The sequence below is a fragment of the Magnolia sinica genome, chromosome 6 (genome assembly GCF_029962835.1).
Source record: "Magnolia sinica isolate HGM2019 chromosome 6, MsV1, whole genome shotgun sequence".
NCBI lineage: Eukaryota > Viridiplantae > Streptophyta > Magnoliopsida > Magnoliales > Magnoliaceae > Magnolia > Magnolia sinica.
This window is the reverse complement of record NC_080578.1, coordinates 8,164,920-8,237,008: the sequence shown is the minus strand read 5'-3', so window position 1 is coordinate 8,237,008 and position 72,089 is coordinate 8,164,920. Positions and strand designations below refer to the sequence as shown.

Sequence of the window (72,089 nt, the reverse complement as noted above, 5' to 3'; positions counted from 1 at the left end):
GGATCTTGGCATCTTTTGCAACAATTTTTCTGTATGTTGTGAATTGCATATAGTTTTCATATTCTATCATTCAATATCTCTTCCTCTGTTTGGACAGGAGAATTTGTTGGTCTTACTGGTGCAAGATTGGATGGTGCCGAAATGCTTGCATGTGGCCTTGCAACTCACTTTGTCTCTTCCTCAGTATGTTTTTTTTTTTTTTTTTAAATAAAAAAAATAAAAAAAATCTGAATAAACATCAAGATAGGAAGTTGTCTTTTATTATTGTCTTTCTTTGTGAGTCTCTTTAATGGAACTCATAACACTAAATCCTCAATCTGAGCTGTAGTACGATGTGTCTGTCCTACAGTTCCCTAAATTGCGGCAACTCATCATGGTAGATGTGGTATTTATGCATGCCAATCCAGATTGTCCAAATATTTGGCCCTGTTGTGGATGGAGCATTGACTGGAAATCAGACCAATAGTCTGATCCTAACCATCCAGTTGGCGGCCATCAAATGGACGGTAAAATGGAAAATTCTCAGTGGTTCAAAATCAATGGGTGAAATCAGATGGTTAAGATTGTCCAATCAGTAAGATTTTGCACTATTCTCAATCTGCAACCGGGCCCACGATTTGGATGTTCTAGATTGCTGTTGCATGTACGCCATGCTTACAGTGGATGAGTTCATGTTTAATAAATAGTGACAAAAGCACATAGTAGTTTGCCCTTATCTAAGTTAATCCTACTGGAAGTATGCTATTGAGAGCATTTCTTTCTTCAACATTGTATTCCTTTGGGATCACATGAAGTTCTAATCTTCTCATATTATCTGAGTTTAAATATTAAATATTTTACCTTGTTTTGAGGGGATGCTTTTGTAATTCATCTTTTTAAACAGACATTGCCTTTGCTGGAAGAAGCACTTTTTAAGGTGGATACCTCCGATCCAGTTGTTGTTAACTCAATTATTGAGAAGTTCTCTCAAAGAGTTCCTTTGAAACAGAGAAGTGCTTTTCTCAGGTGAGTTTGTTGTTTTAGTCAGGTTGTTGGTTCAGGTTGCAGGCATAGGAATGCTTCTGTTAGTACCTCCCGCTCATCTCATCTGCATTTCTTTTTAGCAACTTTTAGGTCAATCACAAGTAGAGTTCCACCCAAAGTCATCCGATACCTGTTGCATCAAAATAATAATCATGATAGTAATAATGATGATGATGAGTAGTTCTCACTTCTCACAAGGAGTTCAAAGGCACTCGTGATGATGATGATGATCATTCCGTTTTACGATCCCATTTTGCCATTATTCCTATATAAGAAATTTATATCCCTTCTCACCTATTCTATCCAAACCCTTTTGGGACTTCCCCTCATCCTCTTCTGATGTAACCACTTAGGATGAAAGTCAAACTAGAAGCAAAGATTCAAAGACGTTCCCTTTCTGTCAGTTGATTCCAACTCAAGATTCCACAATTTAGATCCAATCAGCGCCAAGACCAGCAATAGTTAATGGAAAACAGCAAATCAAAGATAATCTGTGGTATCACTCCACACAACCCAATTGGAGCTAGTGTTTTAAATATCGACGATATCAGCCGATATATCCCACGATATATCTTGTATCCCACCTGTGTGATACAAAACACACAAGTAGTGGGATATATTTCATATGTTTGATCTGGTGAGCATTTTTTTTTTTTTTTTTGGTAAGTCATGTTAAATCAGTGTCAAATTGCTACAAATCCATGATTTTTCATGTTTTGCATGGCATGAAAAATCATGAATTGGGAACTTCGATTTCAAGATTTGGAGGAGAAGGACCGAGTTGTGGAAAAAAATAAATAAAAATCAAACGTGTATGTAACCGAATCTAGTGATTCTTCTTTTGCTTTTGAATATATTGCTCGTGTTTCCACACGTCTTCATACATTTATAAATTATATGAATAGACTTTGAATATACTTGCATCAATTCAGTTAGACAACACATAGATTAAGACCCCATACAAAGAAACCTATTATGTGCACTTGTTTTTTGCAATGTTTTGATTTCTATGTGTGTATTGATGTCTTTTTTTAAAAAAATCACTAAAATTTTGTTGAAAACTTCGACCAATTTCCAATATATCCCCATGTTTCCAACAACAACGATACATTACGCGATACAACCGATATATCCCATGCGATAACTGATACGTATCTGTATCCCAAGGGTGAGATACGTAATGCGATACCGATATTTCGAACATTGATTGGAACTCACCAGAGGGGTTCTAGAGGCATCGCACGGATAGAGATATGAATCCCATTACAGGAAACACAAGTATAAACTAATATTATCATTCAATCAAATAATCATCATCCATAGTCTCTTTCATCCTGTATGTATTGCTACCTTATGGCCATTTGATAGAAGTCATTTAATGCAAGGAAAAAAAGGACAAGGCTAAATTAATATTGGTCCACATATGAACCTTCTAGTTTATCTCAAACTACCAATAAAGAAAGCAATAGCCAAGATCTGAATGAGGAATGCAAATCCACGTCTAACTCTCTATATACCAACCATAGGAGATTTGATGACCCTTCAACCACTATTCGGGTTACATCCAAACAGGCCCTTCAATTGTCATTGTCTCCATGAATAACAATCAAGCAATTCCACCTCATTTTATTGAGGGCTCTCTTTAGATTTGAATGCGACCCACAAATTGAATAACTGGTTGATGCATGGGTGCTGAAATCATCAGCTGATTGGACTTGTAGGATCCAAAGTCCAATCAATTCTTATTTTGGACCATCCGATTGAACGTGTGAGCTCTCTTGATTTATCTTCTATCTGCCCCTTCTGGGACCCATCTAATAGTCCTAGCTGATGGCTATGCCTGGCCTGTGTGGTTCCAGGCCTTCAACTTCAGTCAAGGTTTCCCTTCTTACTGGGGCTGTTACTGTTGCTACCAGGCAAAGTTCTGCATCAGTGTCATGATTTTGCAAAGTTAGTAGTCAGAGAAGCTGCCACCGAAACTGACTCCTGCTCTCTTTTTGATGCGGCCTCTTCCTCCTCATCTTCTTGTGGCTGGAACCTCTGGCACCTCCTCGGTTACATACGCCAGCAAACCCAGCCCATGAACCTTCGCTTTTCCCATACACTTCGCGAAGGCAATTATGTGGCAGACGGTCTTACCAACCTGGCCAGTTCTGGCTCATCTGATAGACTGTATCTCAGGCCATCAGACCTTCCCCGTCTCATTAGAGGAAACCTCGTCCTGGACAAAGCTGGTATGGGTCGTGTCAGACAACGCGAGATCAAGAAAGGAGTTGGATAATCCCACTCCTTTCCTACTGGTCGCAGCTTCTCTCCCCTGCTCTAGTTTTATTTTTTGATTGTGGTATATGATGCTCGGGGCCCGATTGTGTTTTTCCTGTCTCTCGTGGCCCTGTCCGAATGGATGTACATTGTCTCATCAATACAGATTTACAGAGTTTTTTGAAAAAAAAAAAAAAAAATGCTGCCAGCGAAACATGTAATTCATGAAACATTGAGCAACTGCTGTCATTCAACTTAACAAACCCTGTTTATCAATATCATCAGAATACAGAACAACATTGTGATGGGCTATTTTTTGAGAGCTGACAACAAGCATGAGTGGAAAAAATGAATCAAATATTAGTTCCGAGGCAGAAAAGTAAAGGAATTGCTGATTTGGGTTTCATTTTTCGTGTGCCCAAATGATCTGTCAATTCAAGCCACTGACAGATTCAATCAAAAGTTGTTTGGGGGGCCTACTTCCAAAAGCAAACTAAAGCTGGCACATTTTGGTAATCTTAGTGCAAGCCCAAATTAATCTGGTCTATTTGCAAAATGGTACATTTTCTGTGGTTTCCATCTTCGCTGGTTTGTGCTGAAAGCTTTTGGGATGGTTGCAGAATGGATAGTATCGACAGGTGCTTCTCCAAAAGATCAGTCGAAGAAATTTTGTATGCACTTGTAAGTTGATACCACGTTTCAAATTTTTAATGGAGAACTGGTTTTTTTTCTTCGGATGTTAGTATTTCTGTATATTTTGCAATGAATGCTCTTCTTTTCTTTTTTCTTTTTACTGTTTTGTTCTATTCTATCGCTTATTATTGTTTATTATGCCTACAAAAAGTGCGTAGTGAAACTTAATCATACTGATTCTTGTGTAGGAGAGTGAGGCTGCAAAGAGAGCTGATGAGTGGATTGTTGAAGCAATTCAATCATTGAAGAAGGCATCTCCTATGAGTCTCAAAATTTCTCTTAGATCGGTACGGATTCAGTAATACCCTTTCTGTGGAATGTGCATTGACTTTTTACAATTTCATGTGTCGTATACCATTTTGGGTAGCTTTCTGGAAAAACACACCAAGATAGAGGAAACACAAGGAACCTGATTTCCTCCCATAAGGAGAATGAAGTCCTAAGTATGTGCTGAAAGGTTGGTCGATGAGATGAAATATGCCTTCTTCTGATCAATGAGAGTCAAATATGAGAATGACATTTTAGGTTTTGGATGATACAAGGTTTCAATTTAAATACCAAATTGATGTGGTTTGGCATTTCACAAAAAAATGACAGAATATCTCTGGGAAAATGAAAATATGATTCAAGAATCAAAGGCAATCAACCACATTCAGAGGCTATAAAAAAACATCAACTTTATTTGGAAAGATTGGTTACACTTTAAAGCCTCAGATACACTCTAATGTACCATTTTCTCTGTTTCTGCTAAGCCCAAAAATGCATTGCTGCACAAGGACAGACATGCCAACCTGACATGTGTTGGACATTTTCAATGCATCAGGCGTGCCCCACTATGTAGGTAGTCGAGCACAAAAATCAGGTTGTTCAACTCTTCAGGTGGGCCACACATGTATGAAAACAACGAAATGAGTAAGAAAATTATCGGTGGTTGACATTCAGCATATACTGTGGCCCACATGATGTAGGGCTCCAATATCCTATGCATGGCCGCCTGCATAAGTGGTGTGGGCTAAGCAATGCTCTGTAATCTTGAGGCTGGATGTTATGGATATATTAAATATTTATTGACTTATTTAAATTCTTAAGCATCAGCTAATTTGCATTAAGTAATGTAACACCTCCGTGTTGAACTTTCTTTATGGTTTCCATTCTTTTATCTTGAATTGTTTTTTATGCAATTCCAGATCAGAGAAGGCAGGCTGCAAGGTGTTGATCAGTGCCTCATCCGAGAGTTCCGAATGTGCTGCCATGTCTTGCGAAGAGAAGTCAGCAAAGATTTCTTTGAGGTCTCTGGAACAGATGGCTAGTAATTACATTCCCTATCGTCTTCCTTTATTTGAATCTTTCTGATAACCAGACTTTCAATGTAGGGTTGCAGGGCCCTATTGGTGGACAAGGATAAAAATCCAAAGGTTGAATGACACTCTCTTCTTTCTTCATCCACCTCAACCCAATTTCCTTCTGATAAAAGAAAAATCCTTCCGATTATATATATAATTCCCAGCAAAAGCCTTCTACTAGAATTTCTATATGCTGAATTTGGACTTTCGTTTGCTTTACTTTTCAGTGGGAGCCGTCTAAACTAGAGCTCATCAGCAACGAGATGGTGGATCGGTACTTCACCAAGGTGGATGATGAGGAATGGGAAGATTTGAAGCTTCCCAGGAGACCCACCCCAACAATCTCAGCTATGTCAAAGCTCTGAGGTGACCTGCAATGCACCCGTATTACCATTTAAGCATGCGGCTATGATTGTGATAGCTAGAAGCATGGCCATGCTATAAAACCAAAGTCATAAGGTTGCTATAAAACCAAAGTCATAAGGTCCATTTCATGCTGTCTTAGACATGTATGAAAGAAGAATGTAACAGGCTCCTGTCTTCCCTGCCAAGGTGCTGGGGAAAATAATCATTTCAATTATTGAAAATTCATGAAGCAAGGATTTCAGTTGAAGCTTGTATTGTTTGTGAATGTTGATGCTTGCAATGTTTTGACTGATGGTGGCCAGTACTTTTGCTTTTCACCATTGGTAAGCTGCATGAGGTGCTGACCGATGAAAGCCAAGGAGCATAGTTGATGTGTGCTGAAACAAGATGCCTTTCGGACTCGCACACGGGACCATATATCAGCATTTTTACTTGTAGGCAGAGACTGTGATGCCTATAGGATAGGTATTGGTGATCCTCGACCTGATACTTCGATACGAGGAAGGTGACCTTTATCTCAACAATAATCCCTTAAAGAGCAAGATCATCTCTGAAATAGAGAGCTAATGTCTCTCTGCGCTGATTAGTTAACTGCTCCTTTTTGAAAGAGGTAGAGGAGCTAAGGACTTTGGTTGAAACTTTGGTTCAGCATTTTTAGCATACCAGAGGTCCAGAACCGTCCATATGGGTGTCCAAAAAAAAACAGAAGGCTGGCATTCTGAACTCCAGCATATCTCAAACAATTAGATGGTAATCTTTGTGTTTGATACAGGCATGAAACAATGAACTGGAGAAAATCACTCTTCAAGTATTGTTGTTTTCAAGATACTGAAAGGGTAGTTATTTAGTTAGCATTTTGCTTGGCTACGAGTCTTCTTGACTGTTATTTTGACAGCTTAATGAGTTTTCGTGCTCGAGACTTCTCAACTGTTTTCTTGGTTTTGGTTTCCCTAACTGCTGCTTATCTTTTTTAATATGGCAAAGATCAGGTTGATCTTTTGAGTATCCATGGTCATTGTAAAGATAACAAACACTAACAAGTTCAAATGAAAAATTGCCAATTGTTTTCACACCCTATGATGTATTTGTCGGATTTAGGAGTAGACTTTCAATTTTGGAGTTGCATTTAAACCACTGATGCATGGGTGCGACAATTATCCGTGCTTGAATTTCAGTTGTTTGCTGTGTTTTGTCACCAGATTTGGATGGTGGATCCAGCTTATTCTTTTATAAGATTTTCGACGAAGAAATTGCAACCCAAGCTCAATATATCACTGGCTTTCCTTGCTGCTGCTGTTTAGTTTCCTTCAATGTCAAAAACTCTACAATACTGTTGTCCGACACTTTTACATTCAATATCATCTTCCCTTATGTTGCAACATTAACATCTGCAAAAATACAATGCATGCTTGTAGAATGATAATCTGATTGTCCAAATTACTAAAAAAAAAAAAAGGGAATTAATACATGGTGTGGACAGTTCTACCTAACATGGCTTGTTATATTCAAAAGCAAACAGGTGCATGGGCAACGAAGGCCAATTGCCTCGTGTGATTCCTGCCGCCCTAAGCTTTGTAGGGCCCACTGTTATGAATGTGTTATATCCACTTCGTCCAGCCGTTTTCGCCATTTTTTTTTTTTTTTGTAGAACATTAGCCTAAAATTGAAGCAGATCCAAAACTCAAGTGGACTACAACCCAGGAAACAGTTGAGAGAAGGATGCCTACTGTTGAAACCTTCCTGGTGCCCATCGTGTTGTTTATATACCATCCAACCTGTTCATAAGGTGACTCTGATGTGGATGTAAGGAAGACGCAAATATCAGCTTGATCCAAAACTTATGTGGCCCCCGATAACTTTTCAATGGTGGGTGTTCAATCGCGTATGTTTCCTATGGTGTAGTCCACTTGAGCTTTGGATCTGACTCACGTTTAGCCTCGTGTCCTAAAATGAGCTGGTGAAACTGATGGACGGAGTGGATACAACACACAAGCAATCCACGTCCATGGGCAATATGGGTATGTGAGCAATGAAACAATCCAAAAGTTGCCCATGCAATGCATTGCATTGCAGGCGGAAGGCACAAGGGTGCAGTAGAAACCTTTCCAAACTAAAAATTCTGTGAGTAGGGCCCACCATGTAGAAAATTCATTTGCTGCCCGCTTGTACACTACACATAGGACAAATTCTACGGTTGGGAGAGTTCTACAAACGGTGGGCCCCACTTCTAAAAATTGTGATCGGGTCAGCTCGGGCTACGGGCTTGATGAATTTTAAGCGAGTCGGATCGGGCCACAATTTAATGTGTCACGAGTTGGGCTTGGGCCAGAGTTCATGGTCCGTTTAGCAATCTAAGGGAACGGGCTCGATGTTTTCATCAATGGACAGGAATTGGCCAGGCGTATCATAGCTTCCTTGATCGAATTGGGCCCCACCCAACTCGATAGTAGCTAATCATCATCACAGCGTTAAGTAAGTCGGATCGGGCCACTGGGCCGACTCATATCTCAGATTGGGCGAATATGTTCTTGGCCCTGAGCTCTGAACTGGGCCCAGATAGAAAGACTTGGGCTTTACTTGCCCAAATCAATCACCATGCAGGCCCAGATCGAGTCCAGCCAGCCCATTGCTGAGTATAATGATTTTGATAAATGCTATCATGCAGCCCGCGGTGCATATAACTTCAGTGAGGCACCCTCGTCAGAGTGCACGTGGCAAGCATGCGGTGGTCAGAACCGTTGTTCTGGTGGCCACCACAGGTTATATCCTAACAATCAGAGTGGACCATTATAGCCATCTGATGAGGGACCAGAAAAGGAATCTGCTATATCAGCAATCCACGTTGAACCATTAAAACTGACAACAGCTGAATGGTACCATTTGTCCAATCGCTATGATTTTTGCTCGTAGGCAACCTGCCTGGTGCCCCACCAGATCAAGTCCTGATGACCACATGTTTGCCATGTGCTATTTGCCACGGCATGCCACTTGTTAATAAGAAGAGTTCGTGCATCTATAACCCCTGTGGGGCCCATCGAGATGTCCATGTAAAATCCACTCCGTTCATCAGTTTCTCCAGCTCATGTTACAATGAAAGCCCATATATGAACCGGATCTAAAACTAACGCAAGCCACACCACAAGCTGAACACCCACCATTGAAACCTCATCGGGGCCCACAGAAGTTTCAGATCAGGCTGATATTTGTGTTTCCCTTTATCCTTGTGTGGGAATCACCTTATGAAGGGGTTGGATGGAATATAAAGATCACAGTGTGCCTCTGGAAGGTTTCAATGGTCCGCATTTCGATCCCAACTTTTTTCCTTAGGTGTGGCCCACTTGGGTCTTGGATCTGCCTCATATTTTGCCTCTCAACCTAACGTAATCCGGCAAATCAGATGGATAGAGTGGATTTTACACGAACATCACCACGGTGGGACCCACAGCTTAAAATACTATATAACCCCACGTGGTAAACATGAAGATATTGACCTCAAATCTCCCTGTATTTTTTTAACAGACCAGTACGATAAAGTTTCTAGAGAGTGCCCAAAATGTCTAAGTTTTCATCTTTCTCTAAAAACTGACCGTTTGAAAACAAGGAAAAAAGAATAGAAAAAGAAAGGAGTATAACAGCTATTTCTATTTGGTGAAGGTAGTATCTAGAAGGATGAAGAAAATCCAAACATGTACATTCACAAGCTTCAGATATGGCCCACCACAATGACCAAATTTATCGGCTTTAAAAGAGAGAAAAAACCATACCTAAGATTGCCCCTGGTTTTGAAATAGTGTCATTATCTGATGCTCTGGTAGAGCACAACACTTGATACACAGGCACTTGAAATTGTACACGTGGCTGGCAGGCATTAACTCAAATTAACCTGGCTAAATCTGGATTGCATGCTCGAGTTTCAATTCCATTTCTGACATGTATAATTCAGGAAGTACCAATGTCAGCCGATCCATGACTCTTAATCCCACTTATCCCTTTCATCCATCTGTTTTGTCATGAACCAAAAAAAAATAAAAATGAAGCATATCTAGATCTTAGGTGAACTACACTACAGGAAACATTGATGATTGAATACTCACCGTTAAAAACTACCTAAGGCCCACCGTAATGTTCATTTGCTATCCAACCTCTTGATAAGGTCACGTAGATAGAAAACACAAATATCAGCTTGTTCCAAAACATTTGTAGCCCCCTAATAAGTTCTTAATGGTAAGCATTCAATCACCAATGTTTCCTATGGTGTGGTCCACCTGAGATCTGGATCTGCTTCATTTTTATCTCATGCCCTAAAATTGAGCTGGCAAAACAGATGGATGGTGTGGATATGAAACACATACATCACAGGGAGCCCCACAGTTACAGATCCGCTGACCTCATGGTGGGCCCCATAGGAGCCCATATGTGTGACATCCACACCATACATCAATTCAGTTTTGCTGACTAATGTTAGTACGAGTCCAAAAATGAGGCAGATCCAAAATTCAAGTGGGTATGCCACGTAACAGTGGAGGCTGAATTCTCACCATTGAAATCTTTGTGTGGGCCACACAAGTTTTGGATTGGGATAAATTTTTGTTTCCCATTCAGTCTCCACTATTCCTGACAGGAATAAGCTGGTGGACGGTCTAAATGGTATATAAACATAACTTTAGCCCTGCAAAAGTTTGAATGGTGGGCATTCAGTCTCCACTCTTCCCTTACTGTGTGGGGGCCACTTGAGTTTTGGATCTGCCTCATTTTTGGGTTCGTGTCCTAATATGAGCCGACAAAACTGCTGGACATGATGGATGTCAAATAGAAATCATGGCAGGCAACGAAGCTTCCGCTGGCAGAGAATCTGTAGGTCTAAGAAATTCACTTCTACGGCCGAGCCTCAACAGCAAAATCAGATTGGTCAAGCAATCCTAACCTGTGATTTCTGAACAATTATTTGTTAAAATATGAACATTAGATAGTATTCATGAGAACTGATCGCCTACAGACACCTTGCACTGCAATAGCGGTGCGGGGTGTTTCTGCCATGAACCCTGCACTGCAACAGCCATGCAAGGCGTTTCTCCTCACCCCCAAGTGATTTTTCGTGGCTGAAAGCAGCTTGCGTTAATCAGTTCTCATTTTCCATTCTTAACCGTCCAATAACTGTCCACAAATCCAGTATTCAGATAACCACAGCATAGTTTTTTTTTAAAAAGCAAGTTTCAATATAATTCATGCTTAGTAAACAATTACAACAGTGGAGATATTGTCAGATTACATGGACAATGCAAGCAATACCATCTTGTAGAGTCTTGCTTCAAACAAAATTACAGTTGGAATTCTTACAAATTGATTGATTGCAAAGATTAAAAAAAGATTCATTGAAGTAAAAACAGATCCAAGAAAGCATATGAAAACAAACCTGCATATGTACTAATAAGGGGAGGATGGAGTCCATGCTTCTGTACATTTCATGTACTCAAGTCAAGCTTGAGTGGAGATCATGCCTGTAGTGGGATTCTTCTTGCGAAGATGAAACAACAAACACAACCAATTCCAGAAGCCCTTTTTCTTCTCAGCTGGTTGAAAAACAACATTCCTTTTTGCGACGAAATTAGCCATGTATTCGACAACAGCCTGATGAAGAAAAGAGTAGAGAACTTGCTCAGTTGAAAAGGAACTGGTTTTAAACAGAATAATGCAGATGTTGTCCATTCGAGAAGGAAATAAATGAATTAAATTCACTTACCTGAGCTCCCAATTTAACAATTTCTCTCGGTGGTATTTCAAGGGGAGTCTCATCTGCGTAAAAAACTCTCAGCTTCGACAGAAGCCTAAAAGAGTCAGGTAAGATTCTGATCTGATTGTTGCTTATATCCAACTCTTCGAGCATTTCAAGATTTCCGATCGATCTTGGTAGTGACCTCAGGTCTGCGAAATTCCTTCCCACATTCAATTTCGTGAGATTGGTGGCAAAGCACAGGTTCTCAGGCACCGACTCAAGCTCATTGAAACTGACATCAAGTTCTTTCAACTGGGCAAGAGAGCCCATTGTTGTAGGCAACCCTTTGATTCTGTTGTAGTGCAATGTCACAATTTCTAGGCATACGAGCTTCCCAATTGCTTCGGGCAGTGCTCTCAGCCGATTGAAGTCTAACCTCAGTTCAACAAGTGAAATGCAAAACCCGATCGTATATGGAAGCTCTTCAAGCTCATTTGTGTCCACATTCAATCTCCTCAAGCTGGTCAAATTACCAAATGAGTCGGGAAGCACAGATAACTGATTCGAACTTAAATTGAGATTGGCTAGGTTTGTTAAGTTTCCAAATGATGCCGGTAGAGATCTTAGCTGATTTGCATGTAGATCGAGATCGATTAGATTGGATAATTCTCCAAATGAGTCGGGAAGGTTGATCAGTTGGTTTGAGTGGATATCGAGTTTTATTAAACATCGGAGGCTACTGATTGTGGATGGAAGGGCCATGATTCGGTTCTCAGATAAGTTGAGATCAGTGACGCCTGATAATTTCCCTATTGATACTGGGAGCCACTCGATCTGGTCCATCAACTTCCCTTGAAGGTCAAGAACTCCCGCTCTAGTTTTCGCAGAGGTCTCAATTAGGCCCGCTACCTTTATTAGACTCAACTTCTCTTTATCTTGACCTACGATAAAAAATTAGCGACGGTCAGAACAAGAGCTTGAACTCTCAAAAACCCACATCAGGAATTAGAACCATCAGCCAATCAGAGAAAAACGGAGAAAGAGAATAGTAGAAAAAAAACAGCTAAGCAGAGAAAACCATGGAAAAATAACATTTCAAATGAGTTAAGAGGATAACCATCTCAGGTGATGCATGGCCAGATCAGTTATGGATAAAATTTACTTTAGATGAGAGGGCGTTGCTGCTCTAAATTCCTAGAAGATGAATCCCGAAAAAGGTTTAGGCCTGTTTGGCTGCCTACAAATGAGTTCATCTCATTTTAGTTAACAGCAATTATGTAATAGATATTTTAGTAAGGATACAAATAATCTTGAAAACCCATAGTTTACAACTTTATATAGAATATGATCTCTAATACACAATTACAGTAACTAAAATGAAGTGAAACCATCTTTTAAGTGGCAACCAAACAGGGCCTTACTGTCCGTTCTAAAGTATCTCAGGAAGTATCTCAGGAAGTGGGCAATAATGCCGATTTGTTAAAGCAGGATCCTTAGCCCTTACAGTCTAACTATTAAAAAAAAAGAAAAAAAGAAGGCCTTCAGTTGTTGAAGTTGACTCCTCTTCCTCAATGCTTATCTCCTGGGCAAAGGGAGATGATCCTAGTCCTCGGATTCTTTCTTTCATCTTTCTTGAAACCTTTGCAAAGCCTCTAGGCTAAACATCATTTGACCATGTTGGAAGAAGGGAGAATGACATTGTTTTACCTAAGGAAGCTGTTTCTCAACCTTCCCTTTGTGTTGAGAATTCTTTCCTCATCTCTTCATGTAATTTCTTGCACCTACTTACGATCACATCTTCCATAACTTTTATATATATATATATATATATATATAAAAGCGGAAAAATTATAACCTGCCCACTTGGTTCTTGTTTTTCCCACTGTCCAAAACACTTCATTATCAGTTGTTGTTATTGTTGTATGAATGATGAGACTTAACTGAATAAGAAAAAGATGAAAAAATTGGAAAAGAGTTGTACACTCGAGGAATTGAACCCTAATCAGAAACAAACAATTTCACATGATCAAATGTTCAATTAATTTAAATGAAATCGTCCCAACATCATATTCAACCACAAAACCAATTTGGGGGTGCTTCCAAATGCAACCATATGTAAATACTCTGGAAACATATGAAATTACAAGACTACAAGTTATTGTAGTCAATAAAAATAAATAAAAACTCTTCTTTAATGTTGCTAAATGAAAGAAATACTTCTTTTTCTATAGTTGCTGAAAATAAATGGTGCTTTTATGAGGGGGAATGCCATTCTACACCTTCAATCTGCTGACAAACCAAATAATACTGTTGCAAAAAATACAAATTACCTTTTCTAACCAAAAAAAGAAAAAAGAAAAAAGATGCGATGCTTTGTAGAAAGATGCACTCTTCTTCTTCTTCTTCTTTATTTTTTATTTTTTATTATTTTTTTCCGAATTAAACCTTATAATTTGCAGTGCGATTCAGATATCTTCTAATTGTTAGACCAAATGGCCAAATGAACTGGTTGATCAAGATCTAAAGAATCCAACCGTTGAATCAAGACAATTTCTAAGGTTGGATTCCTTAGATCTTGATCAATCTGCTCTGCTCATGTGGCCATTTGGTTGCATCATCTAATCAAAGAAAACTATTTCTGGGAAAAGGTTTAAAGTAGCATCCCAAACAGGGACGTATCGCCAAAAATGTACCGGTTTTGTCCATAATATCCGATATGTGGTGAAATGACCCGATTCGGTGGCGAAGGAACTGATTTTCAATCATTAACACTGACTTGAGTAGAATGAAGGTGGAGATTACTTCTTGATTATTCTTATAAAGGAAAAAAGAATAAAAAATAAACCCTTCTGCACTTCTGATAACAAATCCCCCAAATCTTCTTCGAATCCGAACCACCGTCAAAAGAACAAATCATGGGTTTTCTATCTTTTCCCAAATCCAACACAAACATTTTCAAAATTCATCAAATATTTTCCAAAACCACTCAATATTTATGCAGATAATTGGGTGTAACTACCCAAACGGGTGGGTGTAATAACTAATTCCAATTTTTTTTTAAAAAGGAAATCAGGAAGAAGATTAAAAAAAAACATGATCACCTGAAGAGAAGCTAGATTTCCTGAAAGACCCATGAATCGAACCGTTCACGATGGCTGAATCTTCCTTCTCCATGGTTCTTTTCCTGCTCAGACTCTCATCGGCGATAGATACTCTCGCCGCATTTTTAGCAATTGGGGTGTCGAAATCATCCTCTTTTGGATTCTGGGTGTCTGAAGAAACCAACTTAGAAGCCCTCTGTATGAGTTCATCAAAGGCCTGGAGCCGCTTATCGAGTTCAACGACGTAGAGAGCTTCTTTCTTCTGTTCATGGCTCTGCAACAAGACGTTATTCTTCTTCACCTCCTGCAGCACGAAGAAGAGCTCTTCTGGGACATCTGGGGGCTTCCCCTGTCTCGAGATTTCATCTAATCTTCTCTCTTCTTCGGCATCAACGGTCCCGATGACAGCCATGGCTGCATCAACGTCATCTATGGTGGGCCTCGATGGTAAGGACTTGCAGATTCTCGTGATTTCATCAACGGCAGATATAACAGCTGGTGAATCTGGTTGGGATGGGATTGCCATGTCTGGCTTTGGCGAGAGAGAGAAGGGGGCTGTCGAATGGAAGAGAGCAGACTGCAGAGAGATGGCGAGAGAGAGAGAGAGGAATATAGGACTTAGGAGGAGGATTGATTATATGATGATACCGGGTGCTTTCCACAATATAATCGTGTTTTTTTGTTAGTGGGCCCAGATCAGTAATCTTGATCGGATAGACGGTAAATAATAGAAAATGCATCAATGGTCCACTTGGGTATGATATCCCAATCTAGGATCCTTCGCGACTTGGTCAATCCACAGTTGGGTTGGAAGGATCAACGGTCTGTATTGGGTTAGGCCACCCTAGGATCAATTAACATCTTTGGTGGAATCTGGACCATTGAGAAGTTTGAATGTCCACCGATCGTCTAGTTAGAGATTAATTTCAATAAAAATCTAGCTTGTGGCCCATCTAAAGTGGGGCTCGTGATTTGAACGGTTTGATTTGGTTACATGTACGAATCGCAGCTATTTTCTATTGTTTGTCATTGGATATTAATATGAAGTGCACTCGCGTGTTCATTTTGTACAAGTGGAGCCCATGGGTTTCCTATCCATACCACTGGGATATACGGTCCAACCGTGGATAAATCATTCTTGCAAAAATTTTCTTGATAGGATGATCTACACCCTTTGATTTTTGGAACTGAAATAAGCGGTCAAGATCAGAAGTACAGAAACTATCCACATCAACTAAAGAAGGGTCGAATTATACTTGGGATTTTTGCAGCATGAATATATGGATGGTGTATAGAACAGAATGATGGTCTTGATTACTGAATAATGGGCCCCACTATGATTTTAAGATGCGAGTATACTTTGCATATCTTCGTATCCGGATACTGAACTCACGTCTGGGGGCGGCTTATATCATCACGTACTAATCATATGATCCTCGACTCGTGCATCAGCACAATATCCACGGGTTTTCAATTTGTATAGGTGGCAGCATCTTTCAGTCATCCAGGCTATTTTTCTGTTGGGCCCCACCTTGAATACACCATACTTACCTTTTCAATTTACGGCCTGCAAACTTACGGTGAAGATGAGAAATACATTAACGGTCCATAGACAACTGAAAAGTAAAAAAGGAATAAGATTTTTTTATGATCTTTCAACAGATTAACGGCATGGATCACTGATCCATGGGCCCCACTTGCACAAACTGAAGACCAAAGTATACCTATGGAATTTAACGGTGGAGGGTGGAAATTTGTAATAGGTGGATGGATAGATGCTGTTGACTCAGATGTCCCGAGACGACCCGTTTTCTGATCCAAATATATTCTAGAAGCGTAATATTGAAAAAAAAGACGGAGCGGAATGCATCGCTAAAAAGATATCCAGTCATTCATTTTGAGGGATGAGCAGCCTTCCCAAAGTGGGCCTTTTTGATGGCCCACTTTTTACTTTTTCCACATTTGTAAGAGAACGTGCGGTCCAACTCGTGCAGAGGCGGGACGCGGATTTCCTGCCAAAGCCTTTGTAGGAAGTTCCTGCGCAAGTATGCTGGGTGGGGCCCACATAAATTTTTGTGGGAAATCCACCCCGTCCATCCGTTTTTAGAGCTCATTTTAGGACGTGAGGCCAAAATTTAGATGGATTCAAAACTCAAGTGGGTCACACGAGAGCGAAAATTGGGAAAAGAAATTCCTACGGTTGAAACTACCTAGGCTCCACCTTGATGTTTATATGCCATCCAACCGTTTATAAGGTCATTACCACTGGGATGAAGTTAAAATACTAAAAACTTTCCAGACACAAAAATTTTATGGCCACAAGAATGTTTCAACGATTCACACTAAATCCTCACTGTTTCCTCTCTTGTGACCTACTGAAGTTTTGCATACAAATAATTTTTGGTCTCGTGTCTAAAATGATCTCTAAAAAAGAATTAACGGGGTAGATTTCTCACAAACATCTCGGTGGGCCCCACCCAACATCCTTGCGCAGGAACTTCCTGCAAAAGACTTTCGCAGGAAATCCGCGTCCGCAAAGGCGACTGCGTTCCAATGGATACCGTCCGTCCATTTACAGTGGGCGGTATTCTCAAGCATACTATATATATATATATATATATATATATATATATATATATATATATATTATGAGACGAATCCACCGCAACGTTGCTTATTCTACAAGTGTTGCACGGATGCGCCCGGCAGACTCCCGATTCGGTAGTCACCCCTCTAGTGGCGAAGTCGGTATTGTTCGGTACTGTGGCCCCCACAACGATGTATGTGTTTTATCCACGCCATCCATCCATTTTTCTAGCTCATTTTAGACCATGAGGAAAAAATTGAGACATAGAATTATCTCAGGTGTTCCACACCACAGGAAGCATTGGTGATTAAATGCCCTCCATTAAAAACTTTAGGGCCTATTGCAATGTTTATTTACCATCCAATCCGTTGATTAGGTCATATAAACCTGGATGAAGCAAAAAACAAAAATATCAGCTTGATCTGAAACTTTAGTGGCCTACCATAAGTTTTTTATGGTGGGCAATCAATCGTCACTGTTTCCTTGTGGTGTGTTCCACCTGAAATTTGAATTTATCTCAGTTTTGGGCTCATGAATGGACAGCATTGATAAAACACATATATAATGGTGGGCCCACGGAGCTTGCCAGCACCGCCCATCACTAACTCGGTACCGGAGAGGTCACTAGCGAATCGAGTCCGCCCCGATGGCCCACCTTAATGTTTTCCTGCCATCAAAACCCATGCAGAAGGGTCTGGACGCCTCAAAATCAGGTCAATCCAATCACCACACGGCCCGCTACGTGAATCAATGGTTGTTTCTTGTTTTCTACTGTGTGGTCCATCTTATTATTTTAATGCGATCCAACATCAAGTGAGACCCAAATGATAATGGGATTTTTAAAAAATCTGGCTTATATATATATATATATAAAATCATGAGGTGGGCCTCATTAAATAAAACAATGGACAACCCTTAAAAACATGATATTGGAGCCCATGTGAGGGTTGAATTAGTCCAGCGTCCAACTTTCATGATTGGTGGTCCCTCGGGATACTGTAGATGCCATTCTACCCCACGGTGGGGACCACCTAGAATATTCTAGAAACGTCGTCGAGGATGGAGTGTGATAAAATATTTATTCATCCTCGTCTATTAATTTTTGAGGCCGTTTACTTTACAACTTGGGTGGGTCCCACCACGATGTATAAATGACATCCAATCAGTTCATCATGTGTACCCCATCATATATTCCTTAGATATTAAAAAAATAGGCCAATTCAAAATTCAAGTGGGCCACACCACGCGTAAAAACATGCTTAAACTCTCTAGTACCATGGTCTAATTGCCTGAATCTAGGGTGTCCATTCATCCTAGTGGGGGTTCATCTTATGAATGGATTGGATGGGCCAGTATATAAGAAACACATGGGGGACCTACACTCCGGCTGAAAGGTTTTAATTGTGGGTGTTAACATCTATGCGACATGTGGAGTGAGCTTGAAGGCTCTTGGACGGTTGGATGGGACATGAGTTTCGTGTTATATACAGATTTCCAGTGACCCAAATTCCTTTAGGGCCCACCCCAATATCCCTATGAAATCCACTCTATCCATAGGTTTCACATCTTATGTTAGTACTAATGGTAAAAATTAGCAGATCCAAGATCCAAGTGAGCCACACCACAGGAAACTTACACATATATGTCATCCTATCTATAACTTTCAATGGACTGGTGTTTCTTTTAGGCGCCCATGAAGTTATGAGTTAAGATAGCTTGATCATCAAAGATCTAATCCCTTCTAATCCCACTGCCCAAACACGCCCTTAGGATCATATGGGAGTAGTGCCCATTTGTTAGGGGTTATTTCAAAATTTCACAAATTTTTTGTTTAAAATGTAAATCCTAATTTATTTGGAGTAATATATATTCTTTCAAGAAAGAGAGTGAAATATAAATCTATGCAGTCATTAACATATTTTCTTCCTTTACTTTTGATTTTGATATCGTTGGGATTGTTGTGTGTGTGTGTGGTCGAGAAGAGATTTCTGTTTAGATTAAAATAAACCCTTTTGCTTGAGTAGTTTATTTGCATAACTAATTTTTTATAAACACACTCTTTATGGGCACCTGAATACATGACCTTAGTATTGAATCACACTCTACTCACCACCAAGCCATGAGTTGGAACCCCTATTTAGATAGCTATTTTATAATAGTCTTATCTAAACATTGTGGAATTGCAAATTTTTAATAGGATTTGGTGCACCATATGATAAGTTGTGGTTACGCTTATGTTAGTTCGTAAAGTATTTTTGAGGTGTGGTGTAACTTTTGAAATAGTTTCATATTAAAGTATAACATTTATTATTTTATAAATAGAGAAGAAGAAAATAGCCAAAAGTCCTAATCATAATTTTCTTCTCTTCACCAATCCATCTTAAGGAAGTGGATTGCTGCATAGGGCCTATAGGGATGTCCAAGACAAATCCACTCCATCCGTTTGATATGCATGACCAGATAGGACTTGATTCTAAAAATCAGATAGATCCAAAACTCATGTGGGCAATACCGCATGAAACAATGGAGATTGAACACCTGGGGTGACATAAGTTATGCACGATGATATTTCTGCCTATAGTTTATAATTTATAGTTTATCTTAGTGGTAATAATCCCATGAACAGTTTGGATGGCATATAAGCATCATGTTCAGCTCCAAGAAAGTTTAGATGGTGGCATTTTCATTCTCACCTAAGTTTTGGATCTCTTTGATTTTTAGAACCCTTCTCTACTGTAGTCTTTCGAAATAGATGGATAGAGTGAATTTGTCATGGACATCTCTATTGACCCCCCTACAGCCTTAGAGCCTGTTCCCCCATCTTACTCGAGATCTACAATTGTTTCACTTTCTAAAATTAGCAATATAAATGTGTTGGATAAGATTATCTTCTTCTCAAGACCTTTATAATAATAATTATTTCTTTTTTAAGGTAGAGTTGAATTAATTTCTACCTGCAATGCATTACATTTATAGTGACAAAAATTAAAGAATTCAGTATTTTATTATTTAAAAAAAAAAAAAAAAAACCCTCATACCAATGATCTTTTGTGTTGGAAAGTGAATTTTTATTAATTTTTTTAATTTTACATTCAAGTGAATTTATGTAACTGAAAATGCACTACATGGTTCTTCCAACATAAGTAAAATGTACATAATCAGTTCTCTTTTTTTACAAGTAATACAAAAGACGTGGTTCAAAAATCAAATCCAATATGGCTACGTGGGTGGGTGCGTTTGGACACCTAGTCGGATTGCCCAATTGGACTTAATTGAGTATCCAAACGCTCCCACTATTTTCATTGACTTCTAATCCATGCGTGGAAATATTTTTTTATGACTTTGATCCTTTGCCATTTCACATTTGTGTTTGGGATGTTCAAACAGGACAACTTCGTTAGGCCGGCTCTGATTCTGTGTTCTGGATTAGGATGTCCACGTAGTGGTTTCTGTTGGTTTGTAAACCTTGGTTGAATTCAAATCGAAATATGCTGACGATCCTAGCCATTGGAAGTTTCCAATTTTGACTGGTAAATACTTATTTTGAAGGACACCCTCTGTATAATCCAAACGGCTAGGATGGCCCATTTGTATGATTTTCAAACATGGTCTAAGACCCAATTAATGGACTGTCTAGATCTACAGCACCCAATATGCCACGTGTCATTGCTTCCTGATCAAGCTAAGGCAGAAAAGTCCCATGTGTTTTCCAAGACAACAAACACACATCTCTATCTTTACATGGAAATTTCCGTCTTATCTTAAAGAGATGGAGAAAGAATATATGATTAATTTTAATAAAAGAAATCCAAAGATAATGTATCTGTCTTCACTTGAATGTCCTTTTCAGAAGAAATGATCAAATGCTTTCGAGAGCACTATCAGTTACAGTGCTCCCAATTGCGTGGCAACATGTGGACCGTACAATTCATCATCTGGAGTCTGGATTGCTGCCCATTGGTCAAGACCGTACCTCATGGGTCACCGAATGAGATTCATGCCTGTCGGACAATTCTAGCCATTGGAATGATATCCCTGTAGAGTGGATGGACCAGGTTTAAAAAAATAAAATAAAAAATTAGGCCCGATAAAAAATCTGAACCATCCATTTGGTGGGGCAGATTATGAATTGTGTATGGTTCAAAAGAGTCACTTTTATCAGATGATCCTGACTATCTCTAAAGATGGATGACTATGAGAAACAAAGGCCAACTTTTGAACCGATAGGATTGTGTTTCGAATTATTTTTAAATGGTTGACCATGAATTTTGGGATAGAAATAATGGACGGTTCAGATCAATTAATCGGAAGTCCATGTATCCAATTCACTGGTTCTCATCTACCCTTTCATGGTGTACTGTTGACGAGCTGGGACTGGATCAGCCCAACCTCAGCCTCTTCAAGTTTCAGCCCTGAATTCAGTCATAGGCCCAAGGAAATGTTACATATAGAAAGACACGGCCATGGTTCGGGTCAGATCTCGAAAAGCTGGCAAACTGAGGATAAATCCTGGCCCATTGATTTAGAGGGCCTGAAAATCAGCCCCATACTTAGACCATTGATTAATTGGGCCTGGAAATAGGCCCAGGAAGGGCCTGCAGGTCTCAAAACGATCTCTGGCTAAGGCCTGGGAGTGCAACTTTGACCAGGCCGGCTAATTTGTTTTTGTACAGGTAAGATGGATTTGAACCAGCAGCTCCAAGACAATGGTCATCAAGGGCCTTGACCCTTTCAAAAACAGCTCATTTAAGGTATCTTTCTTTAGGGTGCGTTTGGCTGCACTAATTTCATGATATTTCATCATTCCCTAGTCTATTTGGTGCAATCAAACACACCCTTAGCATGTGAAAGAAATTTTAATAAACATTTTTAAAGTAATTTGTCTCTAGGGCCAAGCTTAGGCCTGGTTAAGCAATGAATGGCTCAGCCCAGCTCATCTGCATGGGTTCATAATCATAGCCGCCCATCATTATTAAAAAAAAATGGACAGTTCAAAGATACTCATTTTTATTCCATTCAATATATATAGTTTAAAGACACATTGAATTTTAGTTCATGTTCTAATGATTTAAACCATTGATGTGATGGGACTTGTGATGAAGAAGAATATCTTAAATAATAATAATCTTAAATTGGATTATTTCAAACCTTTTATCATTTAACTATTTTACAAAAGGTACTGATCATGGCCTAGCTGGACCCTGTGAAGCCAGGGTCTTTTCAGCCTGACTAGGGCTAGGGTTCAGAAGAATAGGGCTGAACCCCTTGCAGCCCTAGCATGGTCCATTGCTGCCCCTAATATTGGGCTCTTACATATCAATGGGCTGGAAATGGGCTAGGATGTCCCTAGTATTGTGTTTGAACGGCCCCATTTGAAGTGGGCGTAATATCAAAGACAGGGATAGAGCCTTTGCTAGTAGCCGGGGCAGTCATTTCAGGCCCATGCCAACCCATAAACTCATAAATGGGCAGACGTGGCCCGGCCCATTCCATTCCCAACCTTAGCTATGATCTTTAACACTGCATGGACACCAAAAGCCAGGGATTCCACACCCATTGAAACAAAATGCATGAAATCCAGACCGTTGGTTTATGCCCAGATTGGGTGGGGCCTGCACCAAAACTGCATTTTTATTCTTAGCAGTCTGTTTGTGGGCCAATCAATGGGGCTGTGGCATCTCTATGGTTTGGAAGGATGGTTTTGCTGATATTCATTATCTTGTAAGTATGTATCATGTGTTTGGCTTTGGGATTGGGAACCCCATATTTTTAATGGAAGATAATCACACACAACATTTTCCACGTCCACGTGTCACGTGTTCAAGACAACCAAACCGTGCCAAAAGCAGAGACCATCATCCAGACCACCCAGTGTTAAAATCAGACCGGTCAATTCATCTGAGTGAGATCATCCGTCATGTGGCCCACCTGATGACTAGATCGCTGGAATTTTGTCCCTGGTGAGATTCATGATTGTTCCCATCTTTTTCACGGCTCAGATCTCCCGCACATGTGACACATGGGTGGGAAAAGGGCATGGCATGGTAAGCTTAGCATACAAAGCTTTCCCACTTCTTGGATCTTGAGATGGACGTTTTAATGCGGTCATATATCTCATTATGAGGTGAAAATGATGGCTATTGTCTTCCTTTGGGTGGGTGGCCCACTACTATATGTGTTCTCCTGTCCTCCTCTCTTTTTTATTCTTTGTTATAAGAATTTTTATTTTCGGTTTGCTTAGGTGTTGTATCCTGCAAAATAGGGTTAATCATATTACCTATTTTAGCTTAGCCTTTGCCCTCTAAGTCAGATTTATTCCACCAAAGTGGCGCTTTCTTGTGCATACGTAATTGCAATTTTAAAAGTTTTAGGAAAAACTCAACACACCCTTAATTGCAACTAAGTTGAGTAAAGTGCCTCTTTAGTTCTACAAATCAAACTTAAGTGCATGGGCCACCAAAATTGGGATTAGGATCCATGATCCACCCAAATGGACCATTAATTAATATTGCTAATTGTTTTATTATTATTTGTTTACGTCAATCTAATATTAATCAAAATTATTATGTTTCAGAATGTCCAATAGTAGAGATACGCAATGGCTAATTAGTGTTTGGTTGAAATGTATCTGATTTTAGTCCACTGAATTATATATATATATATATATATATATATATATATATATATATATATATATATATATATATATATATATATATGGTGGACCTAGGGCTTAAAAATCAAGTCAATCCATGACTTGTGTGGCCACAGTACCACATACAAAAGTTTAAAAGGGTTATCCTCCATTAAAACATTCATAATCATTTGTTCGGCCCATTGAGAACTGGTTCACAAATTCAGCCTATCCAAGTTTTAGATGCATCCAAATTTCAGGTGGGCCCACCAAGTGTTTTTATATGTTTTGGCCATGTCTTCACATGTTTTTAGATGGTATGACCCACCTGAGTTCCGGATATGGTTGATTTTGAAATATCCCATAATTTAAAGGGGACCCATCAAATGCACAGTGTTGATGTTTGACATATATCGTGGTGGGGCCCACACAACTCGACCGCATATATAGAACCTTTTCATATATATATATATATATATATATATATATAATGCTTTGTTTATTACTTGTTATTATTGTGTAATTTGTTAGGTTTTTTATAGACTTAAAATATTGCTATGACCATAATATAAGTCGAGATAGCTAGCTTAATCCATGAGCCACTATGCAGTGTAACTGTTGTGCGTATCATGAGATATTGTTCCCATGCATGTGTAGGTGTATGTATGTGTACATACTAATTGGATTTAGAAAGTCAAGTTGAATTTAATTGTTCGAATTTTATGGATTGCCTTAATTTCCCAATATGCTAATTTCTTAGGTGGATTGTGGTGAGTTGAGTAGCTGACCATGTTCTCATGGAGATTAAGATCCTCAACAAAGGTTTTATGGCCCTTGTAGATTTAGCTTTATATTAAAATTGAAATTATTGATCAACATAATTTGCCAAACTAATTTTGTAAATTATTTTGATTAAATAATTGACATTAAAATCATTATATGCATTATTTTATATAATCAATCATGGCCATAAGATATTAAGACAGTATGTAAAAGTATATACATGCTGTGTACACATGCAAACATTAAAACTTGAATGAATTTGATTTAGTTAAATTTTTTGTGTAATTAGGCAAGCTTATTATGTACGTTGCTTGCTTTAAGAAATTTACAAGATTACTCTAGAAAAATTCCTCTACGACAAAAAAAAATAAAATAAAATAGCAAAAGCTTATATATAAATAAATAAGAATAACTTATGAGGAAGCTACATAAAATTCCATGATCCAAAAATGCTTTCTTAGCATATAGACACATAAAGGTAGCTGATTCTAGAGAAAAAAAAATTGATTTGCTTTGCTTTTGCCATGCGCAAATGTTTTTATATTATTCACAATAAATCCCTTCTTTTAAATTTTCATCACAAATAATTTTGATCTCCAACCATGCTTGATATTATGGTGCATTTGGATGCACTAAATATTATGATATTCCGAGCACAAAAATTCAAGGAATATAAAATTTTCATTTGCTATCCAAACAAAACCTTTATAATATAATTCATTATAAAAATTTTGGCAAAAATTTTCTATTCAACAAAATGTTTTAAACATGATGCTCACTTAGTGAATGGAGTACTTTAATTATTTTCGGGTAATGATATATAAGTTATACCTACTTGATGAATGGCTTAGATATTCTACCGGGCAAATGCGATGCCGTCCACATAACCAACTTAACATACCTGTGTGCATTCCGGCACAAAAATAACTATTCTCACATGGAATATTTCAATCCTTCCATCATTTCACTATTTATATGGACTATTTCAATCCTTTCATCATTTCACTATTTTGCCTTATTGTGGACAGCCTATTTAAACATTTAATAATTAAAGAATTGATATATTTCAAGAAAAGAGATTTGGTATCTTCATGTAGACTGGCTGCCATCATATAGAGGGATAAAATTCGGAAATCTCTTACAAAATTTCTTTTACCAATAATAATAATAATAATAATAAATACATCTAATTTTCATTTTACCTTGAACCTTTCACTAATCTCAAATAATCCTCTATTTCCAAGGAAAGCAAGGGTACTGCCTCCATGATTTCTCATGCAGCTTGACGATCTTCATCGCCTTCTCCTTGGTTGATGATTCGCCGTTGATATGTAACAGCCCCACCAACTTCTTCACAGCTCCGAATACCAACATCTCCTCCAATATCTGCTTCGTCTGGTGGAAACTGCAAACCAACCACAGGATCTTCACCCCCAGCTTTGTTGCTAGCTCCGACACATTCTGTATCTTCTTAGATATCACAGCCACTGCCAGCCGGTGATCCGATAAAGCCAACCTCCCCTCTGCGCATTCACATAGCATTTTGAGCAAGAACAACATCTTCTCACATTTGGGTCGGTTCGAATCAGGAAGGAGTTCAATCAAGATGCAGACTGCACCTGCTTCGACCGATTTCACACGATTCTTCCTCGATGGCCCCACGATCTCGATCAATACATCCAATGCGCATGAACTCGCCTTGTTGTAAATCTCATCTGATAAGAGCTCTAACAAGGATTTAAAGATATCCATGTCAAGATCACTTGTTATCTGTCCCCAATCGCACTCGATCTTCACCATCTCTCTCAATATCATGACAGTGTGTAAGCGTGTCTCGGCGCTTCCTCTTTGAAGCATGACAGCCATGGACTTAACGCACTCAGGCTTCGAAAGCAATCGAACAGAAGACTCATTGAAGAGTGGGAGTCGATGCAAGACACTCAAAGCCTCTTCACAAGCTCGAAATGTCGCGAAATCGTAATTCTCTAGTAGAATCTGAAAAATAATCCTACCCAACACGTCGATTCCACCGAGTTTTATAAACTCAGCTTTAATTTCATCACCCATATCAAACATCGATCCTATTTTCTTGAGAGATCTAACCTTAAATGGCGTTGATTCGACCGTTCTCAGCAGCGCGGTTAATTCACCGTGCTTTAAGGCAGTGAATGGCAGCGACGGTGCTTCTCGATCTTGCCAGGAGAGGATGAGACGCTTGAGAGTATGATTTGGGGTGAGATCAAAGCTTTCGAGGAGTTGCATTGTGGCAGGGCACGTCTTCTTCTTGTAATGGAAGAACCAGCGTTCGATGTTCTTCTTTTCGTAGCTTACGCCCGTTGAAATGGTGACAGGATCTTGCATGAGCTCCATTGAAATGGGGCACCGGAAGAACATGGGAACTTCCATAGCTTTGATGGAATTTCCTCTTCTTTCTTTCTTCTTCTTCCTCCTTGTGTTGGTTTTCTGTATGGCAGGATGGAAGGAGGAGAGAGCTGTAGCTTTTAACAAGGAAGGTGGAAAAGTCAAAGTCAAATATATGCTTCGGTAGCTGCGTGTTTGCATAACGAGGGCATGCCAGAGATGGACGGACGCGAGATATCTCGACCATTAATACGTTATTACATGCAACGGCCCATATTTGTTGTATGCTTATTGCCTATATGATGGATGGGCCACTATAAGTTATGGAAACAAGATTACGTACGTGATGGACGGAAAGGATGTTGTATTCGTGTGCCATTATACACGTGTGCCGTAAATTATCTACAACACCTTTTGTATAGGCTGTAAAACACATAGCTATGTGGAGTCCTACATGTTGTATATCTAAAATCTACTCCGTTCATCAGGTGGGTAGACTTTTTTAAACCGTAGATACAGAAGATCAGTCAGATAAAATACTTGGCTAGTCGATATCAATGGGCACAATGTAAAATGTTTCATGGAACATCTAAGTTCACACGGTGTGCCTACCTGAATTTTGGATTAGGCTGGTTTTTCATCCTGTCGAGTTACACTTGATTAACGGGCTTGATGAAAGATACAAGCCTGGGGGGCCCAAACAGAAACCTATGCTTAGCATCCCAACCTGCATTGTTCCCTGTTGTGTATGGCCCAACTGAATTATGGATTGATCTGATTTTTTAACTTAGAGTCTATAATCTTGTATAGAACCTGATGGACGGAGTGGATTTTACATATACAACATGGTGGCCCCCACAATGAAGGTGATGTAGAGGATTTTGAACCTCACAGTAGGTTTGATTTGATGTATGAATTTCCGCGGGAGTTTTGTAGCTGCTGGTTTTGACTCTGGGAGATGGCATTCAAATAAGGGAATTGATACAATGGTGCATCTGATGTGCACCATTTATGACCTGTACCTTGTCATGTGCAGACACGTACGGTCCAAAACATTGATCTGGACCATCCATTTGGACAAATTAGTTTCATGGGCCACCATGCCAAAACACTGATCAGAAGATCCTGATGGCTCGTTCATTGGCCCTTGTAAGCATTTTCTTTGCAGGAAATTGATCTGATGGTTAGGATTTTCTGATAAAAATGATTTTGGAGATCAGAAAGCCTTCATACGTGCGCCAGATCAACCATCATACTTTTCCATTGTAAATAATCTGGACCGTCTGTTTTCAACCGTTGATCTCACTTTTGCGTTCATTGTATCCGTTCCATGAAGAGAGTGCTAAACGGATTGTCTGATCCACATTGTTAAGTGGACCATCCATAGACAGCCAAAAAATGGTACACATGAGCTGTACCGAGTTATTCCACTGATGAATATTCAAAGTACCGAAATACGAATTCAACGGTTAAAACTCGTATGCACCGGCAAGCGAGGAGAGGCTTCACGTGTATTATTAATAGAGTTTCTGGACAGTTGAGCTGCCCGTGACTTATTCTTATATGTGTTTTCATACGTAGAAAAACTTTGATACTCTGGCAGTGTGATGGATGATACTCAGGCACATAGAAATACACACGTGGCATGTAAGTCAAACTAAACCGTCCACATTATGGGTTTCGGTTTAGATGTATCATCACCTGAAAATGACGCATATTGGATTATTTGATTATCGGATTGGTGGACATTTTTTGGACGGTTGAAAATAAAAATATTCGATGGTCATATTTCAACAAAGAAGTGTCCTCCAATTAGAAGTGAATTTTTTTTAAACCAAATGGATTTTGGGACTGGATTAGAGACAGTGGTTACACCATCTGGTCGGTTTAGTTTGAGTTGATGCCACGTGTACAATTTTGGAGAACCTGCGTATCAAGTGTGATACTCTGACAGAGAATCAAACAAAGCCCCTTTTTTCATTTATCTTATTTATTTAATTTTATTTTCTTTACAGTTGCATTGCTGTAAAAATTGTAGGATTTAAAGAAGGGACGTTGTCTAGTGCTCACATAGCACCATGTTAAAGTGCTTCTAGTTGTATTGAGCACTTTGCCAGTCCAATCCATATGATCTAGACCGTTCGTTAGGTCCAGTGCGCTTTTCATGGGATTTCATACGAAGTTGACACTGATCTGACAAATATTAACTATCCTTTAACATGGACGGTCAGGATGTTTTTCCAAAAATAGGTCCTATCAACAATTTGATCCGTCTATTCGTTAAGAATAATCATGGATTGCTTATGATCTTGAAGAATCACTTTTATTAGGCAATCATAACCGTACTATCTATGGCATGGAAAAACGATGGCTATCTAGGATATGCCAACTCAAAAAAGATTGGATGGTCCAATCAGTGCTAAAATTGTATGCTATACCAATATATGTACTCTGGACTTAATGAACAGTTCTGATCAATTGATTGGACTGTCCAAGTGAACCGATGCAACTAGAAGCGTTATATCTTCTAGTCCTCTGTGAGTACTGGAGTATTTCTCCTCAAAGAAAATTAACGAAGGATTACCAGCTTAAAAAAACCAAAAATCAGGGTTATTTGGTTACGTTGCATCTTGATTTCCTCTTTAAATTGTTACTCTAGCAGAGTGTGATGGGTGATACACATGCACCGAAAAATTACCTAAAATTGCATGCATGGAAGATAATTAATTCCAATTAAACCGTCCACATTGTGGGTCCCAGTTTTGATGCATCGTGAACCAAAAGTTAAGGTTATTTGGTCATCTGAGAATAACATTGGTGGATATTTATTGGACGGTTGAAAACGGAAAATATCCAATGGTTATATTTTAACAAAAATAAAAAAAATCCACGAATCAGAGGTTAGGGTCGTTGACCGAACAGGATTTTAGGATTGTGACTTAAAGCCAGTAGGTCCCACGTACAATTTCTAAGTGCCTGCGTATCAAGCGTACGCAGCCAGAGTATCAAACAAGTCTATATATATATATATATATATATAATTCGTCAAACGATAAAAAAGAGGGGATTAGAGGGCGGGAGTGTGTAATCGCGTCATCCCATCCTATCAATCCCGAGTCAATCGCAGGTGTTACTGACCGATTTGATATGACCCTCTGCCCCAGGATGTGCATAGTATACTAGGGCTGCGAGTGCTCAACTTTGTTGGCCTGTTGATCTTCACCGTTGATGAACGATGACGCTTAAAATCTCAGATTGGAATGCCCCATTTATCGATCTCGGTCTGGTTTCCGTATTTCTCTTCTTAGCGCCCGAGTCGAAGGCCATAGATTGAAAGGTTTCCTATCAAGGATATTTTTTGGGTCATGGTCCATCCACGTTAAGGCCTATAACGCCAACGGTCTGGATTCCATGACGCACAGTTGTATGCAACGATTCCAGAGGATCGAGGACGATACAATTCCTCAATGCTGTCTGAGGTCAACGTGGCGACAAAATATAGAAAGATCAGCACTGATACTCTGCCTGACTGTGATGGATGATACACAGGCAACTAGAAATTTCATAAGTGGGATACAACTATTTCAAATTAAAATGTCAAAATCATGGATCGCTGTTTATACGTAGCATGATCTAGAAATTACACTTATTTCTCTTATTATTTATTTTGATGGATATTTATTGCATAATAAAAATTAAAAAAAAAAATCTGACGGTCCTATTTCTACCAATAAGTGTCCATAAATCAGAGTATAGAATCCTTCAATCAATATGATCTTTGGAACTATATTAGAAACAATCATTTCCAAAATTCAGTCGGTTTAAATTGAGTAAATATATGCCGAGTATAAAGTTTCTGAGTGCCTGCGTATCAAGAATCATACGCAGCCTGAGTATCATCATATAACTCCTCCGGAAAGAAAATGAATGAGATAATGTGACAGGACACAACAGTCACATGCGATCTCAGTGGAATTCTCCACCGTCCACTAGAAAAATGGTCGCTTTCTTCAAGGGTTACAACCGTCTAGGTCATGGGCGAATTGCTAGCTAGCCCTACATGCACACACACGTGCCCAGCTCACACCTGTCAAGGACATTTAGCCGTGTATCAGGTAGGACCCTCTGTGTAGATGATCTGGACGAAATATAATGCGAGGCGGGCTATCGGGTCGGCTGCACGTGAGCAAAAGAAACCCAACGTCTGTTTTTCGGTATATGTGTGGCCTATCTCATACTTTAAAGCTTGATTTATTGTACTTATAATCTACATGATGGGTCCCACACGATGCACGGTTCGGATGCGGTGCAAACATGTGAGGCTGCCTCGTGTGCGTTGAGTTGCGCGTCGAGCTAGCGAACCTGCCGTTTCAATTGCGTATATGCATGCAAGTTAAAACTCATTCATGCTTTTCTGTGTAGAAAAAAACTCTTATACTGTGGCAGAGTATGATGAATGATTAGCAGGCATTTATAAATTTATAAATCACTTGAAATTGGATATGTGCCATATAAATAATTCAAATTAATCTGTAGAATTTATGCATAAAAGCTTAGATGTATCGTAAACCATAAATTACATTTATCTAATTATCTTATTGTGAGATTTGTGGACATTTATTGGATGGTTAAAAAGGAAAAACATCATACAAGCGTCCAACGGTCATTGGTAAGAATTCTTCAGTCGTCTTTGTTTTGTTTTATTTTATTTTATTTTTAATTGTAACATGAAGTAAGTGAGTTTCAAATTCTAGCGCATTTAATTTGAGTTAATGTATGCCACGTTTATCATTTTGAACTGCCTGCAAATCAAGCCTCATGTGCAGTCAGATTATAAAATAACTCTTTGGCAAATCTCTGCACTCTGAAGTGAGGTGGAACTCTCCGTGATGTTTGTGATAAATTCTACGCACCCATATATTTTCCCAACTCATTTCAGATGAGACCAAAATTGAGATAGATCAAAAACACCATTGTATATGAGAAGAATGGCTTAGGCTTAGTTCGTATGGGTCTCTTGGAGTAGGTTGAGAGATAGTTTAGAAACCCATCTAGGCCTTCCTTTTATAAGATATGGTGGCTTGAGGGTTATGGTCCAGGGACATAAATTTCATTAATCCATTTGTTACATGTTGGGAAACTAGCCATTTTATGGCCATTTTTTGCTGCGTATGGCTCATTATATCAGTTATATTTTAACTGTTGTGAGAGCTAACTAGCCGTTTTCTAGTTAGGCTATCCATACAACGACTGCATGACTTCGTAATCAAATCCATAGTTATTACACATTTGTATAACTATATTTTCACCTCTATATATTTAGAGAGACTCTCATTCAATCCTCTAGATTTCATCCACCCATCCATCCGCTGAGCCACTTAGTCGCACCGCGACTCGCACACGTCTCGCTGGTTCGCTCACGACTCGCACACATCTCTACAGCCACACTACCTCACATGCCCATGCCATTGCACCAAGCCCGTGATCGTGACCGAGACCGAGAGTGTTCCAGTGTTACGCACTAGAACATACAAATTCCATTCTCCTTTGGACCATATGGGTAAGTATTATAATACTCCACCACTTTCATTTAAACTACTTTTTCTTCTCCTCTTTTTCAATGTGGGACTATTCCCAAAACACACAAAAAGGTGTTTTTTCAAACTTTTTATACAATATATATATATATATATATATATATATATATATATATATATATATATATAATATTTTATTAAAATATATTTTAAATCAGTCATTGGTAAGAATTCTTCAGTCAGTCTTTTGTTTGTTTTGTTTTATTTTATTTTTAATTGTAACATGAAGTAAGTGAGTTTCAAATTCTAGCGCATTTAATTTGAGTTAATGTATGCCACGTTTATCATTTTGAACTGCCTGCAAATCAAGCCTCATGTGCAGTCAGATTATAAAATAACTCTTTGGCAAATCTCTGCACTCTGAAGTGAGGTGAACTCACCGTGATGTTTGCGATAAATTCTACGCACCCATCTATTTTCTCAACTCATTTCAGGACATGAGATCAAAATTGAGATAGATCAAAAGCTAAAGAAGGTCATGGAAGAGAAAAAGGTGAAAAAAAATTACTACGATTAATGAAGTCTTCTTAAGATCCACCCAGGTGCTCATATGCCCTTCTAAATCATTTATGAGGTTATTCTCAGTGCGATGAACAGAAAACATAAAATATTTAACCTAATACAAAACTCCCATGGGATCCTTACTCTTGCAACGGTGATAGACTCTCAGGAGTTTCAACACCCAGTCAACGGTTTGAGTATCCATAGTTGGTGAAATCCCACTGCAGAGTGTGTGGGGGCATGCATGTAAAATAAAATAATTTAAAAAAAAAAGAAAAAAAACATCCCATGGTCACATGAATGTTTCATTAATGGTCATGAAATCCTTACCGTTTTCTTCTATAAAGCCCACTTGAGGTCTGGATCCAACTCATTTTTAATCTCATGTCCTAAAATGAGCTGAAAAAGTGGATGGACAAAGTAAACTTATCCCAAACATCATGGTGGGCCACTAGCTCAGGAACTACTTGAAAAATGCTTTCTTAGGCAATCTATGTTCCTACGATAACATTGAGGTCCCGTTTGTTTTCACGGACTATACGCTAACGCATGGCATTATACATCTTTACTATGATTATATATTGCCAACTATAAAAACTTCGTGATAATGCAAGATATGAATTGCTGAAAAGATGTTTATGTGCCATAGTTTTTGTAGGCCCATCATGATGTATGTGTTATATTCACACCATCCATTCATTTTGCCGGATCATGTTATGACACTAGACAAAAAATGAGGTAGATCCAAAGTGAAAATGGACCACATCACAGCTAGCATTGGGGATTGAAGGCCTGCCATTTAAAATTTTTCGGGGTCCACATAAATGTTGGATCAAGTTATTATCTATGTATTCCCTTCATATAAGTTTGTTTGACCTTACGAACAAGTTAAATGACAAATAGACATTTTGGTGGGCTGTAGGAAAGTTTCAATGGTGGGCATCATCATCCCAATGTTTATCGTGGTGTGGTTTACATAAGCTTTGGATCTTTCTCTTTTTTGGGAACATGCCCTGAAATGATATTACAAAATAGATGGACGGTATGGATATAACATAAATTGATGAAGTGTCAGGCTCAAGGAGTTCCATGTTGTCAATGACAATGATACCATGCATGTCATAATATGGTAAAACTGGTATCACTCCCACCTAACCAAAGCTGCTCCCTACATTGTACGCATGAAATTCATTATGCATAGAAGACTCTTCAATGATGGTGACCCATCCATCATAAATGCGTCATATATCAACGATCCCAACCGCGCCCACCATTGGATATGTCTGTAACTTATAAGAAACTGCAGTTATTGGACCATCCCACTTGTGATGAGTAGTTGACGGTTAGAAGGAAAATTATCAGTTATTCAAATTCAGTTGCCGACATCAGATGGTTAATATTATAGAAAAAGTGTGATGACGTGGACATGACTCATTATGCTGGGGCCCACCATCTGGAAAGTCCGGATTGACTTACATTAATGCCATGTGTAGAGTGGAATAGTCACCCCATTTAATAAATGGTGAAAATGGCCTTAACAAATAGTCTTTGCAGAAATCTTTAAAAATTTTAAGATTTCACGTAGCATGAAATTAACTCATTTTTTACAAAATAAATATCTAAAATTCTAAATAAATTTATTTTTACCCAAATTTAAAATTTTAAAATCACTAATTAATTTATAACAAACATTTTGTAAGAATTTACTTTCAGCGGAATTTTCATGAAGAATTTCGATATTATCACTAGAAAAACGTCAAAAGCTTAAAATCTCCCAAGAAACTCCCATGCTGTAAAATTGCTTGAGTAGGAGGTCTGTCACTATCAACAGCATGTCCCAATAAATTTTCTTTTCTCTTGCACGATGGTAGAGTGGAGCGTTTGGGTGCCATTGAATAAGTTTTAGTGCCCTTTTCCCACTCCTAGTGTGGGCGTTTTGCAGAAATGTATGATGGCAGGATTTGATGTGAGGATTTTGTTTGGCCCATATAGTTGTTGTAGGCCTGAAAATTCATTAAAATGAGCTTTCCATGGTGTGGAGTTTTAATTATCAGGTTGAATCTTTCAACAGATGGTATATATGAACATGTATATGAGTGTCGGTCAATTTTATACCTGGTTAACCTTAGCTTTTGAAAAAAAGAATGTGGAGAGAAAAAAAATTACAAATTTAATGAGAAAAAAAAGAAGAAAAAAAGATGGCATTTGGAATATATGATTAAGATTGTGTTTAGTTGTAACAAATATCATGAAATGTTTGTTGATGCAATGGCCTGTTTTGAATATATCAAAGCGAATCATCAATTGATCAATGATGGAAGATGATGGAGAATGCGTGGAATCTTACCTTATACATCTTACATTATCCAAAACAAATTTGCTATTTTTTTATTTTTTTAAAAAATAGCTTGTTAGTGCAAACCCATGTTAGTACACACACTCCATGTTAGCCACCCCCACCAGGGATCGATGCCAAGACATCAAGTGTTGAAACGAGGTATATATCTCCACTCAATCTACCAGTTGAGCTATGGATTTGCTTCACAGGTGAAGAACAAGATTACTAGAAACTCTCCCCATCAACTGAAGTTTCACATTGTAAAATGTGTAGATGATAATTCATCTTTTAACTCTCTACCAACTAAGTAATTTCTTAAAAAAGATGGTTGATAGTAAATGTTGTAAAGTGCGCTAGCAGTTATCAATAACTGAAATTGCATTTTAATTGGAAGCGGATTGTGTACTGAGTAACTCAGTATGCTAAGCGTGAGCGTACTGAGTAAAACCTGTGGGGCCCACTGTGGTTTATATAGTTTATCCACTTTGTCCATCCATTTTAATAGAAAATTTTATTGTATAACATAAAAAATGAAGCATATAAATAGCTCAAGTGGATCACACGATAGGAAAAAGTATGAATTGAGCGTCTACCATTGAAAAATTCTTAGATGCCCACAGAAGTTTTGGATCAAGCTGATATTTCTGTTTTCCCTTCATCTATGTCTTTGTGATCTTATGAACAGGTTGGATGACAAATAAACATCACTGTGGGCCATAGGAAGGTTTCAACGGTGGAAATCATCATTCCCACTGTTTCCTGTGGTATGGTCTACTTGAGCTCTGGATATTCTTCAATTTCGGACTCAACTACTAAAATGACTTCAAAAAACGGATGAACAGTGTGGATAAACAAAATACATTCACAGTGAGCCCAACTGAGTTTACTCAGTATAACAGCGTACTGAGTAACTCAGTATGCAATCCGATTTCATTTTAACTCTATCTCATATGTAGGTCGGTCCCACTAGGACGCTATGTCCTTCAGAAAATAAAATGCACATGCACCTCTCATCCAACCCTAGCATATAATTGTGAGCTTAGCTTTTAAAGATTTAAGCAAATCTTTCTTAAGTGGGTTGTCTCTAAAAGTAAAACATGCATGGAAAAAGATATTTTTCTAAAGTATTTCTTTGGTAAGAGATTCATTATACAATAAAAGGGTAGGGGAGAAGCAAAATAAACTATGTATTTTTAAATTTAATTTTCTTATTTTAGTGAAGGTGAATGCTTCCAATTGTTATATGTGAATATAAATATATTATCAAACCATATATATTTGTTGCCTCTTAGCTCTTATTTATCTCTTTTATAACTAATGAATCTTAGTTTGGTACAAAATTTCATGATTTTTCATAAATTTTGGTGCAACCAATCACACCTTTAAGCTACCTCCTGAGTTATGTCACTAAATTAAGATATCTAAAGTCCACCCTTGTTTTCTAAAGGTTGTACTTGAAGCATCTCTCTCATGGAGGAATTATAGGATCGCCAATCGAGACTTTGCACAATCTAACTCTCACTCCCATTTCCAACAAGGCCAGCTGATTTTCCACGATCCAAATCATTGGACTATGACATCGCACGATGGATGGACCACACACCAAAATTCTTCCTAAACAGAAGATCCCAGCCACCAATCTTGAGCATTTTCTATTAAGTGAATGTGAACCGTTGCTACATTTCTCCTCCTAACAGTCTATACATAGGCAGCAAAATCAAAGGTAAGGATTGCACTAATGAAGAGATTTTGTCGGATAGCGTTTTTCAATGGCCTGGATCATCTAACCAGGGCCCCACTTGCCAGAATTGAGAACATGATTGTACTTAGTCGAGGACCACAGGTCCCTCCCTGAGTCATGATAGTAAAGACGTGTTGATTGAGTTACACTTACACCAACTTCCAACATGTGGTTAAGCTACTTCTAAATAAACAACTAAAATTCAAATATATGAAAGTCTACTATCTATTATTAATAGCACATTCCCTGCCTGTTGTTTACTTTATTTGGTTTATCCGACCTAATGACTTCTGCACCACTCATGCCTTTGTATGATGCTGGTGGGGCCCAAGAATATTTCGCGGATGTCTTACCACAACAGCCAATGGATGAAGAGGATTCATAAATCATACTCTATTGTGTAATGTGGATTACTTTCATTTACAACTGTAATGTAAACGTTTTTTAATGTAAGCAAATAGGGCCCACCTCAGTGGTGTGATGATGTCACCAAGTTCTGTGTGCCTATGGATCCTTACTCTTGCCCGGGTACTGGTAGACTATCCGGAGTTTGGACACCCGGTCGAGGGTTCGAGAATCCATATGTGGTGAAATTCCACTAGCGTGAGTGTGTGAGGTATGTGTACATGTGTAAAAAAAAAAAGAAGGTTCCATGTACCTATCATGATGTACGCGTTGTATGGGAGTGTTTGGCCCGTGGGCCCACCATGATCTATATGTTTGATCCACACTGTCAATTCATTTTTACACATAAATTTAATTATAATTTATTCCATAACTGAGGGGGATCAAAATCTCACATATATCACACCATGGCAAAACAACAGTGATTGCACGGCTACCATTAAAGACCTCCTCAGGCCCATTGTAATGTTTATTTGACATCCAATGGACTAGGTTATACATACCTGAATTAAGTAAAGAAAAGAAAAGAAAAAACAAACAAATTTCAGCTTGATTCAAAACTTTTGTAGCCCCAAGAAGTTTTTAATGATGAGAGTTCTGTCAACGCTATGTAGCCCACTTGAAATTTTAATCTACCTCATTTTTTAGTCCATATCATAAAATTATCTTGAAAAATGGATGGACAGGACATGCATCACGGTGGGGTCCATAGAGCATTGAGTAGCTAATCCATTTCCACATTATATCCACAAGGTCCAATCATTTTGCCAGATCATTTTAGGACATGAGCTCAAAAATGAGGCTAATCCAAAGATTACCATCAAAACCTTGGTGGGCCCATCATGATGTTTATTTGCCATCCGACGTATTCATAAGGTCACATGTAATTAGACAATTACAAAAGTAAAATACAAATTTAAGCTTGATCCAAAAACTTTTGCAGTTGGCTTAAACTTTAAATCTATCTCATTTTTAAGCACGTGACTTAAAAGTGATATTGCGAACTAGATGGACAGTGTGGATATAACACAAACATTATGATAGACTCATATAACTTGTTAGCATCAACACACCACAGAATCTGCTTCATTTTTTAATACCACGGCAGAAAATTCTCCCATCTCCTTTTAATATTTATAAGCCATGACCAAGTGCCGATTCTTCCCACCTTACTACGGCTGCGGATTTCTTTGTAAGGCCCACCTATGATCACTGTAGACCACTGCATGGGAGGGGTCCACTTGCATTCATTCATTCCATTAAGGAACCGCAAGAAAATGGATGGCTTGGCAAGCATTTTTAGTATTTGCATGCCCTTAATCTTATCATATAGTTATTTTTAATCAATCACTAGTTTTTAGTTATCATTTTCTGAAATTAGTGGGCCATGGACCATTAGAGAGGTGGGCCTCTTATTTAACAGTATGGATGAGTGGTCTATATCAATTGATTTGATGTTTTGTTAATTAATGTTTTTGTATTGCCTGTGACTCTGTGTGGTTTCGGCCATTGCTTTAACTCAACCGCCTGTTAATACCACTCGCTCATCTTCCACCGCACATCTGCAAGATCCATGCCGTTCATGAAGTAGCTACAGAGTGTATGTGACTTGGCCCAAAACAATCATCTGGGTCCGCTCATCAGATGACTACCCGTCTGTGAAGAAATTCGATGGTCACAAATTCAACAGCAGTGTACATCCAACGTACACGTGGCCACCAAACTGGTGGACTGGCCTTATTTTCTGGGCAAGGCTCATAGAGGGTGGGCCCTCTTTGATAAACCGCCAGGATCTCACACTTGTGTCATATTAGCACATGTGTGACACGTAGGGAATTTTCACGGCCATTTATGATGTACTTTGGATGAAAGTGTTGACCGGGCAATTGTAACCGTTAAATTGGTGGTGTACAAATGAACGGTGTAAGACGGAAGCGGATTGCCCACTGCACCCGCCTCTACGGAAATCGATCCAAGCAAGGGGCTCTGTGGGGTCCACTGTGATGTATGGTTTGATCAACGCCGTTCATCCAAAAATGAGAGAGATCAAATGCTCAAATGGACCACACCAAAGGAAGAAGCGGTGATAATAATGCCCACCGTTGAAACCTCTGTAGGGTTCATCCAACAGGTTCATAACGTCAGATAGACGAAAAACACAGATATCAGCTTGATTCAAAACTACTTCAGCTCTCAAGAAAATTTTAACGGTGAACCTTCAATCCCAACTATGTGGTCCACATGAGCCTTGAATTTGCTTCATTTTTGGGTTCATACTCTAAAATGATCTTTCAAAATGGATAGACGGCCTGGATAAAACCCATACATCATGATGGCCCTGCAGAGACCAGCCTGGACGGATTATCTTCGACGCAGGGCAGGACGCAATCCGCTTCCACATAAGACATGGCAATACCATGGTAATTATTACTGGGTCCAATCAAATGTGGGGGCCAAGAGATGGACGGCCTGGATTTTGTGTTGTGTATGGCGAACGATGTGGAGGCACAGTTGGTCCCACGCCCCCACAGGTCATCGTTCAAGACCCTATATATTATTATAAGGCTAAAACTTCCATGTTAATTTATTAGAGATCTAATCTTGATTAGACAAATACCGGTTTTGTAAAAATATTCATTTCCACTCCAAATCTTAATTAGAGATCTGTTTTTTCCATTCCAAATCTCTTAATTAAAGATCTATATCAAAATCTTTTATTTGTATTTTCAGTTTTTAATCTACCTCATTTTTTACCTATTCCTTGACATGGTCCACTAAAACCGATGAATAAAATGGATTTCTAGCAAACCTGACGGTGGGCCTCACTTAACTTTCATTACAGAAAGTTCATGTGAAACGACTTTCACTGATGATTGGATCCTGGGTTGTTAGAGATGAGCCCATGCAAAACATGTTTAAAAGTTGCTTCCGAATCATTTTTTATGATAAGTGGAGCCAAGTCATTTCAAAAGTTTTTATTTTTTACTTCTAGTCCTAGACCCAGACAATTGAGCATTTAAAAATGAACCTGGCTTAGGCCTGTGCGAGGTTTCTCCACAACATTAGATTTTGGCTAGGGCCATGACTAGCATGTAATATATAAACACAGCCCATCCGGAGGCTGGCCAACCCCATTGTGCGAGATCTGGGCCATTCATTTTCTGTGCCCCACCATGGGCGGTCCACGACAAAAATCCCTTGGAACCATAAATGGGCTTGGTTTTGTCGAGGGTTCATATATTTACAAAAGCCCATCTCAATTGATAAGTGGGATTGGATTTTAGTCTCAATCCGGCCCACTGACAAACAGTCACCGAGCCCGGCCCAAGGTCCAGGCCCAAAACCCAATGGGCCAGTTCGGCCCACTGACAAACCTGCCTCTATACATGCTACATGGCATGGGACAGGATTGTACTACACCTATCAAACAATCCTAACCATCACATTTCTGCATCTTTCCACATTGAACGTCCAGCATTGACCGTCTTCAGTTTTCTTCCATCTCTTTGAAGGCCAATGATCAGATGGTCGTAGATGCATCCTGAATCATTTGCCGCCTATGATAAAGTCACCTAGATGTGCGGTTTTAATCGCTAGTTTGCAACATTCCATGCCACGTGTACGGTGAGAAAGGTCCTGCATCCCAACTACTGATCCGTTTCCATTGCAACACTCACACTAACGATCTGATCGGTGTCCCACATACGGATAAGTGAGAGAGGCACGATTGGCGCGTTCCAAAAGTTTGACGGTTGAGATTGGTGACCTATCAATGCAAATCTATAAGGGTCACCAGATGGACGGTCCAGATAATCAGACCATTCATGAAAGAGGGCAACTCTGGATATTTCCAGTGGAAAGCAATACAAGCAGCTGTATCAGAAGTTCTGATGAAGAAAAATTTTCTCCGCCAACATGACATATGTATATAAGATCTAATCCGTTAAAAACTGGATCAAAGCATCCTTCTAAATTTAAATTAAATTTAAGCAAATAAACTGATTGGATGGTCCATACCAATACAAACAGTCATATTATTGGCTGTCCATTTATTTTAATTTTATTCATTTATTGATAAATATATTGGAATTAGTTTTTATATAAGTTTATAATTATGGATTTTACCAACTTTTGGACGGATTGGATATTTTGAATATGTGACAAATTTTCAGAAAAAAGATGGCTGTGTCAGGGCTTCTGATACAGCCGCTGTATTTGATCATTTTTCGCTCCTCTTCGTCGACCACAAGTGCGAATGCGCGCGTGGTTAGATTTACGATGCCATTCGCCGCGTTCGTGCCAACATGGCATATTTTTAGAAGATCCGGACCATCTATTAGGTGGATCTAATGTCATCAAGCCTCTTCCTATTTTAAGACAGTTATCAGATGGAGGAAGACGTATTTGAAAAAATCGAAGGTTGAAACGTAAAAGCGTGATTCTCGAGAAGCTGTACGCATGGCTCTTGTTTCACTCAAATGAGCGTGGATTAGGTGAGGCAGGGGTAACAGCTGAGTGGATGAGGCCCTGAGCGTGGGGCCCACCTTGACGTATGTGTTGTATATCCTGATCGTAAGGTAGATCCAAATCTCTAAATCTCTAGTAGATCAAACCACTTGAAAACGGTGGTGATTGAGCGCCGATGGTTGAAACCTTTCTAGAGCCCATCGAAATATTTATTTTCCATCCATCTTATTTATAAGATCATGTAGACATAGATGAAGGGAGAATACGGCAGCTTCGTTCAAAACTTTTATGTTTAAAGGTGGCAATCCAATTCCTACTGCGTGGTCCACCTAAGATTTGAATCAGCTTCATGGACTAAAATGAGTTGGGAAAATAGATGGACGGCACGGATATACAACACATACATCAAGGTGGGGCTCACGGTCAGGGACTCCCACACTAAGCTGTTACCCTCGCTCACCTAATCCGCATGGGCCCGCAAATAAGTGATCGACTGGTGGACATCCATCCGACGGTTAAAATGAAATGCTGTTAAAAAATTATTCAACAAACAATTGCTCATTAATCGACGGTTAGGATGGGATATATGGTTCAGAAAAATGTCCAGATGGTCCCATCGACCGGTGACAAGTCTGCTGTTTTTAAGTGCCGGCGCATGAACCACCATATTCGACGAGAGTATTAAACAACCCGTGATATTACACGTGTAACCCACTTAGCCGGGGTGGAACGGGAGCGGATTAGGTGCGGCCCCAGCCTTACCCAAGATGGTGCCGTCTTTAATGTGAGGCCCAAATTGATGTATTTATTCTATATCAACACCGTTCATCTGTTTTTCTAGATCATTTTTCTCTATAATAAAAAATATGAAGCAGATCACTATCTCAGGTGGACCATAATAGAGGAAAAAGTGGTGAGTGACTATTAACAACTTATAATGGGCCACAAAATATTTGGGTCAATAGAATATTTATATTTTCCCTTCGTCTAGATTTATATGACCTTATCGAGAGGTTGGATGGAAAATAAATATTATATAAATATTATGGTGGGACCGAAGAAGTTTTTAATGGTGGGAAGTTCATTCACTGCTATTTCCTATGGTATGGTCCACCTGAGATTTGGATATTCTTTATTTTTTATATTATCTCCTAAGATGATCTGGAAAAAGCGATGGACGGAGTAGATATATAATATGTTCATCAAGGTGGGCCCCACGATGAGGGCCGGACCTAATCTTTTCGCGCGTGATACTTTTCGACGGTACGCACATTTCTAATCTATTCGTACACGTGGCAACCAGCACGTGTACGGCTGTACCCAGAATCACCGTGGCATTTCTTTCTTTTTCTCAGCCTGTCCCCCTCTCTCAGTTCAAGTCTCTCCCAAATCCCTGTCCATACCTTCTGTCTCGATCTCGATCTCGATCTTGACCGTTTTATCCCATTTCCCGATTCAATCAAATGCCCAATATCTATCTTCATCTCAATCGGTAAGTTTCAATCTCCATTTCTTAATCGTTGAATCGATTTTCTCTTTTCTTTTCTCTTTTTCCAATTTCCAAATTCCTGCAATGGGTAGGGAAAAAATCATCAGAACCAATCGAAAACCTCGAGCAAACCCAATAAAACCCGACCCCACCGATCCATCCGACAAAACCCACATCCCCGATGCATCTACCAACCTTTCAACTCCCACCATCGATGACATATCGGGCGTTCCAAACCCTAACCCTAATTTCAACAAGGCCTGTTGGGGCCATAGCACTGAAGAAGAGTTGCAAGAATTACTATTGAAGAACCTCGAATTCATATACACCGAAGCGATTTCGAAGCTTGTATTGTTCGGAATCGAAGAGGGTCTTGCCTTGAAATCCATCCTGCGTAATGGGCATTGCTATGGTACCATGGATGTTCTTCCGAATATATTGCATAATGCCCTCGCGTATTTGAATAGCATCGGTTCTGACTGTAATTGGGATTCGGACAGACCCGAATATGGTTTTGCCAGTTTGAGGCAATTGGCAGAGTATTCACTCGACAGCATGGTCCGCCACCTCCAGAAGGTTCGGCCCCAGCTGACCGAAGGCGATGCCATGTGGTGCCTTTTCAAGAACAATTTCCATGTGGGCCACGCGAGCAGCATGGAGATGCCGGCCCTGGCCCCGCCTGGTGCCACCAATGGTGAAACTGCAGATAGCAGTGCCTCGCCTGGGCTCTCTGGGTTTCATGGGAGTTGGGGTTTTGGGGGAGTGGAGTTTCCTGTGAATGCTTCAATGTATGTTTCTAAAATGAGAGAAATTGAGTATGTGCCGAAGGGGTTTCAGCTGTCGTCATTGATGAAAGCTCTGTTGAACCAGAACGTTCCTGCTTTTGCTGCAGTGATTCGGGCGAACTCACAGGCAGTACTGCAATCTCAAGCACGGCAGCGTCCCTGCTCGAATTCCTTGCCAAGCAATGACTTGCGAGTGCAGGTTGAATCAGGATCCGGAATCTCATCAGTTCAATATGAGGAGCCAAGAGATTGTCAGAACTCGGATATGATGAGCTCTGTTTTGGATAGTTTGGGTAACATGAGTATTGATGTGAAGCCGGACGAGGCTGCCAATCAGAAGAGCAAGATGATTTCGAATCTAGAAAATCAGATGAGGGAGCTCGAGGGACAATTGAAGGAGCGGAGGGAATGGGCCCTTAAGAAAGCAATCCAAGCTGCTAGAAGGCTGAGCAATGATTCTACGGAACTGAAGATGTTGAAGATGGAGAGGGAGGAGACTCATAGGCACAAGGGTAAGCAGACACTCGGGGATTCGACCATGAAGAGGCTGTCCGAGATGGAGAATGCTCTGAGGACGGCAAGTGGTCAGGTCGACCGTGCAAATGCGGCTGTCAGACGGCTTGACACTGAGAATGCCGAGATAAAAGCAGAGATGGAAGCTGCCAAACTGAGCGCGGCGGAGTCGGCTGCGGCTTGTTCAGAAGCTGAGAAGAGGGAGAAGAAGTACCTTAAGAGGCTTCAGGTTTGGGAGAATCAGGAGGCTAAATTGCAGGAGGAGATTACTGAGGAAAAACAGAAGATTGCACAGTTACAACGACAGTTGGAGCTAGTTAAGGAGGCACAAAAAGAAACCGAGGTGCGAAATGCAAACATTTACTGAAATTGTATGTTTTTCTTTCTTATCATGCAAGTGAGACTTGAATTTTTACCCCTAATGAAGGAAAGCTGATAGGTAGCATGATTAAACGAGTGGGTTGTGATATATCGAAAGCTGATAGGTAGCATGATTAAATGAGCGGGTTGTGATATATCTATATCAGTTTTCATGCTTCGTTATTAGCCACTTATTCTATCCTCTTTTTAGAGGAAATATAAAATGTCTAATTGAGCATTTCCGCTTATTCTATCCTCTTTTTAGAGGAAATATAAAATGTCTAATTGAGCATTTCCGCTTATTCTATCCTCTTTTTAGAGGAATATATAAAATGTCTAATTGAGCATTTCCGCTTATTCTATTCTCCTTTTAGAGGAAATATAAAATTTCTAATTGAGCATTTGCTTGCTGCAATTATGATCCAATTCGTTCCTATTGTGGGTCCCGTGTACATCAAAATCTCCTTGTCTGATGATGTAACAGTCTGAGCCTCTGTTAAATGTGGAACATTGGTTGTTTATTTTCGTTGGATGGTTAGGGTGTCGGTGATAGGGGAGTCGTTGGATAAGATGGTTTGGCTGAAAGATAAGTCGTGGTGCTTCTTGGTCCACTGATTCGCCGTGTTCGTGCCAACATGGCCTATTTTTTCATTGCCCATGTACATGTCAGGTGTGGAACGTCTTTCTAAGGCTGTTCAATGTCTTATTCGATGCCAAACCCAGTTGGCCATCTCTTGACGGCTTGTCCTCGTGTCAGGTTGGAGAAGCAAGGGTTATTTGGAGGCTGTGCTTGCTGGCCGGCCTTTGGGTGATGTGGGGGGAGAGGAATGGTAGATGCTTTTGGAACGAAAGCAATAGGATGGAGTGGGTCTTTAGTAGGGCAAAAGTTTATATAGTGGATTGGGCTTCATGTATAAATGTCTTTAAGGATTGTAATATTTCTGTTTTTGGGTTTTAGTTTTTGCGCCATCTCGGTGTCTTTTCTAATAAAAATTGTTATCTTTAAAAAAAAAAAACCTGAGTGGGTAGACACTAGGGCATGGCCCATCCTTGTGATTGGCCCACTGAGCTAAGGCTGGGTCCCACCTATGGCATTGGTGGGGTGAACACAAAGATTCTCTGGCAGTGTTGTATGTTGGATGATACTTAGGCACTTAGAAATTGCATACCTGGCCTATAACTAGTTCAAATTAAACTATCCAAATCATAGGTCCCAGCTTAGATGCATCATGAACCAAGAATAACGCTTATTTGACTATCTGAACATTGGATTGGTGGGCATTCATTGAACTAGTAAAAATGAAAAAAATCCAATTGGCCTATTTCAACAAACAAGTAGCCATGAATCAGAGGTTAGGATTGTTCAACCAATCTGATTATGGGACCATGACTCAGCAATGGTGGATTTGACAGTTTAGTTGGTTTAATTTGTGTTAACGTATGCCATGTGCACAAGTTCTTGAGCGCCTGCGCATCCGGTGTCATACTATGCCAAAGTATCGAATTACTCCACATACTAAACTAACCAAACAACGTTTTGTCTGGATTTATATCTTCCATAAAATCCTTATTGCGGCTCCATTTTTACAGATAAAGTGGAGACAGGAACAGAAGGCTAAGGTGCAAGCCATTGCCAAGGTTGAGGAGGAACGGAGAGCCAAGGAAGCAGCTGAAGCCACTGTTAAAAGAAGGCAGGAAACCTTACATCGCGAGATAGAGAGAGACTTCCAGCGCCACAAGGACGACATCCAAAGGCTGGAACAGGAACTTTCCCGTCTCAAAGCTTCGGCCGATTCGTCTCAAGTAGATTTCCCATCAAATACTTCGGGCAAAGGGGATTCAGAAGCTCCGAGAGTAATGAATTCCAAGATGTTTCATGATTCGAATAAACTTCAGGAATCCTCGCAGAAAGAAGTGAACCATGGTAGGGAATGCCTACTCTGCAAGAAAGATGAAGTTTCAATTGTTTTCCTCCCATGTGCCCATCAGGTTCTATGTTCTGGTTGCAATGAGGAGCACAAGAAAGCGGCCAAAACTAGCTGCCCGTGTTGTGGTATCCAGATTGAACAGAGGATCCATGTTTACGGTGCAAGTTCATAGGTTCAGTTGGATGACCGGCCTCTATGATGTGTGGTGCCATCAACTCAGTAAGATTACCAGCATACTAAAGCTGCATGATCTGCTTGTTGCAGTCATTGGTTTTTTTTTTTCTGCACTAGAAAACATTGCCAAGGTATGTTTGCATCATTAAGCATAAATAAACTACTGCTTCAGTATCTGCCCCTTTTGTTAGTCTGGCTCATGCCTTTGCTTTTGGCAGCTACAGTCCCTATTACCTAATGAATAAACTGATCTTGTAACTATCCTCATGAATGGAATTTGAGTAGATACTTCTATTGCAGCTCGATCACAGGTTTCTTTTTTGGGTTTTTTGACCTGCTTTCATGTTTGCTTATTTGATACTCTGGCATAGTGTGATGGTTGATACACATGTCAATAACTTTACATGTTGTTCATATTTACTCAAATTAAACCATCCGAACTGTGGGACCCACTTTGGATTGGTCATCACCCCATTATCAGATGGATTAAACTATCCTAAACTCTGTTTAGTGCACATTTGGCTATTGAATTGGGATGATTGACTACTTCTCATTTCAACCATCCGTGTGATGGAGAAATTGTTGATGCAGAAAATTGCAGCTCTGCATTCACAGTTGCATACTCATTGTGATGAAATTTTCATTCAAAATCTAGCTCTTGTCAATTGTAATTCTTGCAGCAAGGTGAAGAGAATTTAGACTAATACTACTGCTAGTGCATGGAGGACATGTATAGTGCCCTTCATCACCCATCCTGTACAAGAGGGACCCATGGGTTGGTGATCCAGACCATTTATCTGATGAGTCCTGCTATGGACATGCCATGTCCAAAAATCTAACTCGTGAGACGATCATAACACTTTGATCAGGGATCCAGATTGTCGATTTAATGGTTGCCAACAGTATTGCTGTTCGTATGCCGCTGATTGGATTACTTTTAGCCATACAATCTTTGTCCTCATTTCGGGTGAATGCCAACTGTTTCAGTATGTCATTTCTTAACCTTCTATATTTAGGGGACCAATTGAAGGGCTGGGATTGTCATATGGAGGATATCTTTGGGGCATGGTGTAGACATCCCATTTAAAGCTCATATCCTTAAGAGTAGGTTGTCTGTCATATCTCATCATATTTGAACAAAAAGATCCTCCCTCCCTCGTCCTCCCTCTCCCTCTGTGAATGTTAACACTACCAGGGATTGAAACCTGGATCACTCCCTCCCCCCCCCCTCCCCCCTTTTAAGAAAGTACTTTAAAAAAAAAAAAAAAAAGTAACTAGAAAATATTAGAAAAAAAAGGAGAAGTACAAAAGGGGACTGCTGAGATAGCAGACTCAAGGCTACAGGCCAAGAAACAGAAAATTAAAATCTTTAAGACCCGGGACAGCAACCGGCCATTCGATTAATAATTTTTTAGCCTTAGAACCCACAGATTGCGGCGAGGACTGAGAGTTGTTGAAACATCTGTCGTTCCGCTCTTTCCAGACCACCCACCAGATGGCGAGGATAGACATTCTCCACACCCGTGTTCTGATTTTTCCCAACTTGAATCCATGCCAATAAGCGAGCGAGGAAGAAGCAGTGGCTGGGATACAACCGTTGATATTAAAACTGATAAAGAAGTCCAAGAGGATCTGGGAGATAAAGGGACAGTGGACGGGAAGGTGATCGACAGATTCCTCGTCGCCCATACAACATAGGCAGATATTGACGAGCTGCATTCCTTTCTTATTCAAATTGTCGATCGTTAAGATCCGATTCTTGGCTGCCAACCAGCCGAAACAAATGAATGTAGGAGGGGTAGGGTATCGCCAGATGAAAGGAGTGGCCGGAGTGTGTGAAGAGGGAAGAGGGGTAATGACTGCGTAGAGAGATTTAACCGAAAAGCGGGAGGATTTATCCTTCAACCAGATGATTCTGTCAGGTTCGAACTGATTCGGGCTCGCCCTTGAAAGACATTCTAAGAGTTGTATGTAGTCGCCGACCTCCAAGTCTTGGAGATTTCTGCTGCACGAGATGTCCCAAACTAGTCCAAGTTGGAAATAGAATAAAGGAGGCAACAGGACTGTTTTTCTCCACAGCCAGGTTGTAGATAGATGGGAATCTGTCTTTTAACGTGGTCTCCCCCAGCCAAAGGTCTTCCCAGAATCGGATTGCTGAACCGTTCCCAAGGACAAAGCCAATGTTCTTAACAACCGGATTTTTGGTACGGAGAATACCTCTCCAGATGTAAGAGACTCTATAAGCAGAAGAATCTTTCGTCCACCACCCTCCCGGGGAACATCCATATTTTCCTTTGACGATCATGTTCCATAAGGCGTCTTGTTCCACTCCCAATCTGCAAGACCATTTGCCTAGTAGGGCACGATTCATCATTTTCAGGTTCCTTCACCTCCTTCCCGGAAGTGGTTGCAAACTTCCTGCCAATCCAAGAGGTGGAATTTCTTTTGGTTATCTTTGCTGCACCACAAGAAGTCCCTCCGCAGGTTATCTATCCGGCGCAAGATAGAGGAGGGACATTTAAAGAGGGACATGAAGTATATGGGAATATTGGATAAGGCAGCTTCAATAAAGGTTAGTCTACCCCCCAAAGACAGATACCTACACTTCCATGTCGCCAGCATCTTCTGGACCTTTTCAATGACCTTGGCCCCCCCCCCCCCCCCCCCCTTAATGCTTTCATACCCTTCACGTGCCATAACTCAGATGGTCATGGATCATTTTAGGCTGTAGATTGAATCAAGTCCCAAATGGACATTGTAAATTAGCTGTGCAAATGGGTCAGATTGGCCACTTGACCTGACAATAAGCGTGCCTTGGTCCAAAATCGGAACCCAGAGAAGTAGTCTGGGTCAAAATAATCGGACCAATTGCTAAGTAGGTCTGATCTGGTACTTCTAAAAATTGACCTGAACCAACCCCAACCTAGACCCTTTTTTTGTAATGGGAGCTGGTGACATGACGGTCTGAATCACCAAAACATGGGCCCTACTGCATGGTGCAGAGCCTCTGGCAAAACCATGGGCCCTACTGCATGGCGCAGAGCCTCTCCATTCATCTCCAACGTTCTACCAGTTCTCCATCAGTTTTCACTTGTTCATTGAGTTTAAATTTTCAGCCTTTTTTTAAATGGTATTGATATCATGAAGATTTGTTCTACGCTATCATCAATTCCACAGGTACACTACTGATGTTCCCATTGCAGTGTTACAGCATAATAATGAAGGTTCCAAATGCTAATATTTCAGCTGTGGTTGGCTCATGGCCATTTCAGGAGCAGAGTAAACTAGTTTGCAATTTACAAATTTCTACTAATATAATTTCCAAAATTTGTGAAATTAGGCCTGTTAGTGTTGTATTGGAAGAAAAGAGCTTTATCATATCCACACGAGTATCATTTCATGATTTTTGAAAACTGCTGAGTGAAAAATGCCACCGTAGGGAGAATTTAGGTGCTCATGTTACTTTCAACCTCAAATATAGAACTCAGCTTACCATAAATGGGTCATTGAAATTTTCTTGGAACAGGATGGAAATTATAATGACCAAGCTTTCCAGTCCACTACAAGTTTAGCAGTTTTCTAGCAACCTTCCTGCCCATTTCTGGTGGCACTCTGAAAGCCCTGTGTTCCTCCAACTGAACTTCCAATCAGCTCCATCATCTCTTAGTGGTGAGAACCATGGTGTCCTATAAAGGCCGTTACATAAAGATAACGGTGGGCAACCGTTACATGTTACGGGGTCGTAACAACCGTAACAGCCATTATGGAAAAAATAACTAGTAACCGCTGTTAACAGCCGATTACGCCCCCTGTAATGGCCGTAATAGTCCCATAATAATCTGTTATGAGGTAGATACAAGTTTTTCGGGTTTTTTTTTTTTTTTAAATGTTATGGAGCATGAGAAAAAATAAATAAATACCGTAGCGGCCATTGTGGGAGCTTTAACAGCCGTTATGACCCGTATTGTAAGTAACAGTGGTGGCCATTAAGGTCACCGTTACCGTTAAATAATACTTTGGTAAGAACTGATTACATTCAGGCAACGGTACCACTTGGTACCAATATCATTTTTCATTCTTCTCAAAAAGCAGGCTGATCTGTTCACTAGGTAGGCCGTAATGCGTGTATGTCAATCTGCACCATCCAATTTGTGAGACCTGTCATGGAGAAGGATCATAACTCGAACGGCACGATCAGATGGTTAACATCATCTAATCAGGGAGATCACTTGCGGGGTCTGTCCTCTGCGCCAATGGTCTACAGTCTACACTACCTTGCATGCAGGCCACACATGCAGTTGGGATGATAGGCCACCATTTAAGGAATGTTGATGAATGCATGGACCACCAGTGTGGCTCATTTTCAACAGATTCTTGTTGCCCTAAAAACTTTCACATGTTCTCACAATTTTCTCAGCAAGTCTTTCTATTCTCATGCTGGAGAGAGAGATCCTTCACACCTTGCTCGCACTGAGAACCACGTGGGTGAATTTTCTTCAGAACCACCTCTTCAAAACTTTCACATGATCTTACAGTTTCCTCAGCAAGTCTCTTCTATTCTCACACCAGAGGGAGGGAGGGATCAGAGCTCAGGTAGGCCACACCCCAGGGGAAAAGATGGGATGGGGCACTCGCCATTAGTTTTGAGTAGAGCCCATCATGTTGTTTATATGCCATCCAATCCATTATCTGATAGGCCTCATGAGGATGTAAGAACTACCGAGAAATCACAGTATTCCAAAACTACGGAGAGTCATAAGATGTAAATTTATAGGTTTTTAGGTGTAATTGTATGGTGTGGTCCACCCGAGTGTTTAATCAGCCCGATTTCTGGGTTAAAGCTAAACAAGGAGTGATACATCTCTGATGGACGGGCTGGATTTTATTCACAATAAGTCCTTTCTCCCACTTTTAGAGAGAGCGACCCCGGTAGGTACCTACTCGAGGTAGGCAAAGCATGTTCCATATAAAAACCTGGGTTTGTTTGAATGGAATGACAAAAAATCCCCTCTGCATCCAATCCATGACATCTATTTCCTGGAAATATCATATGGATATCGACGATTTAGGGTCTGCTACAACTGATTAGGCAGTCTCGCAAAACACCCGTGCAACAATTATCATGGATGTCATGATATTTTGCACCAAGTATCATGAAATTTCATGATATGTGATATTTGGTGCAACCAAACACATGCTATATACACCTTTATGTATTTTTGTTTTTGTCAAAGCATGCCGACAGGATTTTGCATAAATGGTGAATGGTCCACATAAAACATGATGAGAATCTACATAGAATATAGCAGTGTTTGAAAAAGTTAGATTTCATAGCTGGAGTGACTTCTAACAGAATATTTAGAGGAACATGAGAACATTTTTTAATTTTTTAAATGAGATTCTTCGAAAGGGCAGTGAAGAATGAGTAGGTGAAGTTGTGGCTGAGAAGTTATGGAGTCTTCTTCTTTTTCTCTTTGGCGGCTGCGCTGTCGAATTCCTCCTCCTGCTTTGACCATTAATGATGGATTTAAGAAAGGAATCACTACATACTTTTGAAATGTTCCTTCTGTTGGGTAACAAGATCACCTGGTTAAGTGAAAATCTCGCGATTGACTCTGCTTGTGTTCTGTTCCATTCGTTTCACCTGTCGAAGACGTTAAATGAAAAACAGATCATCATAATTACCGATGTTTTCTGTCCTGAATTTTGAAATTCGATGTAAATGTCTCAGGAATGAGAAGAATAAAAGATGGAATTCAGACACTGTTGTAGAATTCTTGCTTTTAGCGATTCTATTGTTCGGGCTCATGATTTTTATGGTTTTAGTGATTCAGACCATGGACATGATTGGTCCACTATTAATAGACCATCCACCAAAAACCTCCCAGATGAGAATATCTCTAACCCTTCAATTGATGGGCAGTAAATAGATGGTTGCAAGGAAAACAGAGCTAAGGTTAATGTTCTATCCAAAACACTGCAATGTTAGCCACCCCCACCTGGGAATCGATATCAAGGCCTTAGTGTCGAAACAAGGTTATCTTGTATCACTTGAGCTATGGATCGGGGTGTATATCATGCCCTATTTTTCACGGTCTTGAATGCCTTCGATTATTAATATATATATTTTTAATTTCTCCCCTCACAAAATTACACCTTGAGATGCTTAAGAAAAATCCATAAATATCCCTGATATGAACTTTCAAAGAACCTGCATTCTAAATGCTACCATGGGTTAGGTTGCATGGGCTGCAGCTTATGAAACGACAATGAAAACTATGATCACGTCCTTCTATCGTTAGTTGTTCCATCATGCATGTCCATCACATTTTGGCATCAAACACAGATGTGAGATCCAAGTTTCCCATCATGTTGGTCCCCTCAAGTAGATGTCTTGACCCAAACATCGCTCTTGCATGCTCATCACATGGCCCACAGCTTATGAAACAAATATACAGCTTGAAAAAACTTGACCAAGTTTTGCTAAGCTGTCTGCCTGTTTCTAATATTGTGGACAACCTGATGAATGGGCCATCCTGATTTTTGAGCCAACACATCCACATGGTCAAACCCAACTGATCACTGGATCTACTACAAGGGCTTGCTAGATCCACACATCCAGAAAACATATCAACTAGTTGAAATGCAAAATACCATTTCAAGTATGGCCTTGGAATAAAACGGTACAATGGTCTATAAAAGAAGTTGGTTTGATTTCTATGTACTAATATCGATTGTGAAACGCTTCAGAGAGATACCGTGCAACGGACAGCGAACTGTAATTTCTTTGTCCAAACATAATCTCTAGAATGGATTGATGTTGCTGTGTTTCTTAAGATACTCAAAAAGGTGGTATTTATATGTTTCCTCCAGTGACAATCATCAAAAGCATTCCTCATGGGTCCTGCTATAGACAACCAATTAGTCTACTGATCCTTCACATCACAATCGCCACATTGTCATCTTGCAGCCATAGGTTGGTCAGCTCCCCAAAACTCCCATCTGCTCTGTTTAGGTTCCAAGCTTGAATCCCTGCATTTTTTAAAGAAATAGTTGAGCTTCAAGGTTTTTTTTTTTTGTTTTGTTTTTTTGTTTTTTTAATGGTATTGAACTGTAAAAAGAGAAGTGCTAAGTGATATTATACCATGGCCCAGTGGTTCTGTCCATTCAAGGCATTGAAACGTCGAATCTTTATTTATGCATGTCTCTGAGCAGTTAATAGGTCTTGGAGAAGGTGACATGCAGCTGTTTCGATTGAGTTCTTCGGCTAGATCAACTTCCTCGATGAAGTAGGTTGAGAAGGGAGAGAGGATTGGATTGCTTGGTTTCCATTCTGTTACTGAGTTTGGAAATTCAGTCAGGGGTAAGCATTCAGATTCCTGGAGCGAAAAGAAAAAAAGAATCAATCAGCCAAAAGATGATGTTTTGAGAAAATTAGTCCTAAGACACCATTTAACAAAAATTGTTGGTCGTACAATGTTTTAGTCTTTGTTTGGACGGACACGGATGGGGCCCACTACTCCACATCAGAAAAGATTTGTTATTTTGAAGGACACCTACCCCAAAACAAACAAGTCATTTTATGTCGGCCGCATGGGCCCGGTAATCCTTGTGAGGGTTTTTCCTGGTGATTTGTGGCCAAAGTAAGAAAACTAGTCCCAAGTATTTACTGATTTTATTTATTTATTTATTTATTGGGTTATTCAAGAATTCCACTTTGACGTCGAAAGCTAAAATGACAAATTTTGAAAAATTCCCTTATGTCCTATGTATGTGATACCTTCAGAGTGTCTGAAGCTAGATAACGCGAGAACAATGGGCTTGTTTGATCAATATCTGTCATGGTTGGCTGTAGCTCTATCCCACTGCTAACTTCAGAACTTGAACTGATCAGTGTTGAATCATTACTTCCATTTAACATAGTTCTTGCTTGAGATAGACTTTCTTCAGAGGTTCTTAAGACATCTGTTGAGAATCTTGGGGTGAGGTCATCAATGGAAGAAGAAATGCTCCTCTTGGATTTGGATTCTCCCTGAAGATAGATGGTTCTCTGTCCTAGATCATTTCTCTTTATGACCCGGCACAAAGTGAAAGTTCCCTAAAGAAAAGGAAAAAAAATAAAATAATCATAATAAATCAATGATCGACATTATATAACAAGAGAAGATTTGCAGAATCAAGCTTGGGATGTTATTCTGTTGAATGAAGTTGATGATTTTCCAACCATACATACAAGAATCATCAAAATACAAAGGTAAGACATACCACAGGCAGTAATATAGAATCTTGCCTAAAGCATATATATTCACATGATGTGGTGCACCTGAGTTCTGGAATGGCCTGCATTTCATGGGTGTGCCTTCATCCTATGCGTCTCACTAGATGAGAGGGCTAGATGGCATATTCACAACACGGTGGACCCCACATTCCATCTGGAAGTGTCTGTGGTCAGGCTGCATTTGGGACCTAGGCCTAACATGAAGGGGCCTATCTAGTGGAGGGGTTGAATGGAACTCAAATAATTCAATTCAGCATCCAAATGCAGACTAGACTATTGTACCTGATGACCAGAAGATCCTTGAGAAGGATCCGCACCGAGACGATATTCGTGCATCACCCAATCCGTCCGGTTTCCTGAAGGAGCTCTTCCACAGTAGAAAACAAGGGTCTTCCTAAACCCGATCGCAGCAGGATGGCAGACTATTTTTCGATCTTTCCCAGTGGCTTTCCAGTAGCCTGCTTGAGTAGCTCTATTTGTACGTGAACCGTTCGGATACTTTCTATCACGGGGACAGAAAAAAAACCACTCCATATCTCTTTTGGGAAGGAACGATTTATCTGCAACACCAAATTACAAATCGAACTCAGTAATTTTCCCAAGAACAAACAGTATTAGCATCCATAATACTTTGATATCTTAACTCAAATACGATGACTGGCTCTTAACACCAAAGACAGTAGGAATTCAAGATGTATATTACAAAAGACACAATTAAAAAGTAATAGACATTGATGAAGGAGAATGTCAAATAATTCATTAGGAAAATGCGGAAATAGTACTGTATGACATCAAAAATAAAAATAAAAATTGGGTAAGCTTCCAGAGCCGAAAATTATAATGTGAGAGTTCTGTTTTCATCAGCTAATGCAACATCAGTTAAGTGGGAATGAAAATCAGACATCTGGAGAACTGTTTGATATGTTTACTATCTGAATTAAGTAGAATCAAAATCAGACATTTGAAGATCTGTTTGATATGTTTACTATCTGAATTTAAATTTGTAGCATGAATGCTAGAGAAGTGGTTAAGACTGATATTATTATCAGTGGCAGAGGACATGCCTGGTAACTCCCACGGGTTGAACTTATATAAATCGACTACGGGAATAACTTCAAGCTCTATCTTCAGTCCATCTACTTTCCTCGTCAAGTAATACCCCACCAACTCCTCATCAGTTGGGTGGAATCGAAAACCAGGCGGCAATGACATCCCACCCATTCTTCCACTCTCCAAACAGTCCAAGTCTCCAAGAACAGCCTTTTTTTTCACAGTGGAAAGTATCTAAAATATATATTGAAAAAACAAAAAAGATGAAGAAATTGCTTCTAAGTGCCTATAATGTACCTGTTGAATATTTGGAAAATCCAAAAATAGAAACTTTTTCCAACACAGACTCTACCCAAAAGTGAATAGAACTTCGAAAGGAAATAACCATTGTACGACAGAATCATCCTCCGGCAAATCCAAATTTCTCAAAATACGACCGTCTCAATTCAAAGAGCAGAGCCCAAAGAAAGAGAAACAATCAAGCAAAAAATTTAAAATGCGATTTTTAAGACACCCAGAAGCTGAAACCTTTCCAGTCCTGAAAATTTGAAGTAGGCAATTCCTGAAATGAATGAAAACACCCAGAATTGGAATCCTCAGCATAACAACTGAGTAGTTCTCAAACCAAACAAAAATGCGCCAAAACTAGTTAGAACTTCCAAAATAGGAATCTATTATAATAATCAGAACCAAACCCATTCAAAATCTTTCAAAAAATCAAATGGGTAGTCCCAAAACTGAATAAAAACACAAAAACCTGCTTAGATTATGCAAGATTAGAATCTACTTCAATTTCCCAAAATCCCAATCATGCATTTTCTCTTAATTTGAAATTTCAATGCTTGAATTAGAAGAAAAACAGAGGAAAAGAACAAAGATAAATTGTCTGAGAAGAGATTTACTAGAACTTGCAAAGGTAGAAGTGAGTAGTGGATTGATGTTCTTATATAAGGCAGGAAAGCCACTCCAAAGAGCAAAAAGTTTCGAAAGATTGCAAGATTTTCCAAACGTGTGGGTCCAAAACCAAACCCGTTCACACCAAGTTTCTAATTCCCGCCCATTCTTTATTACCGTTGGTGGGCTTTTCATCCTACTTTCTAGTCATACATCCAGTCCAAGCTTGTTACACGTCATCATGAGTCGGACACAAGAAAAGGCTTATTCTGCCCTTCTTTTTTCTATTGAATTACCAAAGTGCCACTCTGGACCGAGCGAGTGGTTTAGGTGCGGCTAGGGTCTCACCACACGGTGCGGCACTAATCAAGGGGCCTACCTTGATGTATATGTAGTATATCCATGCCGTCCATCCGTTTTTACAGATCATTTTAGAGGATGAGACAAAAAAACGAAGCAGATCCAAATCTTACGTGGACCACATACAGGAAACAGTGGAGATTGAACGGTCACTATTAAAAATTTCCTAGGGCCCATTGTAATGTTTATTTGCCTTCCAACCAGTTGATAAGGTCACAAAAAACTGGATGAAGGGAAAAAAAAAAAAAAAAAAACAAATATCAGCTTGATCCACAACTTTTGTCACCCTGGAGTTTTTAACGGTACATCACAATTATTTCCTGTAGTGTGGTCCACCTGATATTCGATCCACTTCATTTTTGGTCTCAACCCCTGAAATGATCTGTAAAAACGGATGGACGGCGTGGATATATTACACATACATCAAAGTGGGCCCCACAGTTAAGGCTGCAGGCGGCGCCAAATCGGCTCCCGTGAAGGTTAGCGTCCGTTTGAAATAACGACTTGAGAAAAGCTCTGTACTCCAACGGAATGCGATGCGTGATACACAGGCACTTAGAAATTACCCACTGTGACGCAAGTAATTCAAATTAAACTGTAGAAATCAGGGGTCCCTCCCTGTTTATTTGATCATCAAACTATGGGATTGGTGGACAATAATTGGACGATTATGAAGGAAACTTATTCATTGATCATATTTCAACAAGCAAGTGCTCATAATTTATCAAGTTTAATTTAAGTTAATTCACATCACAAGTATAATCTATTAATGCCTGCGTATCAAGTATCATAGGTTGTCGGAGTATCAAGCAACTCTTCTAACGACTTGATTAAAATATGGATTGTGGTAATAAAAAAATCATTATGCACGTGCCAGGCAGAAGACGCATTAACATGGGCAAGCATCATTTTATATATTAGAATGGGTGCTTTTTTAGTATAGACCTGACATACGAAGTACGTTTTTTCATTCGACCCCTTAATTACCAAAGTAAACTACTATTTATATGGATGAACTTAGAAAGATGAAAATATCATGCTTTTTTCAGTTGCTTTACCCTAAAATGCAAGGATATTTTTGTCAAAAAAAATGAAGTTCTATACCCTAAAGATCCAAACCGATAAGATACTTTTCGAACGGTGAAAAAAAAAGAAGGTCATGGCATGGACTCGTCGCTAATTTTTCCTATTAGAATCACTGCTTTTTACTAGGGCTGTCAACTGGCCAGGCTTGGGTAAGTCTTGGCCCAGATTTTGAACTGTTTCAGGTTGAGCCCTCAGGCCTATTGTTTAAACTTCTAAATTTTTAGGCCCGAGCTGGGCCCATCGACAACCCTACTTTTTTTACTTTTTAGTGTGAGTAGGGAAATCGGATTGCGTACTACTTAGGTGAGATTTTATGATATTGAGTAAACTATGTTGGCCGAACCTTGAATGTATGTGGTTTTATCTACACAGTCTATCCGTTTATTCAGCTCATTTTAAGGGTTGAACTCAAAATTGAATCATATCCGAGACTCAAGTGGACCACATCAAAGGAAACGATAGGAATAATGATTTCCACCGTTGAAACTTTGCAAGTACCCACATTGATGTTTATTTGTCATCCAACCTGTTCTTTATCCAAAACTTCTGTGGCCAACAAGAATTTTTTAATGGTAGACATTCAATTCACAGTGTTTCTTATGGTGTGGTCCACTTAAGTGTTGGATATGCTTAATTTTTGGGATTAAGCCTAAAATTATCTAGTAAATTGGATGGACGGAGTGGATAAAATACATAAATTGCAAGGGACTCCACAGAGTTTACTGAGTTGCTCAGTATACAATCCACATTGGTGGGCAGGCATGAATGTGGCGCTTTTTTTAGTGGAGGCACATGACGTGCATGCTAGCCAGGTGTTACCTGGATAACAGCTTAGGGTTTGTTACTGTTGTATATCCATTCCGTACATTCATTTTTCTGTCCCATTTTAGGAAGTCATCCCAAAAATTAAGCACATCCAAATCTCAAGTGGATCACACCACAAGAAACATTGATGATTGAATGCTCATCATTAAAAACTTTTTAATGCCTATTGTAAACAGATCTTTAATGTTTAGTTATCATCCAACCCGTTGATAAGTTCAATCAGAAGTTGATGAAGGGACAATACAATGACGAGCTTGATCCAAAACTTTAGTGGCTTATAAAAATCTTTTAATGGTCATTCACCACTTTTTCCAATGGTGTGGTCCACCTGAGAGTTGCATTTTCATAACTTTTGGTATAACATCCTTTAAATGAGCAGGAGAAATGGATGGATATCATGGATATGAAACGCACTTGTCAAGGTAGGCTCCATATAGGAAGGGTAACACCCACTAAGCTGTTGCGCGGATAACAGCTGATCCGCTCCCACTTGGTGGACACAATCCGAGTGCGGATTGGTCCAACCAAGGGCTATTTGGGGACCACCCTTATATATGGGTTTTATCTATGCCGTTCATCCATTTCCATGATCATGAGGAAGATCTGATGCTCATTCGGACCACACATGGGGAATAGAATGCTCTCCATTAAAAATATCTTGGAATTGGGTTAAGCTGACATTTGTATTTCTCTTCATCTAATTCTATATGAACTTATGAACAGGTTGGATGTCAAATACACATTGTAGTGATCTATAAAAGATTCCAATAGTGGACGTCATTATTCTCACTTAGGCGTCTTGAGGGGATTTCAAATCCCCTGAGTTGTTTGGCACCATAAAGTAACGGGCCGGGCTTTCAAATGGAGGGCGTATTAAATCCCCTCAATCAATAAGGGTGAAATCTAAGGTGAGACTTTGGATTACAGTTAAGATCATTCCCATAGTGGCATGTGTAACATGTGTATTACTAGACTATTAATCTATTGGACACATGGCGCACTAATGATATTTTAAATAATTAGATTATCAATTGCATCACTATAATTACTTTAATATGATGATCAACACTATCCAAACATTATCCATATAAATCAATAGTTAAAAATCATTGGTTAGTCACTTGAATGTGATCTTGTGCTTGTGGCCCATTCAATACTTGGAATTTCATTAGTTTTTGGCAAAGTATATATTTCAGTGGGTTTATTACAACCATTGTATCAAAAATTACATAACCTCACTAATTAGAGATATTAAAGTTGATTTAGTGATTAAATTCAAACTCCTATAAATATACCATGAATAGCTACATTTGGGTTAAAGTTGATTGAGCGAGACATAACAAGAGGATTTCAAATCCAGGGTTTCAAATCGAGGGGTTTCAAATCCAGGCTCCCAAAGAGGCCCTTATTCTTGTGTTGTGGTCCACTTGAACTTTTGATTTGCTTTGCGTGTGCGCAAAAATAAATGAACAGCATGGATAAAACTCACATCACAATGGGTCCCATGGAGTCCAGGCAATGAACAGCATGGATAAAACTCACATCACAATGGGTCCCATGGAGTCCAGGCAATGAACAGCATGGATAAAACTCACATCACAATGGGTCCCATGGAGTCCTGCCTGGACGGATTTCTGTTCAGGCCGGGGCAGGACGAAATCTGCTTCTGTCCGATTTCTTAAGGCGATGCTGTGTTCGTTCAGCATTGTTTATGGGGCTGTCCACCAAAATGGGGCGCGTTGATGTGCGGTAGTCGATTTGAAGACTAGAAGCTGTTAGTTTTATACCAGTAAGAAAATGGTCGTGACTCGTACTCAGCTATGGCACCGATGTACAGTTATGCCTATTGTGATGGAACATATCTCCAAGATTATAGCAATATTTAAGCAATCCTAACCATCCAATTAAAGGCTTTTAAAGATATTGTTAAAAGAAAATAATGAATTGTCCAAATTCAAGAGGAAATCACTAATCAGATGGTTAATATTTATCTTCTTAATGCTAATATATATATATATATATATATATATATATATATATATATATATATATATATATATATATATATATATATATATATATATATATATATATATCATGCTTCATCCATTGCCGGGCCATCCATTTGGACTGTCTGGATTACCGGGCAATTATGCCATGTAAAAGTTACATATGGAAGTCTGTCTCAATCTCAACCGTGATTATCTTCATTGTTGATGTAGCCTCTTTAGGTGATCCAAACTGTCCAATTTCACAATTTGAATTTGACTACCGATCATTTTAGTTTTTGACCATCCATCTTCGTAGAAACAAGTTGGATGGCTAAGATAGTTTGATTAATTCTATTCAAAATCTGGCCTACTATTTAAGACCGTCTGGATTCACATACTTATAAAGTTATGTGAGTGGGTGTGAGTAAAATGTTGGGGATGCACTGCATAACCTATTCGCACAGATTCTTGGAGTGGGGGCTGAAAAAGGTAGATGTAGATTCACTTGAATAAAGGACATGTACAGACCAACTCTACCATCCGGTTGGTACATATACTTATCAGAGCCATCCAACTGATGGGCCATAGCCTAGAAGCCACATTGAAGGGATGATCCTAACCATCCAATTAATGGACTTTGTGTGGTTCATTGTTTAACTTTTATGTTTAACTAAAACAAGGCTCCTTGTAATTTCCTTAGTCTAATAAACAAGGGCTGGATCCTCTACAAATATTTGTAATTTTTTTAAATTTAAAAAAAAGAAAAAAAAAGAGAGAGAGCTTTTCCCTGGAACTATTTTTTTTTTCCTGGAACTCTTACTCACCTGCATGCAATAGTTATTAGCATGCCTGTAAAAGTTTAAAACACGTGTGGAATTTATAACTGAAGCTCAAGTGGGCCACACGGCGTGTAACAGTGCATATTGAACTCAGGCTTTACAATCATGTGCCACACAATTTTAGATCAGGGACAAAAACCGGTGGTTACATTCAGCCCACTAGGAATGACATTCTGTACGGTTGAGAATATAATTTCAACAATTTGAATGGCCTAAAAATATCAAAACTATACCATTGATAGTTTCAACGGTGATAATCCAGCATTGCATTGGATCACCCTGGATTTTGGGCTCCCGCCCTAAAATGAGATGGCAAAAATAGTGGACGGTTCGGATTTGCGCTAAGTATCAGAAAAGTAGAGTCTACCAAAATTAAGGTTGTATGTAGTAACGCACGGTGTGTTAGTGGATGGTGTTTCTAATAGTGAGCCAATTGTATTTTTTTGAGAAAAATCTGAGCCGTCCATCATTTCTTCATATGTGTAATGACCCAGAATTTTGGTACACGTGCGTACACATACATGTATGTATAATTGCCTTCATTGGAGTATACACACATAGACCCATGCATACATCCACGCACCCATGCACATATGCATCTATCGGCTCATATAAATTGTGACCGTTGATGTGTGATCGTTTTGCTTAGTGTGAACTATTAATTAATGTCATTAATGATTACATGATTTTGGTAGAATATATTTAAGTTTATTTATAATGCACTCTCTCAATTCATATACTTAAGACCACGTGTTTAATTATTAACTAATCCAAATCTAGCCAACATCAACTATTGACTGTGCACTGAGATTAATCTGATCTTAACCACTAGATTGTTGTTAAAAAATAAAATAAAAATCGAGAACAACCCATTTTTTTGTGGGAACCAACCCCACCGTCCGCTTGTGTGTGGCCCACCTGAGTTTCAGATCAGCCTCATTTTTTGCCTTATATCTTCTCTTGGCTAGGCCGAGATGATGGACGGATTAGATTTAAATTATTGTTAATGGGACCCATTATATCTTAAAAAAATAAAAATAAAATAAAAAATGAAAGTTACATCTTCCGCACGACTAAACCACCTTCTCCACTTTCCTTCCGTTTTGTACGGTAATGGCCGCCGAACCTCCCACTAAATGAAACCGTTCCATGATTCTCACTCCTCTATTCCATTACGCATCCTTTTATAAAAAAAAAGAGAGAGAGAAAGAAACTTATTCATTGATCCTATTTCAACAAGCAAGTGCTCATAATTTATCAAGTTTAATTTAAGTTAATTCACATCACAAGTATAATCTATTAATGCCTGCGTATCAAGTATCATAGGTTGTCGGAGTATCAAGCAACTCTTCTAACGACTTGATTAAAATATGGATTGTGGTAATAAAAAAATCATTATGCACGTGCCAGGCAGAAGACGCATTAACATGGGCAAGCATCATTTTATATATTAGAATGGGTGCTTTTTTAGTATAGACCTGACATACTAAGTACGTTTTTTCATTCGACCCCTTAATTACCAAAGTAAACTACTATTTATAAGGATGAACTTAGAAAGATGAAAATATCATGCTTTTTTCAGTTGTTTTACCCTAAAATGCAAGGATATTTTTGTCAAAAAAAATGAAGTTCTATACCCTAAAGATCCAAACCGATAAGATACTTTTCGAACGGTGAAAAAAAAAGAAGGTCATGGCATGGACTCGTCGCTAATTTTTCCTATTAGAATCACTGCTTTTTACTAGGGCTGTCAACTGGCCAGGCTTGGGTAAGTCTTGGCCCAGATTTTGAACTGTTTCAGGTTGAGCCCTCAGGCCTATTGTTTAAACTTCTAAATTTTTAGGCCCGAGCTGGGCCCATCGACAACCCTACTTTTTTTACTTTTTAGTGTGAGTAGGGAAATCGGATTGCGTACTACTTAGGTGAGATTTTATGATATTGAGTAAACTATGTTGGCCGAACCTTGAATGTATGTGGTTTTATCTACACAGTCTATCCGTTTATTCAGCTCATTTTAAGGGTTGAACTCAAAATTGAATCATATCCGAGACTCAAGTGGACCACATCAAAGGAAACGATAGGAATAATGATTTCGACCGTTGAAACTTTGCAAGTACCCACATTGATGTTTATTTGTCATCCAACCTGTTCTTTATCCAAAACTTCTGTGGCCAACAAGAATTTTTTAATGGTAGACATTCAATTCACAGTGTTTCTTATGGTGTGGTCCACTTAAGTGTTGGATATGCTTAATTTTTGGGATTAAGCCTAAAATTATCTAGTAAATTGGATGGACGGAGTGGATAAAATACATAAATTGCAAGGGACTCCACAGAGTTTACTGAGTTGCTCAGTATACAATCCACATTGGTGGGCAGGCATGAATGTGGCGCTTTTTTTAGTGGAGGCACATGACGTGCATGCTAGCCAGGTGTTACCTGGATAACAGCTTAGGGTTTGTTACTGTTGTATATCCATTCCGTACATTCATTTTTCTGTCCCATTTTAGGAAGTCATCCCAAAAATTAAGCACATCCAAATCTCAAGTGGATCACACCACAAGAAACATTGATGATTGAATGCTCATCATTAAAAAAAATTTAATGCCTAATGTAAACAGATCTTTAATGTTTAGTTATCATCCAACCCGTTGATAAGTTCAATCAGAAGTTGATGAAGGGACAATACAATGACGAGCTTGATCCAAAACTTTAGTGGCTTATAAAAATCTTTTAATGGTCATTCACCACTTTTTCCAATGGTGTGGTCCACCTGAGAGTTGCATTTTCATAACTTTTGGTATAACATCCTTTAAATGAGCAGGAGAAATGGATGGATATCATGGATATGAAACGCACTTGTCAAGGTAGGCTCCATATAGGAAGGGTAACACCCACTAAGCTGTTGCGCCGATAACAGCTGATCCGCTCCCACTTGGTGGACACAATCCGAGTGCGGATTGGTCCAACCAAGGGCTATTTGGGGACCACCCTTATATATGGGTTTTATCTATGCCGTTCATCCATTTCCATGATCATGAGGAAGATCTGATGCTCATTCGGACCACACATGGGGGATAGAATGCTCTCCATTAAAAATATCTTGGAATTAGATTAAGCAGCCATTTGTATTTCTCTTCATCTAATTCTATATGAACTTATGAACAGGTTGGATGTCAAATACACATTGCAGTGGTCTTTAAAAGATTCCAATAGTGGACGTCATTATTATCACTTAGGCGTCGTTTGGCACCATGGATTTGAGGGGATTTCGAGTTGTTTGGCACCATAAAGTAACCACCGGGGCTTTCAAATGGAGGGCGTATTAAATCCCCTCAATCAATAAGGGTAAAATCTAAGGTGAGACTTTGGATTACAGTTAAGATCATTCCCATAGTGGCATGTGTAACATGTGTATTACTAGATTATTAATCTATTGGACACATGGCCTACTAATGATATTTTAAAATAATTAGATTATCAATTGCATCACTATAATTACTTTAATATAATGATCAACACTATCCAAACATTATCCATATAAATCAATAGTTAAAAATCATTGGTTAGTCACTCGAATGTGATCTTGTGCTTGTGGCCCATCCAATACTTGGAATTTCATTAGTTTTTGGCAAAGTATATATTTCAGTGGGTTTATTACAACCATTGTATCAAAAATTACATAACCTCACTAATTAGAGATATTAAAGTTGATTTAGTGATTAAATTCAAACTCCTATAAATATACCATGAATAGCTACATTTGGGTTAAAGTTGATTGAGCGAGACATAACAAGAGGATTTCAAATCCAGGGTTTCAAATCGAGGGGTTTCAAATCCAGGCTCCCAAAGAGGCCCTTATTCTTGTGTTGTGGTCCACTTGAACTTTTGATTTGCTTTGCGTGTGCGCAAAAATAAATGAACAGCATGGATAAAACTCACATCACAATGGGTCCCATGGAGTCCAGGCAATGAACAGCATGGATAAAACTCACATCACAATGGGTCCCATGGAGTCCAGGCAATGAACAGCATGGATAAAACTCACATCACAATGGGTCCCATGGAGTCCTGCCTGGACGGATTTCTGTTCAGGCCGGTGCAGGACGAAATCTGCTTCTGTCCGATTTCTCAAGGCGATGCTGTGTTCGTTCAGCATTGTTTATGGAGCTGTCCACCAAAATGGGGCGCGTTGATGTGCGGTAGTCGATTTGAAGACTAGAAGCTGTTAGTTTTATACCAGTAAGAAAATGGTCGTGACTCGTACTCAGCTATGGCACCGATGTACAGTTATGCCTATTGTGATGGAACATATCTCCAAGATTATAGCAATATTTAAGCAATCCTAACCATCCAATTAAAGGCTTTTAAAGATATTGTTAAAAGAAAATAATGAATTGTCCAAATTCAAGAGGAAATCACTAATCAGATGGTTAATATTTATCTTCTTAATGCTAATATATATATATATATATATATATATATATATATATATATATATATATATATATTATATATATATATATATATATATATATATATATATATATCATGCTTCATCCATTGCCGGGCCATCCATTTGGACTGTCTGGATTACCGGGCAATTATGCCATGTAAAAGTTACATATGGAAGTCTGTCTCAATCTCAACCGTGATTATCTTCATTGTTGATGTAGCCTCTTTAGGTGATCCAAACTGTCCAATTTCACAATTTGAATTTGACTACCGATCATTTTAGTTTTTGACCATCCATCTTCGTAGAAACAAGTTGGATGGCTAAGATAGTTTGATTAATTCTATTCAAAATCTGGCCTACTATTTAAGACCGTCTGGATTCACATACTAATAAAGTTATGTGAGTGGGTGTTAGTAAAATGTTGGGGATGCACTGCATAACCTATTCGCACAGATTCTTGGAGTGGGGGCTGAAAAAGGTAGATGTAGATTCACTTGAATAAAGGACATGTACAGACCAACTCTACCATCCGGTTGGTACATATACTTATCAGAGCCATCCAACTGATGGGCCATAGCCTAGAAGCCACATTGAAGGGATGATCCTAACCATCCAATTAATGGACTTTGTGTGGTTCATTGTTTAACTTTTATGTTTAACTAAAACAAGGCTCCTTGTAATTTCCTTAGTCTAATAAACAAGGGCTGGATCCTCTACAAATATTTGTAATTTTTTTAAATTTAAAAAAAAGAAAAAAAAAGAGAGAGAGCTTTTCCCTGGAACTATTTTTTTTTTTCCTGGAACTCTTACTCACCTGCATGCAATAGTTATTAGCATGCCTGTAAAAGTTTAAAACACGTGTGGAATTTATAACTGAAGCTCAAGTGGGCCACACGGCGTGTAACAGTGCATATTGAACTCAGGCTTTACAATCATGTGCCACACAATTTTAGATCAGGGACAAAAACCGGTGGTTACATTCAGCCCACTAGGAATGACATTCTGTACGGTTGAGAATATAATTTCAACAATTTGAATGGCCTAAAAATATCAAAACTAAACCATTGATAGTTTCAACGGTGATAATCCAGCATTGCATTGGATCACCCTGGATTTTGGGCTCCCGCCCTAAAATGAGATGGCAAAAATAGTGGACGGTTCGGATTTGCGCTAAGTATCAGAAAAGTAGAGTCTACCAAAATTAAGGTTGTATGTAGTAACGCACGGTGTGTTAGTGGATGGTGTTTCTAATAGTGAGCCAATTGTATTTTTTTGAGAAAAATCTGAGCCGTCCATCATTTCTTCATATGATTTTAGTGCTCGGTCCAAAAAAACGATTCAAATCCGAAGCTCAGACATGTATGTACAATTGCCTTCAGTGGAGTATACACACATAGACCCATGCATACATCCACGCACCCATGCACATATGCATCTATCGGCTCATATAAATTGTGACCGTTGATGTGTGATCGTTTTGCTTAGTGTGAACTATTAATAAATGTCATTAATGATTACATGATTTTGGTAGAATATATTACAAAATTAGATAAAGGACAATTACCAGTGTTACGTTTAGCCCACTGTAAATGGCATTCTAATTGGCTAGAAATATTATTTTAATGGTATATATGTGGCCTGAAAATATTAAAACTGAACTATATATTGATAGTTTCAACCATAGTAATAAGCCACATATCCACATTTTCATGTCGTGGGACCCACCTTTATATTGAATCTGCTTGGGTTTTGGGACACGGCCTAAAATGTGGTGGTGAAAATGGTAGATGGTTTATATTTACAACAATCATAACCGTGGTTGCTAGAAAACTTCACTAGTCAAGCTTGTGTGACATATAGGTGTGAGATGGTCTTGCCTTATTATGTTGAGGTGTTAAAATCCCTTGATATATATTAATACACCACACTTTGAAAGCTTGCTTTTGGAGTAAATAGTTGTTTGACATGGTATTAGAGAAGAAGGTCTTATGTTTGAATATCGAGAGCAATAAATATACCTTGCTAATGTATTATTCTCCCATGGGGGTCTTCTGAAAATCTGAAATATTACCATTTTCAACCTTTATCTATATCTATTTAATCCAAATTTTCGTAGAAATAGTTATTTAGATTTAATTTAAATTATTTACCATAGGAATCTACGCATTTAGGAATTTCTATTTTATTCTATTTTAAATATTTAATTAATACTGAAATAATTTATACATAAATAAAATAAAATAAAATAAATTTATAGAATAAAATAAATAGTTTATTTAAGATTAATTTATTAATTCTTAAATGTTTTGTTAAGAAAAAAATAATAAAAATTTTAAATTAAATTTCAAATAAATTATAATATCCTACAATATTTTACAGTACAAATAGAATATATAATTAATTATTTAAAGTATTGATGATTCATTATGCAGAATTGTGAATATAAGTGATGTAAGATTGATAAGTATATATAAGCAAATATGATTATGAAAATAAAATAAAAATATATAATAATAATAATAACAAATTATAAATTGTATAATTGTAATATGTAATCAGTATTAATATGACATATAATAAGTTATATAATAAAATAAAATAAAATAAAATAAAAAGGTTTATAAGATTATTAAGGTATAGTAAAATATAAATATTATGTTTCATAATAATATAGTAGTAATATAATATAATTGTAGGTTACAAAAAAAAAAATAATGACAAAATATATAACATAATTAAAGTAAATATGTGTAAGATAACATTATATTACATAATTAATACATAAGTATTTAATATTATTTATAAGATTATGTTATAAGTAACAAAATAGAAAAGTTTTATTTGATAATATATAAAAGTTGTAATAAATATAATTTATTATCTTTTTTTAAAAAAAAAAAAATTATGTAAATGATGATATTAACAATTTAACATAAAAGTAATATAATAATTATATTAAATGTATCAAACAAAAGTAAATTTATTAATTTAGATAGTCAATTATAAAACAAGGTTAATTATACTGAAATAATGTTGTAACAAATAATTTATATAATAATAATAGTATCCAAAGTCCAAACTAATATCTTCCTTAACCTTATTCAATTTAGATTTAAAAATAAATAATAATAAAATTCTGAATTTAGATTTAAATAGTTAGATAAAAATAATAATAATAATAAATTTTAAATTATTAAATAATAATTTAATTACATTATTAATGTTATATTATATAAATCAGTGTGATAATTTTTGTTCTGTAAAAATTAAAATCCAAATTTTAATTCTAAAATTTGAAGAGTTAATTAAATTAAATTTAAATGAACTTAAGTTTAAATTTTTTTTTAAAATTTTAGAATTGAAACTAAATTGATTAGATTTCTATATTTTGAAATTTTAGTGATTAATGTATATTTAAAACTTTATTAAATTAAAATTTTAATAAAGTATAATATTAGATTTTTAGCTTTAAAAAAAAAAAAAAAATCTTTTCCTTGTAGTTCAAAATTTTTATTTAAATTAAAATTTAAATAATTTATCGATTAAACCTAAATATATATTCACAATGAATTATCAAAGAGAAATTAAAATTTATTATAAAATAATCAAGTTATTTCAATATGTGTGTGTGTGTGTGTGTGTGTGTATTTGTCAAGTTTATGTGATAAATAAAATAAAAATTTTAATTTTATAATTTAGTGAATAAAAATAATAAATATTTTGATGCTAATATTTAACATTATTTAAGTAAAAAAATAATTTAATTAAAGTTAGAATTTAAATAAAATTTCTTGTACATTATTTCAGTGTAATTCCTAAATTAAATAATAGTAAAAATAATATTTTATTTAAGTATTTAAATTATTAAAGTTTTAATAAAATGATATCTAAAATTATTAATTAGAAATAAAAATTTATATTGTCGATATTTTAGATGGTAAAACAGTAATTTATCTTACATACCATATCAACCCAACAACACGAACAGTAGAAAACCTTGATTGGAAACAGTTATGGTTAAATAGACTAACCTAAAATTCAAACCATTCATTAAATAGACCACTTAGGTATTATTTTCTTTTGGTAGATGGTGTCCTGAAACTCAACTTCTCACGCATCCAGCGAGTGTAGTCAGCAACTTAATGCTATATGTTGCGTCAGTGGGAGAAACTCGTTGAGAGCGTAAGCGTGGGTCAGGTCTAGCATGCGACGCTAAGTAAGTCGTGGGCGTATGGTTTAGTCCAGAAATCGACGGTCCAAATATCAGGTGGGTGATTCTCCTCCATTTATGAACTTTCTGATTTTATGTATTTTAGAATATTTATTTATTTGACATAATGACTTTAAATTAATATTGTCAAATTCCTTTATACCTAATATCTACTTTTCTAAATTTTAACATGTACTGAATCTGATTAATTTGTAGAGTTAGATTTTAATATAACTTTTATTTATGAAATTTGGTGTTAGGATTTAGACCTTAAATCTGTATTAAAGTAATTGATTTATATTGATTGGTTTAAAATAATTTTAATAATTTGATTCTAAATTTTGATTTTCTTTTAAAAAAAAAAAAAAAAAGAGGCAAAGAAAATAACTTGATGTTTCAGTAAATTTCAGGAATTGAATTTTTACGGCATCGAATTTCTGCACATTTGTATAAAACTTGCATTGTTGTATCGGGATTTAAATAATTAAATTATTTCGCTACTGATTTTGGAATAATTCATGACATGCATTCATCTCTACTGATTATGGAATTATAGAAAAAGAAAGAAAAATGAGGAAATGATTGTGGTATTAGCAAGTAGGGCAATCGTGTCCCTTGGGTGAAAAACCCTAAAGCTAGCAAGTAGGGCAATCGTGTCCCTTGGGTGAAAGACCCTAGAACCCGTTGGATCCTTCGGAGTCTCCTTTGTGTACGGCGTATGAGTACAATTGTGTGCGCGGACATACGTCAGAGGTACAACTGGAGCAGTAGTCTGACTAGCTAACGTATAAATGAGTCCCTCACCATGAGGTACTGGTGTATGGGCGTTAATGCAACGTGGTCATACACCTAGGTACGGTGTTGTAAGATGTGATGATTATTTAATTTTATTCTTGAATTCATGATAGTGTGGCATTCAGTACGTCTTTATGATTCT

At 38.4% G+C, this 72,089-nt stretch overlaps 6 protein-coding genes across 11 annotated transcripts in view; 2 read left to right on the top strand and 4 right to left on the bottom strand.

The window, feature by feature from the left end:
* The window catches only part of LOC131248166 (3-hydroxyisobutyryl-CoA hydrolase 1-like), an 11,508-nt gene extending 5,800 nt beyond the window's left edge, over positions 1-5,708 (top strand). Inside the window, exons 8-14 of one of the 5 annotated variants that reach the window (XM_058248258.1) lie at positions 98-183; positions 884-1,005; positions 3,736-3,797; positions 3,906-3,966; positions 5,166-5,267; positions 5,360-5,393; positions 5,549-5,708. In XM_058248258.1, coding sequence (XP_058104241.1) covers positions 98-183; positions 884-1,005; positions 3,736-3,797; positions 3,906-3,966; positions 5,166-5,267; positions 5,360-5,393; positions 5,549-5,686 — 605 coding nt within the window. In that variant the 3' untranslated portion in view covers positions 5,687-5,708. Of the gene's footprint in view, positions 1-97; positions 184-883; positions 1,006-3,735; positions 3,798-3,905; positions 3,967-4,166; positions 4,266-5,165; positions 5,268-5,351; positions 5,394-5,548 lie in introns of all 5 variants that reach the window. The other 4 variants (XM_058248260.1, XM_058248261.1, XM_058248257.1 and 1 more) reach the window with 4 other exon arrangements.
* A 5,190-nt stretch (positions 5,709-10,898) lies between these two features.
* LOC131248165 (plant intracellular Ras-group-related LRR protein 5-like) lies at positions 10,899-15,117 on the bottom strand. Its single transcript, XM_058248256.1, has 3 exons — positions 14,502-15,117; positions 11,428-12,341; positions 10,899-11,315 (listed from the first exon to the last, which is right to left on the bottom strand). Exons 1-3 carry the CDS (start codon positions 15,025-15,027, stop codon positions 11,163-11,165), a joined length of 1,593 nt encoding a protein of 530 aa, XP_058104239.1. The 5' UTR covers positions 15,028-15,117; the 3' UTR covers positions 10,899-11,162.
* Positions 15,118-25,599: 10,482 nt separating this feature from the next.
* Positions 25,600-27,038, bottom strand: LOC131248164 (E3 ubiquitin-protein ligase PUB22-like). The gene has a single exon (XM_058248255.1). It carries the CDS (start codon positions 26,909-26,911, stop codon positions 25,739-25,741), a length of 1,173 nt encoding a protein of 390 aa, XP_058104238.1. The 5' UTR covers positions 26,912-27,038; the 3' UTR covers positions 25,600-25,738.
* Positions 27,039-43,265: 16,227 nt separating this feature from the next.
* On the top strand, positions 43,266-47,469 carry LOC131248163 (MND1-interacting protein 1). The gene is made up of 2 exons (XM_058248254.1): positions 43,266-45,045; positions 46,653-47,469. The coding sequence occupies exons 1-2, from the start codon at positions 43,489-43,491 to the stop codon at positions 47,160-47,162; spliced, it is 2,067 nt and encodes a 688-aa protein (XP_058104237.1). The 5' UTR covers positions 43,266-43,488; the 3' UTR covers positions 47,163-47,469.
* A 1,033-nt stretch (positions 47,470-48,502) lies between these two features.
* Positions 48,503-49,538, bottom strand: LOC131249480 (uncharacterized). The gene is made up of 2 exons (XM_058250293.1): positions 49,148-49,538; positions 48,503-48,927 (listed from the first exon to the last, which is right to left on the bottom strand). Exons 1-2 carry the CDS (start codon positions 49,536-49,538, stop codon positions 48,503-48,505), a joined length of 816 nt encoding a protein of 271 aa, XP_058106276.1.
* A 4,315-nt stretch (positions 49,539-53,853) lies between these two features.
* On the bottom strand, positions 53,854-57,596 carry LOC131248162 (NAC domain-containing protein 71-like). Of its 2 annotated transcripts, none has more exons than XM_058248251.1 (5): positions 57,395-57,596; positions 55,725-56,002; positions 54,945-55,262; positions 54,309-54,543; positions 53,854-54,196 (listed from the first exon to the last, which is right to left on the bottom strand). In XM_058248251.1, exons 1-5 carry the CDS (start codon positions 57,579-57,581, stop codon positions 54,102-54,104), a joined length of 1,113 nt encoding a protein of 370 aa, XP_058104234.1. In that variant the 5' UTR covers positions 57,582-57,596; the 3' UTR covers positions 53,854-54,101. The 2 variants fall into 2 exon arrangements, with proteins under 2 accessions (XP_058104234.1, XP_058104236.1); XM_058248253.1 differs by having other exon boundaries at positions 56,507-57,414.
* Between the last annotated feature and the right edge of the window lie 14,493 nt (positions 57,597-72,089).

Coding starts and splice junctions, on each gene's coding strand:
- LOC131248165 (XM_058248256.1), bottom strand. CDS start 15,027: ATGGCAATCCCATCCCAACCAGATTCACCAGCTGTTATATCTGCCGTT. Junction 12,342..14,501: donor GAAATCTAGCTTCTCTTCAG/GTGATCATGTTT, acceptor TTTTTATCGTAG/GTCAAGATAAAGAGAAGTTG. Junction 11,316..11,427: donor TTGTTAAATTGGGAGCTCAG/GTAAGTGAATTT, acceptor TTTCTTCATCAG/GCTGTTGTCGAATACATGGC.
- LOC131248164 (XM_058248255.1), bottom strand. CDS start 26,911: ATGGAAGTTCCCATGTTCTTCCGGTGCCCCATTTCAATGGAGCTCATG.
- LOC131248163 (XM_058248254.1), top strand. CDS start 43,489: ATGGGTAGGGAAAAAATCATCAGAACCAATCGAAAACCTCGAGCAAAC. Junction 45,046..46,652: donor AGGCACAAAAAGAAACCGAG/GTGCGAAATGCA, acceptor CCATTTTTACAG/ATAAAGTGGAGACAGGAACA.
- LOC131249480 (XM_058250293.1), bottom strand. CDS start 49,538: ATGATGAATCGTGCCCTACTAGGCAAATGGTCTTGCAGATTGGGAGTG. Junction 48,928..49,147: donor GAAATCTCCAAGACTTGGAG/GTCGGCGACTAC, acceptor GCTGGTTGGCAG/CCAAGAATCGGATCTTAACG.
- LOC131248162 (XM_058248251.1), bottom strand. CDS start 57,581: ATGAAAAGCCCACCAACGGTAATAAAGAATGGGCGGGAATTAGAAACT. Junction 55,263..55,724: donor AAGGATCTTCTGGTCATCAG/GTACAATAGTCT, acceptor CCTTTTCTTTAG/GGAACTTTCACTTTGTGCCG. Junction 54,197..54,308: donor GACAGAACCACTGGGCCATG/GTATAATATCAC, acceptor TAAAAAATGCAG/GGATTCAAGCTTGGAACCTA.